This window comes from Prosopis cineraria, unplaced genomic scaffold (assembly GCF_029017545.1).
Source record: "Prosopis cineraria cultivar Desert tree isolate PC_DT_omini unplaced genomic scaffold, ASM2901754v1 PC14, whole genome shotgun sequence".
Taxonomy (NCBI): Eukaryota; Viridiplantae; Streptophyta; class Magnoliopsida; order Fabales; family Fabaceae; genus Prosopis; species Prosopis cineraria.
The window spans coordinates 10747053-10819141 of NW_026555345.1; the positions used below are offsets into that span (position 1 = coordinate 10747053).

General features: G+C 34.5%; 3 protein-coding genes across 5 annotated transcripts in view; all 3 read left to right on the top strand.

The window, feature by feature from the left end:
- Positions 1–8721: 8721 nt before the first annotated feature.
- Positions 8722–48039, top strand: LOC129293320 (exocyst complex component EXO70A1-like). 2 transcript variants are annotated; one of them, XM_054931226.1, is made up of 13 exons: positions 8722–9148; positions 9415–9510; positions 12601–12806; positions 14284–14541; positions 18216–18354; positions 19063–19275; positions 19938–20143; positions 42492–42689; positions 42791–42890; positions 46361–46476; positions 46571–46717; positions 47555–47688; positions 47776–48039. In XM_054931226.1, exons 1-12 carry the CDS (start codon positions 8987–8989, stop codon positions 47670–47672), a joined length of 1959 nt encoding a protein of 652 aa, XP_054787201.1. In that variant the 5' UTR covers positions 8722–8986; the 3' UTR covers positions 47673–47688; positions 47776–48039. The 2 variants fall into 2 exon arrangements, with proteins under 2 accessions (XP_054787201.1, XP_054787202.1); XM_054931227.1 differs by lacking the exon at positions 14284–14541 and having other exon boundaries at positions 8723–9148.
- Positions 48040–50965: 2926 nt separating this feature from the next.
- On the top strand, positions 50966–55363 carry LOC129293055 (pentatricopeptide repeat-containing protein At1g15510, chloroplastic). Its single transcript, XM_054930857.1, has 2 exons — positions 50966–51206; positions 52153–55363. The coding sequence occupies exon 2, from the start codon at positions 52403–52405 to the stop codon at positions 55034–55036; it is 2634 nt and encodes an 877-aa protein (XP_054786832.1). The 5' UTR covers positions 50966–51206; positions 52153–52402; the 3' UTR covers positions 55037–55363.
- Positions 55364–71760: 16397 nt separating this feature from the next.
- LOC129293079 (uncharacterized) overlaps positions 71761–72089 on the top strand; it is a 7151-nt gene continuing 6822 nt past the window's right edge. Inside the window, exons 1-2 of one of the 2 annotated variants that reach the window (XM_054930883.1) lie at positions 71761–71827; positions 71956–72026. In XM_054930883.1, coding sequence (XP_054786858.1) covers positions 72008–72026 — 19 coding nt within the window. In that variant the 5' untranslated portion in view covers positions 71761–71827; positions 71956–72007. Of the gene's footprint in view, positions 71828–71866; positions 72027–72089 lie in introns of those variants that run through there. The other variant, XM_054930882.1, reaches the window with a different exon arrangement.

A 72089-nucleotide genomic window follows, 5' to 3' on the forward strand; every position in this document is an offset into this window, starting at 1 on the left:
CCAATAAAATTATAATATTAATATTAGACTAAAATTAAATTAACCAATGGGAGAGGATAAAAGAGATTTGTGACCAATCATCTTCATTTTACAAGATTTATAAATATATATTGATGATTGATTGATATTAATATTGATATAGGCCTGAATTATAATTTGGTATTTATGGTTTTGAAGATGTAACAAGAATTTATGCTTGGTTTGTCATGCAAAGAAGGCAAATATAGCCTATAATATTCTATTTTTGTAGAAAATTAAATTTTATTTACTCCCTCCATTTAAAAATGTAAGGCATTTTTGAGGAGTTAAATGTTAAAAAAATATAAGACATTTTTAGTTCTTCAAGGTGTAGTCATTCCCTTTTTTCCAAAAATGTCCATATTGATAATAATTTTATATTTATTATAGGGTGTTTAATAGGGTAAATATGAAAAGATATGGTTATTTTAAAAGTAGGTAACTACTTTATTGAGAGATGATATTTAATTAAAAATGCTTTACATTTTTGAATAGAAGAAGTATGTCATATCCATAAATATATGTTATAAATAGTTGTTGTTACTTACATCTCTAAATAAGTTGATCAAGTTCATTATAGTAACAATCGAAAAAACATCATATTTATGTGAAAAAGGTAATTCCTAAGAGTCCTAAAAATGCTTTCTTTAAAATAAAAAGTCAAAACCAATACCTCAACAAGAGCTTGTGTTAGTGCAGTAAAAGTTCTAGAAAATATTATTCAATAGTTCTAGAAAGTACTTGGTACCAACAAAAACAGTCACAAAGACATAGCATTTGTTAAATTTTGTAATAAGAATAAGCTTTCAACTTCTCTCAAAAAAAAAAAAACACACACACACACACAAACATGAAACCTAAATATGCAGCAAAACTTTTGCAGACAATAATGCAATCTTAACTTCAATTTTTTTTTTAATGATCAATCATCAAATCATGTGATTATTCAACAAAACATGGAGAGAATGCCTATTATTCAAACCATCAATTAACAATGACCTACATTGAAACCATTTTCGATAAGGTTGTTCAATCACCCTTCATCTTCATCTTTTATATTCTAAATTTGAATTCTTAGTCTGTTAAAAAGGGAGAATTGTAATAGAAATTAACAAGAAAAACAATGTCATGTAACATAAATTATAGTATTTAAAGACAAATTTTAGTAAGGAAATAGGTTGTTGATAATAAAGCAAGAAAGTTTTCTTTTTCTTTTCTTTTGTAATTAGATGAAACCATTTGAAATGCCTTAACTGTAGGTGAATTTGAAGATTAATATATGACTGGGGAGGAAGGGACTCAAAAACTTGTACAAAGGAAAATAATTGGTTAGGTGAAAGGTGCACAATATGCAATAGTCATTGCTACTTAGCAAACTCATTGATATTTCTCCTCAAGTATAAAATAGTTTATAGTAATCTAATTAAAAGATAAGATCAAACAAATAACAAAAAGAAAACCTTAATGAGAATAAATCATAATAATTTTCTCTATTTTGATCAATAAAGATATTGCAAGTATCTATTCTAAAATTGATAAGGATTTTTATTGGGAAAATTACATTCAGCCACCTCCTGAGAGAATTAATTATAGATAAGGACTAATGCGGAACGAATTGTTATTAAAATGAGAATACAACTTATTTTTTTTCTCAAATCGGACTTGTTATTAATGCTTATCTATGATAAATTTTTTTGGGAGGGACGTGAGTATGATTCTCCCATTTTTATTTATTTCAATGAAAAATACACACTCCAAAATCTTTGTAAGTATTAAACATTTTGTTCTCATGATTTAACCTACGCCAATGCATGTTAAGAGAAAAATTGAACAATAAAGTGAATCAAACCCAATCGCTCAAACCTGTGCTTTAACAGTACCTAAAATGGGAAATGTGTCCTCTAAAGCGGTGCACCAAGTTGCCTCACTGAGAGTTATTCACTCCAAGAGTGGTCTTGGATTGAAACGCAGATGCAAAGAAAGGGAAAAAGAAAGAGAAGGAGGCCTATGATAAAAATGACCATACAATGATAGGAAAGAGAAATTATGACTTATGATAGAGTGAGATAGATAAGGCAGGAAGATATAATTTTGAATAGAAAATCTTAACAATCATGCACCCACATGCATATAATGGCTAATGGCATCATTATTGGCCATGAATGTTGAGGCTGAGATGTTATGGTTTTAAAAAACTACCTCTTATCATTGTTATTAGAAACTCATGAGTAGTTGTAACTGTTTCCACTTTTTAAAGAGAAAGGAATCATGGAGCTCTAAAACCTAAACATTTAAAAAATTTGGTGTATTTATTTTAAAAGAAATATGTGTTATTGCTTGGAATAAGTTTGCAGTTATATATATATATATATATATAATTAAAATACGCATCAATTGTTAAATAAATGTAATTCCCATTAAATGATGTTAAAATTGGTGTATTTTTTATTTACTCAATTTGAATTATAATATAATTTAAGAAAATTATTTTATTCTTAATTAAAATTTTCAAATGTAAAAAACAGAATTTAAAATCTAAATTTTATAAATTCAAATCAATTCAAACATAGATCATGTGTCATAGTGTTAGGAAGTTAAAATTTTAAAATATAAATAATAATATATCTTTTCAACATAATTCACTTTTTTTTTTGTCTTTTCAATATATTTCTCACTAAGGAGTTATTAGAATGATAGAATAATCAAAATTATTATCTATATTGAAATTTAAATCTAAACTTAATAACCAATTCAAATTGATTTGAATTAATTAAAAGAGGGATCACTGAGTTTAATTATATGTTTGAATTTAAAAATTGCAAATTAAATCGTAGAGTTAAGAAGTTATTAGGATGATAGAATACTAGATAACTAACTGTATCTAAAAGAAAAATCATGGGGTTAGGAAGTTGTTAGACCATGGGGTTAAGAAGTTATCAAAATGAAAAAATAAAAATAAATTATATTTATGAATTAAAAATAGTTTTGTAAATAAAATCCCATGTGGCTTTTAAGAATTGAAGTATTTAAAGAAAATGATACTTGTCATTCATAGAAATGTATTTGTTATTCTTTTATTATATGCATGCATGCATGCATGCATGTATTAAAAATAGGATCATTGCATGACTTAGGGAATTACTTCAATAGTTAATGATTAAAATTATAATTAGATTAGTCATAAATAAAATATTTTAGTAAACCGTTTTATCACATTCCAAATTTTCAAAGTGTTCGGCTGAAATACAAGAAAACTCGTATTCTATAATCTAAACTCTTAACACATTTAACATATTAATTATAATTTTATCATACAATTATTATTTATATTAAACAATTGTTAATGAGAATAAAATATTTAAGTTTGCTGTAGAAATTTTGACAAAATCTTTGCTTTAAGTTGAACTTCCTGAAAAGAGCATCGAAGTAACATTTGGAGTTCTACTTCAATAGAGTGTATATATGTGTGTGTGTGTGTGTGTGTAAACCAAAATACTTTAAGCAAGGATCTTGCTTATATGATTTGCAGAGTGTAACACCCTCAAATTTACAGACCTATTTTTCGCAAATTATTAATTCAATAAATCCTTTTTTTTTACTTTCTTTTTTTTTTCATTGAACCCTTATCATGGTAGAAAAATTTCTACCATGATATATCCAAGACAATATACCACAGGTCTTAAAATATCTCAAAAAGCAATTAGAACTATGAGGGACAGACATGATCCTCATAGCATGTTATTCAAATCAGGTCATAAATTAAAAGGGACAGACATAATCCTCTTGAACATATAAATGCATTTAATAAAAAGGATTAGAGTTTACATGCTCCACAAAGAAGATATGTCCTAAGTTGGCACAAGATACATTGTATAATCCAAAATAAGAGGCAACGTAAAAGATGGTGTCTCATACACCATAATTACACCTCCGGTGCTTTCTCGGCCGGACTCGCTCCTGTAAAAATATTAACCACGGGGAATGAGACTTAAAAGTCTCAGTAACCAAAAATTAATATGTAATGATGCATGCGGATGTAACTAATCATGCGATTGCTAAGTGGGCACACAAAACATTTAACCGAACAATATTTTCAAATAAACTGAACAAGTATTTAATTTGCATGACTGCACCTTATATCCTCCTTTCGCCATGCTCGGACGCCAAATCACCCGGCCAAAGGTGAGTTGGACCAAGCGACATGCCACTCATTGGGTCCAATGAGGGCTTACCACGTGGTAATAATTAACCGAACAGAAATTCCCATTAACACCATACATTAAAATACCCTGACAAGTCATGCATCATTCAAATATCCAAACAGGAATATATCCGAACAATAATATCTCATCATCATAAATAAAAATAAATTTTTGACCCACTTGGCAATAATTTCAAACAAGTATATAACAGTATTTATTTTCAATAATTCATAGTTTTTTCCAAATAACAAGTCAACACATAACCATTCACAAACACACTCATCACAACACATTAATAATGGTTACCTTGTGTCTTGAATAACAAGTTCCCCTTCACAACTCCTTTTTCACCACTATCTTTGTCAATATAATCTACATAATTATTTCACAATACTATATATTAATTTTACATTAAAATAAATAACTCTAATTTAAATAGTTAGAAAGTCTTAGATCTATAATCCATATTAACACTAATTTAAGATTTATGCCTCATTTAACTTTCCAAATTCTTTTCTAAAACTCTCGTACCCTAATAAACTATTTTTTTTATCCTCAAATCACTTCTAATATCACAATTTCATCCTTCTATATTCTAAAAATTTGTCCAAAAATAAATTAAATTTTAAAATTATCCTGAAGCCTCAAATCACCTTTCTATAACCTCAAAAATACCTATTCATACTTAAATAAATATTTAATAATCATAGGTTTATCCCTAAATCTCAGATTCCACATAAATTCAACCATATAGATCTAGATTTTAACTCAAAAATTCTTAAACATGAGTTTCAACCTCAAGAAAATATTCTATAATATTTATTATATCCCTAAGAGTTTTAACCTATATTTTTAATCCATCATATCATCAGATTAACTATCCTATAGAAAAATCCTAACCAAAATATTTACTCTATCCTACAAAATAATCATATCACTAGAAAGCTAATATTATTTAGAAAATAACTATAAAATTAATTTTGTAATTAAATAAATTTTTAAATGCTAATCTAAACAGGAAAGTTAGAACATACTTGAAGAAAAAGAAAATAATCCCCCCTTGCGAGAAGACGCAGAGCAACGTGAGAGGAAGAGAGAAAAATAATATAAAAATGGGATTGTGAGTCCCAAAATTATATAAAAAAAACTATAGGTTTGAATTTAATTATTCAAACCTTCGGGCCAAAAGTTGCAATTTTCTCTAAATTGCATCTTAGCCTCTCATGCTTCCTAATGCACACACCCCCTCCTTTTTATACATGAAGGCACCTCTTCTCTTCCCTCATCTAACCAATGTGGGATTTAGAAACAACAACCTTCCACCCCCTTTTTTTTTTGTTCCTTCTACCTTCTCTTTTTTTTTTTCAACACATACATAAAAAAAATTATTTATGTATTATATCTTAACTAAATATTGCTTATGTAGTTTTAAATTTAAATTTTTAAATTCATAATTAAATACCTAACCATAATATTATGTCTGAATAACCTCAAATAATATAAATTCCTATTATTATCATTTTTTTTTCTCAAAACCTAAATTCCACAATTTCTTTATTATATAAAAAATCAGGATGTTACACAGAGCGACTCTATAGCAAAAACAAAATGCTTAAATATTTACATTAACCTATAACATAATTAAAGCAACAAAATGTTTCTTATCTTAAGGAGTCTCATGAGATCTATTAAAGAGTAAGTCAACTTCTATTATTTGAATACCAAAAATTCTTCTAATAAATCACGTCTTCAAATAATAATAATAATAATAATATATAAATAAAAATGATAATCATGAATATATAAAACAAAAAAAAAACAAGTGACTAATCTAATTATCAATGGTATTAGAAAATAACAGCACAATTTATCTTTAATAATTGAGTAACAAAAATATAAAGAGACAATAGAAAATCATAACCACTAAATTAAGAATATATCTCTTTTTTAAGATCATAAAAACACAATTTTTAAGAATGAAAATATAATTTGAAAAACTTATTTTCTACTAGGACCTTAATTGAACGAATGATAGGTGTGAATACATGGCATATAAAGGTAAGTAACATTCGACATGAAAAAACAAGTGTAAGTATAAAATTCATGAATAATAAGTGTATATTATATTTACAAAATTACATCCCTCCTTTTACGTGTGTTAGCCAACACACATGGCTAGCACCTCCAATATATCTCACTAGTTAGGTGTGTCATGACACACTAATGGCTAATGAAATTGTAATTAACATTGAATCATAAATAAGGTAATTACATATAAATTAGCTTAATCATAAGATATGATTAAAAAGATATGTTTAGAACAATTAAAGTAAATAAATAAAGTAAGAGAAAAATCAGTATTTCTATTTATTGGCAAACATTATTTACTTATTTGATATATCAACAAGTTTCTAAAATTCTTTTCTCACAATTTCAATCAAACTTCTCTTCTTTTGGAGTCACTATTAAATATAATAAATTTTTAATAAATTTTTCTTCAAGTTGAATAAATTTGTGAAAAAATTAATTATTTAATTCTTATAATTTTAATTTAATTGTAATTTAGACCCTCCACTTTAATTTGTTATAACTTAATTCTTAAATTTTTAACTTAATTATAAATTAATTTTTAAATTTTACCTTTTACAATTTAGCTCCTAAAGTTTTAACATTTTAAATATTGATTCTTATATTTTAAAAAATAAAATTAAAAAATTAAAAATATTTTAAACTTTATAATATTTACAAAGATTAAAAAGCTTAATAATTTAAAATATTAATAATAAATTTTAAAATATTTTTAATTTTTATAGTTTTATTTTTTAAAATATAGAGACTTATGTATAAAAAGTTAAAATTTCAGAATTAAATTGTATGAAACAATATTTAAAGATTGATTTATAATTAAATTAAAATAATTATAACGAATTAAAGTTAAAAAACTTAATTATAGTTAAATTAAAATTATAAAAATTAAATAATTAATTTTTCTTAAATTTTTCCATACATCCTCGTTTATACCTCCAAACTCTCTTTTTATTTTTAACCAAACTAATTACATTATTATAATATAATCCTAATTATAGTTTTTAAATCATCCTTTGTCAATAATCAACGTAACTAATATATATATATATATATATATATCATGATTTCCCCAGACTGCCACCAAAAACTTATGCCATCAATTTAAAATTAGTTAAACAATCAACCTTCCCCTTACACGTACAGCTAAGGAAAGAATTTCAAATTTAACTTCTAAAACAAGAGCAACATAAATGCCCAACAACTCACACAGCACACACACCGACAACACAAGGAAAAAGATGAAGAAATCAACCCACTCAATCAGCACCGGTGGAACAGGGGAAGGGAGAAGAATTCAATCATGTGCATAGGGGAGGGAAGGAACTCAGATTCGGACTTCCAGTAGCAATAACCTACCTACTCGGCGTTCACACACAAAAAGAAGAGAAGAGGAAGAAGAAGTCTCGAGTCGAACCCACTGCTGCAGTGAGCGATCGGCAACCTACATGTACCCTCGCCAGTGAATGAGCAAAGAAAAGAAAGGAAAGGATGAAGGCAGAGGAGGATTCGGCGAGGAGGAGCAGCGGAGAAGAATGGAAAACGGTCAGAGGCCGGATATTCTCGAAGCACTTCTCTCTCTCTCTCTTTCTCGGCTGATCGAAACTGGAAAAGGAGATGGAAAAAGAAAAATATATGCTGGCAAGTGTAGGTGTGTTTTTCCTTCAAAGGACAAACAGGTAATTTCACAAGGCAAAAGGAGATGGCTCTCTGTTATGTATAGTCTGAAATATTACACGTTTAATATACTAGTTTAATAATTTGTTAGTTAACTCAGATTTTTATACTATGTTGATTTAGGTGTCAGGAAGTTCTCATACTTGTTGAACGTGATTTCACCTTAAATTATACTCTCTTGTATGCTATTAACATAATAAGTTTAGAGATTTTGTTATGAAAAATTGATCAATAACTTTCAACCATACTTTAAAGAAACAAATAAATATACAAATTGACTGTTGTTCCAGCATTTAACAATAATTCTAAACGCTAATGTAAAAGCCTTATAAATTATGACAGGAACTGATGGTTGTTCCTTGCATTGTTTACCATGGTCTTATTATTAAAAAAACAAAATTTTGTTTTTCAAATTTAAATTAAAAACTAGAAATTTCCCAGCGCTGCATTTGGTAATTTACAAGAAAGAATAGCATTTAAGTACTAAAACATTAAATTAATGATAATTATTGAAAATTCATCTGAAATTTCTTCCCTGCACCTCTATATATATATATATATATATATATTATTAACAATTAGATAATTGTTGGTTGGTTTGTGTCTTTACACACACACACACATATATATCATGTGTCCATTTAATATTATTTTTTTAATTACGATGTTATCCATTTAATCGCTGGTGTAACTTGTTGGTCATTAAATTAAAATAAATTCCGAGATTGGCTCAACTTTTTGATTTAACGTCGGGTGCGGCTTTGAAACGTTACAATTATATAGCCAAACAAAATTGAAATCCGACGAAAACAAGAGAACGAAGACACGCTGTCAACGGTAATTTCTACCAAACCGGCAAATTCGACCTGTCTCTCAAGCCGTCTCGTCACATTACGTTTCAATAATTCGAATTCGTTTCTGCTACTTCAATCGAGTGCCTGTAATCTACGTACTTTTGTCTTCGTACTAGCCAGAAGCAAGGATCGCACCACACAACAAAAAAGATGGGAATGACAGTGGCCGGTGTTGATCCACTCTCTGAAAAAGCTGTGAAGATGAGGGAGTCGCTTCAGAAAAGCCAGACCATAACAGACGACGTCGTTGCGATTCTGGGCTCCTTTGACCACCGCCTCTCCGCTCTTGAAACTGCCATGCGTCCTACTCAGGTTCTTGCTCGTCTCCCCCAAATCACTACTCTCTCTGCGCTTCTGAAGAAGCACGTTGGGAAGTCGATACTTTTTATTTGAATTGAGCTCAATTTGAGTTTTTGGATCTGGGATTATTGTATTGACTTCTAATTTACTTAGGATTTTTTTTTTAAATTTTCTTTCAAGGATCCTTTTTCGTGGTGTTAAATTGTGAATCTCTTTTATAGCCTGTCTGTTATTCTCATCTGATTGTTCACTGTAGGATCCTTCATTTGGATTTTCAGATTAGGACGCATTCTATTCGGAAGGCTCATGAGAATATTGACAAGACGTTGAAGGCCGCAGAGGTCATTTTGGTTCAATTCGATCAATATCGGCAGGTTGGTTGGATGGTTACTGGTTATCTTTGCATCTCGATTGTAATTGTTTGAGTCAACCATGGCATGTTCAAATAATAGTTTTCTAATTTTTTTTTTGATTTAATTAATACTCTCTCCATTAAAAAATACAAAACATTTTTAACTGAATTTCACCTCAATAAAATAGTTACTTATTTTTAAATTAACCTATTTTTTTTATATTTATTCCTATTAGGGTTAACACCCTAAAATTAATATAAAGTGATTTATTTAATAGAATATTTTTGAAAAAAAAAGGCAATAATTAGACATTAAAAGACTAAAAATGTCTTTTTTTTTTTTAAATATCAAACTCCTAAAAAAATGTCTTACATTTTTTAAGAGACGGACGTGTGTTATTTGGTGAATGAAAGTTCAAAATCCTGTTTTTCTGTATTTGGCTTGAAACATATGTGATTTGTGTACATGTCTGGGACCTCGCCCTTCACATTGGTCAACTCAACTGATTAATGTAAAAATATTTAATTGATTTTTCCTGTAATGAAGTTTGACCTTACTAAGAGATAATGCAAAATAGGATAAATTAATTAAAAAAAAGATAATTATTGAAATGATAATTGAAACATAATCAAATACTTAATAAATTCAAAATAAAACTAATTAAATACTCCACCCCATCTCAAATGTAGTAAGGCACTAATGCCACCAATAAAATTAGTTAAGCTATAGCAAGTATAATTTCTTTCTAGATATACCCTTAACTAATTAATGATTGATATTCCTCCTCCTGAATTCTAAATTTCCCTCTCATTTTTTATTTAAGGGCAAATGGGCAAAAATACCCAAGAAGTTATCAGTTAGGAGCATCTAGTAGCTTAAAGTGAGAAAAAGTACATGAGTGCTCATAAAGTTATTTTTTTGGTCGTAGCTATTAAATTTCAGGTCCAAAACATAATGGTCAACGTTTTTTACTTTTAACGGTTTGGTCACAAATGCACTGAAAAAATAACTTCATGGGCACTGGTATACTTTTCTTTACTTTTAGACTACTAGATATTCCTAGCAGACTACTTTTTGGATATTTTTACCCCTCTGCCCTTTATTTAATAAATGGAATTTTAGGCGAAAACATTTATTGACCTAGAGAGTATCTTATATTTTAGACCTCCAAGACACTCCAACAAGTGTCTTATATTTAAGATTGGAGGAGGTAATTTATAATTCCAATGTTTATCTTTAATCTCAATCTCTAATTTACAAATACTTAAGTTCATGATATCTCTTCTATTCTTCATTATTCTCCCCGGGTTGAATAAAACTCTACTTTCAGGTTTGAAATCTGGAAAGAATCTATCTTGAATTGTTCGGAATGTCAAACAACGCAGCTATAAAATATGGTAATAAAATCAACAATTAGTTTTTCAAGATATCAGGAATAGCATTATTGGATATGTAACTTTAGTTGGTTTAATCTGAATGTGTTCTTTGCTCTTAATGCTTTTCTTGATAAGCCTCATGGTCTTTACATTCTAAATTTACTTCCGTTTGTTTTTCAAAACCAATGGTGCTACCTTTATCGTTGATATTTTAGGGTTTTCACCATGACATCATTGGGCCCTTCCTGGGTAGCTTCCTTTACTGCATTTTGATCTTGAGAGCATTCTTCTAGCTTTCCTTGACCTTGGTTATCCTGAACTATAATTAGATCTTTCAAGTTCTGGCCTTTGATTATGTACTTAATAGGTTAACAGCGTTCATGATTTCCTCAAAACAACAGCCTACATATTCTATGTTAGACTTGTGCCTTTCCTTGATATTATCTAGGCTAGTATGGAAAGTTGGAAGCTTTATTCCATGGAGAGTTTGGTAGAAATACCCTACATTACTCCCAAGTTCTGAATAATTGCAATTTAGATTAGATTGGGTGGAAAACAAGGTGAAGGAGGCTAAAAATTCAAATCTTGAGAGACTGGAAAATTTTGGCCCACGTGAAGGAAGTCTTGTCAATATATTACATTATGTGCGGTGGCTTGTGACAGCATATTCTATGGGGATGTGTTGGATTCAGCAATGCACTTCCAATGGTGTGGTCACTTGTTTTATCTAGAGGTTTAAGGTATGAGCTCTCGTGTGGATTGTGAGAAGTTCAAGTTTTCATCAACTTTCCAACAAGTTTTGGGTGGATGACAATGGTAGAAGAAGTGGTTAGAGTTGTAGCCTTGCTTTGATACCTCTTGATGGAGAGGAAATGGCAAATAATACAAGGAAAAAGAAGGGGGGGGGGGAAGGGTGATATAGCAGATAAGGGGAGGGGGGTGTTATATAGAGGAATGAAGGGATAAGGGGAAGAAGGGAGGGAGAGAGACAGCTGGAAAGCCAAGGGAATGTTATTAATAATCCATGAAAAATGACTACTCTAACTCTGAAGTACCAGGGCTTTACAGAGAGCCCAATAATTATTTATAATAAGATAAAAGGTTAAAGTACAAATCTACCCTAAAAATATCCAGCAAGGTGCAATTTGTATCTTTAAGTATTTAATTGCACAATAGTGCTCTGATGTTTAAAAGGTACAATGTTGCCTTGAGCTAACAGTTTGAACACGTTCAATTAATACATGAGCCTTTTTGAATTTATGCTTCACTGCATTATGGTGATTTTTCTATTTGTGAATCTATCCAATGGTTCATTTGGGTTTGACTCGAATGTTAATGGATGTCAAATGTGTTCTTCACTGTATTAGACAATCTTCAATTAGTGGATTGTGTTTTCTCCCTGTTTGGGTATTTGTCAACTAAGCTTGCTGGAGGTTTTCCCTGTCTTGGCCATCATCGTCCCTCAACAATCTCTCTCAACATCCCAAGCTTTTGCAGAAGCTGAAACGATTTCTGCTTCTTCTTTTAAATTTTTAATGTTTAAAATGTGCCATGTGGCCTGCCAGCACAAGAAGTTAATGGTCAAATCTAACTTAGTAATGGTTAACACCATTCTTTTGTTAACTCGGGGTGAAATTGAACCGTTTTATTTTTGCCTAAGTTAATTTTATAATGGATACCTGACAGATGCATTATTAAACTCAAAATAAGATGTTCGCATTGACACAATATGCAGGCAGAAACAAAAGTACTTAAAGGGCCACATGAAGACCTGGAGAATTATCTTAATGCAATTGATCAGCTGAGAGGCAACATTCAAGTTTTTGGCAGTAAGAAGGGCTTTAAGAGTGGTGATGGTATTGTTAGCCATGCCAATAATTTAATAGCTAAAGCCATTTCTAAGCTAGAAGATGAGTTTAAACAGCTTTTATCATCAAGCAGGTTTGTTATTCATTCCTTGATTTTGTTTATATTATTTCTGCATGTTGGACTAAAAGTTATTTTGTCTTTATGAACTCAATAACCTTCAATGTTCTTCGTAAGGAAAAATTACACCTCACCAGGTTAAGTAATCTTACATGTAAAAGAGAAGCAGCAATCTGTACTGGTTGCTTTCTCCAACTTCTTGATGCTAACATTTAAAGTCATTGTTCAAAGGATTTCTTTTGTCTTTAGGTTATAGAGTTGTGTTTATGGATTATCTTTGGAGTTATATCATAGGGTTATTTTAAGGGAGTATTAATGATTCATTGCATCCTCTCTTATTGTGTTTTCTCCTCTTTATATTCTATTTTTTTCATATTAAAAAAGTTGTGCTTCGTGGCAATTTTTTTTTTTGGCAAAAGTGCACCTTTGGTCCTTTAATTTTATATAATGTTTCAGTTTGATCCATTAATTTTGTAAAGTATTTTTTCCTCTAACCCTAATACCATTAATCTCAAATGTTAATTTTTTTGTGCCAATCATTGTTATTTTGTAAAATTAAATTTAATATATCAATATTTGAGGATGTCTTGTTAACAACTTAAAGTTCAATGTCAGCAATTTTTGTTAATAAAACTAACTTTTAGCAAAAGTATACTTTTAGTTCCTTAAGCTCATATCATGCTTGATTTTGGTCATTTAACCTTCTAAGTTTTGGCCAAAGAAAAGAAAAACCTTATAGATTCTTTTTTATCCTTTAAATTTAAAGCATAGTCAAATGATTTCCCTTTTTTAACACCATTAATCAACTTAACAAAAAATGCTTATGTGCAATTTTTCAAGTCAATTCAGGAAAAAAATAAGCTCACCATTTATTTTTTAATTTTGTCTTACTTTTAAAATGTTTATAAAAACTTCAATGCTGCGTTTGGATATAGGGAATTTAAATTCAAATCCAAATCCAAATCCCCATTTTATTATAATTCTTTTATAATTTTAAATCCCTTACACACCCTAGTTATTTGAAATGTCAATGACATTAACCCTCTTATTCTCTTCCCCTTTTCATACCCCAACTCCTTTTCATTGTCTTTGAATTTAGAAGTTTGTCAATGTATGGTGAATCTAATTTTTTGGTTAACCTTAAAAAAAAAAAAATTAGGCTAACCACTTGGATATTGATTTCATGTAATAACCAACTTACTTCATTGGTTTCATATTTTCTAATCTCAACAGTTTTATAGCTTGTAATGTATATTTTCTTTAATTTTTCATGTTTCTTGGATTGGAAAAGCATAATGTCTTGGCTCAATAATTATTGTCACGTAAGAATCTTCAAATTATTTAGAAAGATGTTTGCTTTGATCAAAGCATAATTATTCCTACAAGGCATTTCTGATATTCAGTTATACATTAGAAAATATGGTTGATTTTTTATCTGTAAATTTTATTGTCTGATGTTCTGTGGCTCATCTTTTCTTCTGTGTGATTACAGCCAACCTGTGGAACCTGAGTGCCTCTTTGATTGCCTTCCAAACACGATGCGTCCTTCCTCAGGTTCTCCTGGCTATGAGGGGGACTCTATTGGCAAGAATCCTTCCAATAATCATTCTGATTCACAAAACAATAACATTGATGCTTTTGTATACACACCTCCTGCTCTTATACCGCCAAGGATTTTGGTACTGCTCCATGATTTAACGGAACAAATGGTTCAAGCTGGTCAACAGCAAAAGTTACTCAAAATTTACCGGTGAGCTCTTTGAATTACAGAATGGAAGTATATGCCTATGTGGCACTCTACATTTGAAAGTTGCAAATATAAGATATTATTTGAAGAACATTAAGTTATAAAAGAGGCGAGTCACCCTGTTGTTGTCCATTATTACTTGTAAATTCTTCATGTTTGTGCTTGACAAGTTTTTTTTTTTTTTTTTTGGGTTTTGAATTTCATTCATCTCTAATGTAGTCTTGTTTCGGAATTTTTTTAACTAACGGAAAATTGTCAGTGTTGTTGCTCTCATCATGCTTTGCATTTTGATGTTAAAGTCAACGGAATCCATGATGAATGCGTTTAATGTTGACAGAAAGAGAATTGTACCATGGGAAATCGAAATAAAAGGAGTAGCAAAAGAAACAAAATTTTAGTTCATGAAATGGAAGTATTGTTCTCCTAAGCTGCTTTGTAAGTTGGGCATGTGTCCCTGTAGGAAGTCTAATATCTTTGATTGTAGAGGCCAAAATGTTTGACCGATAAAACTCAAATTTGATTGATGAGAGTTAACATTGCTAGCAGACAATTGAGGGAAGAAAGGATAAAAGGGAAGAGTGAACAACATTTGTCGGAAGTGGACATTATTTGTTTACTTTTGGAATCTTGCATTTATTGGATATCATCCCATTTTATTCTGTTTTATTATCTTTCTGATTCAGTGGAGGGATTCATGGGATTTGGAGGATTTGATTGTATACTGTAGAACCCTCTGTTGTTTCCTATATGTACTTTCTATTGATTGATGAATAAGATATAGCAATTCCATACAATTACAAACTACATTCAGTATTGTTGAATTCACTTATTTAGGCACCTTGTATATTTATTTATAATCATAAATTCGGTTATGCTCAGGGGTAGTACAAGTATAAGCCCAGCCCCCTGGATGTTGACACTTGGTAGAATGAAACCTCAATGTTTAAGAATTTATTGTGAATACTAATCCCCCTCGTTTATTGTTTTAGCCACTGGTAATCTAGCATTTATAGGGAAAATATTTTGCCAAGCATTTAGAGGTTTTTCAGGGGTTGTTTCTTTTTTCTTGTTCTTCTGCATATAACTTGGCTTCTCTTCTTATAGAATCATGCAAGAAATATATATTCAGTTTTTCCTTTCATTTTCCACATGACATTAGAGCCTAATTGAAAAGAAGGGGGAACAAAATCTGGTTAGGGTTCTCAGTGTATGAGATAGAATGAGTCTGTGTAAACTTTTGTCTCCCACCAGTGAGATAATGATTTTACCACCCATCTAGGAGTGATTGGTGCCCTCCTATTGGCACCGCCCAATGTTACTGGGGGAAGAGCAACACATGTCATTAACTGACTTCTACCCAATTCCTAGGTTCAAAAAGCCCTGTGCAGGTTATCACTTAATTTTATTATTCTCATTTCTAGGATGTTTGGGTGTGCTACATTTGTTCTTTTGCATTCTCAGTATCAGACCAAACTTGATCCTCAAGCCACTAAATGTGTGTTCATTGGCTACGCCTTCACTCAGAAGGGGTACAAGTGTTATCACCCTCTTTCCAGAAAGTTCTAATGCTCAGCTGATGTCACCTTTTCTTAATGCTGATCTTACTTCCATACTCCTCTTGATAAGCAGAGTTCTCTCAGTGTTAATCAGGGCAATGACCCCTTCCTTATTGAGTTTCCTAGGACTTCAAGTACCTCACTAGGATCCAAAAACCTCATACTCTATTCATCCATCACAAGTGCATTCTTGTGAAAAAGTGAAATCATCTCAACCGGTACTAGTCCAATCAACTAAATCTATCCTTGTTTTTGAACTTGTCCATTAAAGTATTGAGGTAGCTTTTGGTCCTCTTGGTAATACTTCGGTACTACTTGCTTGCACACTGATTCTATTCTTCCTATTGTTTTTCTTTATACGAATCTTATCACTTGAAGAAGTAGTAAGCAGAATGTGGCAGCTAGATCTAATATAGAAGCTGAGTTTAGAGCCATGTCATTTGGGATTTGTGAACTGGTATGTCTAAAGGAAATGATGTTTAAAGGAAATCTTGGAAGATTTGAAGGTCAAAAGGGGAGGTTGAATGAAACTTTATTGTGAAAGTTAGCTATCAACATTACTCAAACTCCAGTTCAGCAAGACAAGTAAAGCACAGATGTTATAAACATTTTATGAAAGAGAAATTGAATAGCGGCTTAATTTGCACGCCTTTTGTCCCTACTGGAAATCAGTTTGCAGATATTTTCCTAAAGAGACTGTCTTGTACTCATTTTCAGATTTTAGCCACCAATCTGGGAATGGCATCCACACACTTGCTTGAAGGGAGTGTCAGATATTATAAATCTCTGTAACCAATAGAATTTCTGTATTCATTATATAGGCCAGAGATTTGATTATGTGATTATTATGATTTTATTTTCTAGAATTTATTGGGATTATTGGGATCTAGATTGTCTGCAGTCAGCAAATCTCGTCCTTTTTTCACCAAGAATTTCTCCAAAATGAGGCTTCAATTGAAGGGTTTCAATGGAAATAACGGAAGACTGCTAGATGGGGGGGGGTGATCTTCAAAAAAAGAAGAGAGGAAGGATCTTCCATGGAAGATGAAGGATAAACCTAAGAAACATGAAATATGACTCAAATGGAAGGATTGGATTTTAAATTCTTTGTTTTTATTGAGACAAGTGTCAAATATGTGCTATTAGATTTAACCAATGGTTGGAATTGAGTGGCTGCACTTGGTACAGGCATTTATATGACTGCAGACCAAAAGAAGAAAGAAAAAGCAAAGGAAGTCCTCAACGTGGAAGAGTTTAAGCCAACTGCAACTCCATTGGATCAAAAGCAGTTTAGTTTTTATGAGGATTTAAATAAATAATTGGTTAGTGACTCAATAAAATATATCGTTCACTACAGTTTTCACAGCCTTGTTCTTTTCTCAATACCCAAGTTTCAATATAAAGAATAAACCCTAAAGAAGTAAAAGGATCATTACTTCACTGAATGTGTGTACACAATAATAAGGATAATGATAGAGCCTGTTATTTTCCTAAGACATATAAGAGGAAGCCAAAGGTGGTAGATGACTCAAGTGGAAATACTGTGACTGGTCCAGACAATGATCCTTTGGTCCCTGGCCATTTGGAATAGTGACTTTTGATTTTGTGTTATGATTAGGATCTTTTGGGTAGCATGGGAGAGTGAAGGCCATGCTGTAAGTATTAATAGTCTTTTTGTGGGAGAGGGGGGGGGTATGAGAAATATAGAATTGTAAGGAGAGACTAGCTTCTCGAAATGACAGAGGGAGTGAAACTCTTATGTTACTGTCTATGATTTGTGTTGCTGGTGTTATTTTGTATCAACAGGGGAGATAGGGTTTTGGCTAGAATCAGAGAGTGTCCTTGTAACTCTGATTCAGTTCTTTCTATTTATTAATATCAAAACCTCAGCATTTTCCCTTATATTTATTGCTGTTACTGTCATTTTCCCTTGTTCTTTCCTGTGTTATTGGATTGGGTCTCATTAGAGCCATTTATTGTGTACACAATAATATGCATGTCGTATTGCATAAACAATATCTTGAACCTCTTGTCATATATCTTCTCTTTAGCATTTTAGTCTTACCATTATGATTGATATAACACTAAGTAATTATCATGATCATGATTATTGTTGAGTAGGGATACCAGGTCTGATGTATTGGAAGAGAGCCTACACAAACTGGGAGTTGAGAAGCTTAGCAAAGATGATGTACAAAAGCTACAATGGGAGGTTTTGGAGGCTAAAATTGGAAGTTGGATTCACTACATGCGAATAGCTGTAAGCAGCAGATTTTCCAGTGTTTATGTTGATTGTTCTGTATGGGCTTGTATCTGGGCTTGTCCATTTTATCATAATAGCTTAGTTAACTGTTAGGATTGCCACAAGTTTATATGTCATTAGACTTCTATCAAAGCTTTTCTCCAGGACTCCACGGCAAATGTAACTGGACCTAGTTAACTCTTTTTTTTTTTTTTCCTTTCCTTCCTCTGAGTTCAGTGATCATTTGGGCCCAACTCTCTTTGCCTAGGGCTTATGATTTTTGAGTCTTAAGGTCTCATGTCACAATTTTCATTTGTTTTCCTAGGCTTTTGCTATTGAACCTCAGATATCTCAGGTCCAACCGTTTTCTTTATTTTTTTACGGGTCTCCAATCTTATGGTAGTGATGTTTGTTTTTATAATTTTTTTGATATCATGTTGCTTATCAACGAAAAGCAGAGAAGTATTAGAATAGAGGTAAAAAAATAATATATATTATTGATATCTACCTCGAAAATTCGTACAGGCAAAGAATCAGGAAAACCATTAAGGCTACAAGTCAGATATGTAATTCCCATAATGAGATCCTATTCAGCTCATCATCCCATGAATAACTGTTAGTTGGTATTATCCTGTTTAAACTGACTATTTACAATAAATATATTATTATTTGTATATTTTTTCTTGAAATAAATTTTCATTCAAATGTCTGATTATACCATATCAGGTCAAATTGTTATTTGCTGGTGAGCGGAAAGTTTGCAATCAAATATTTGAAGGATTTGATTTACTCATTGATCAGTGTTTCGCTGAGGTGACTAAAAACAGTGTCTCCATGCTGCTTAGTTTTGGAGAAGCAATTGCCAAAAGTAAGAGATCACCAGAAAAATTATTTGTACTTTTGGACATGTATGAAATAATGCACGAGCTTCGTTCAGAGGTATGGACTTTGATATCCATCATGAATTTTGCTATCTCCACACTGTTGCATATGGATTGTAGGCGGCCTCTGACATAATCTGGTCTGCCAAGTTATATTCTATTTTACATTTGACAGACACTTAGCTAATCCTATCATAAAGGAAGTTTTTTTAAAAAAAATACTATAGTTTTTGAAGAAATTCATGATTTAACAGTCCTCTGAACTTATTTTTTGAAAAAGAAGTAATGCTACATTTATAGTTGATGGGACTATCTAAACTAACTATTTAAAATAATCTTATTGTTAACTCCTAAATGAAAGAAAAAAATTGAGCTTTTTCATGGCTAAAGGAATCATGTGCATAGGTGTTTAAATCTTTTTGATCCTGACTGAAGGGGTTGAGAGCCATTTAGCCATCACACTGAATTGGATGGATTGATCTTCTATAACCACTGTCCTATATTAGCATTCTTCCTTCAAAGATAGACAGAGTTCATATGAATCTCTGATTCTCCTTAGAAAACTTTAGTTTTCATTATAATCTCTGACAACTAGAGTTGCCATGGCAATAGTGATGTTGCTCGCTTGGCAAAGAAGTCTGCGGTATGTGTCATTGCACCAGCAAGAAGCATATCGCAATAGTGTTATAGTCTATTATAAAATCTCATGATGTTTTGCAGATAGAAACACTGTTTGAAAGCAAAGCTTGCACTGTGATCAGAGAAGCTGCGTTGGGTTTGACAAAACAGCTTGCACAAACTGCACAAGAGACGTTTGGAGATTTTGAAGAAGCAGTCGAGAAAGATGCTACAAAAACTGCTGTGACAGATGGAACTGTCCATCCTTTGACAAGCTATGTAATTAACTATGTGAAATTTTTATTCGAGTAAGTTCATCTATCTTTGTCTTCTGATTGCATTTCTGTTGCTGGATTATCATATTGTATCAACTATTCCTGGCTTTTGGCATAGATGGCAAAGCTGCTAGTGCTTGTTTATTTTTTATGCAACCTGTTAATTTGATTTATAATTTTCTTTTTTCTTAGTTAGGCTAACCTTTTATGTTCTTTTTTTCTGGTTCAAATTTCCCATTCATTTTTCTTTTCAAATATCTTCAGTTGCTTTGAAATGGACTTCATTTATGCAACTAATTAGATCATTGCAGTAATTATGAATTTTTTTTTTTTAATGTCCACGATGGGGCATTTCACATTTTCACTTGCCCTTATATGTCGGAACTTGCTGAGGTAGCGTGGAACATATATACACTAGAAGGAAAATTCTTCTGGGATAATATTTCAGGTCATTTCCTGGAAATGGAGAAATTGTCTCAGATAAAATATAAATTTGAGGTATGCAAATTTGTCAAGGTAAAGTATACAAATTTGTCAAGATAAAATTTTCTGCAGCTGTAAGTTTGCATGACCAAGAAAGATGACCAAGAAAGGAAGCACTATGGAGCTCAATTTTGCATCAGATTGTCCTTGTAATTGCTTTTGTTGATGTGACAAGCATGATGTTGATTGCTAACATCGTGCTGTACATTCCTCACCTTTTGGTAGTAGTGTGGGATTTTTGAGAGGAGAAATATGATTTTCCATTGATCATAATAGTAAAATACAGAAGACTATATATACACAAAGCTAGGAGACAAGCAAATAAATGGCTAATAAATACTAATAATTCTAATAAATCCTATTAACTCCTAATAATCAGATAATAATATTTACAATAAATACAATATCTCCATATTCCCCCTCAAGTTAGATCATAGATGTTAATCATGTCTAACTTGCTTATGCAACTTTCAAATGCGGGCTTATGTAATTCCTTCGTCAAAACATCTGCAGCTTGAAGGTTTGTAGGTAAATAAATCAAACATATGATTTCTTCTTCTACTTTTTCTCTGATGAAATGTCTATCCACCTTCACATGTTTTGATTTCTCATGTTGAACAGGATTTAAGGCCATACTTATAACTGTCTTATTGTCACAATAAAGTTTTAATGGTGAGTCCACTTCGACATGTATCTCTTCTAGGATTCATTTCAGCTATAACTCTTCCATTATTCCTTGAGCTAAAGCTCTTAACTCGGACTCAGCACTACTCTTAGAAACAACTCTTTGCTTTTGACTCTTCCAGGTAACCAAGTTCCCCCAAACAAAGGAACAATAACCAGAAGTTGATCTTCTATCAGGATGAGTTCCTCCGCAATCTGCATCTATGTAGACCTCTATGGTTCTCTGTTCTTGTTTCTGGAAGAATAACCCTCTACCAGCAGTACCCTTTAAATATCTCAAGATCCTATAGACTGCTTCCATATGCTGCTTCTTCGGTTCAGACATGTATTGGCTAGCTCCTACAAAGGCAATATCTGGTCTTGTATGGGAGAGGTAAATCAACTTCCCAACAAGCCTCTAACATCTCTCTTTATTAGTGGCCTCTTCATTCTCATTGTCTTCTTCTTCAACCTCATCATAAGACTTATTTTTTTCTTTTGATTCTTCCTTATTCTTCTTAGGCTTCTTTTTATTCGGAACCACAATAGGGGTTTCAGCTGGCCTACAACCTAACATACCTGTTTCCTTCAGAAGATCAAGTATATACTTCCTCTGAGATACATAAATACCTTTCCTTGACCTCGCAACTTCCATCCTAAGGAAGTATTTCAAGGCACCAAGGTCTTTTATCTCGAATTCTTTGCCCAGAACAACCTTTACTCTTGTGATTTCCTCAAGATAATCTCCTGTAAGAATAATGTCATCAACATATACAATAAGGATACACCTTTTACCTCCCTCAACTTTAACAAACATTGTATAGTTTGACAATCCCTGCTTATAGCCTTCTCACTTGAGGACTTTTGAGAATCTGTCAAACCATGCCCTAGGAGACTACTTTAGGCCATATAGAGATTTCTTCAATCTGCATACTTGATCACCTCTGCCTCTATCAAATCCTGGTGGTAAAGTCATGTAAACTTCTTCTTTTAGTTCTCCATTTAGAAAAGCATTCTTGATGTCAAGTTGATGGAGTGGCCATTCTAGATTAGCTGCTACGGATAAGAGAACTCTAATGGTGTTTAATTTTGCCACTGGTGCAAAAGCTCTTTATAGTCGATACCATATGTCTGAATAAACTCTCTTGCTACCAAGCGTGCTTTTAACTTGTCAAGAGTTCCATCGGCCTTGTACTTTGGGGTGAAAATCCACTTACAGCTTACAAGCTTCTTGCCACTTGGCCTCTGAATAATCTCCCATGTTTCATTCTTCTTTAGGGCTTTCATTTCCTCCATGACTGCATTTCTCCATTCTGGTATTTCTAATGCCTCTTCAATATTGTTGGGAACAACAACTTTATCTAGACTAGTGACAAAAGCATGATAACTTGGAGAAAGAGCTTTGTAGGATATGTGCTTTTGTATTGGGCGCAAGGTACAAGAGCGAGGTTGTTTTGTACGAGCAATGGGTAAATCAAGATCAGATTGAATACTCACTTGTTCAGGACTTTGCTGAGGTGATTCAGGAGCTACCATTAGTTCTGACTCCTTTGGTGCTTCAAATACAAGTTACTCTCCTTCCTTAGATTTATGCTTTCGAGAATAAACCAACAAGTCTTTGTCTTCTTTTTGCCTCTCTATATCTCCTCTTGATGTTGAATTATCTTCTGTGACTGGCACAAGAGATGGTGATAGTGGTAAGGGTTCGGATGAGAGTGATGGTTCTGGTAATTGAGGTGGTAATGACTCTGCTAGTATGGACCAAGAATACGGAAGCACATGTTCTTTGTTAATCTCTTGTTCCCAAGTCTGAGATTCACCTATACTCTCCCCCTAAATTGAAGAATTGGGGTAAAATGGCATATCTTAATGAAAAGCTGTTAAGGCTTACAAACGTGTGTTTGGAAATGGGATTGAAACATTTGTACCCTTTTTGAGTAGGGGAATAACCAAGAAATATGCATTTTGTAGCACGAGGTTCAAGTTTACTAGATTGATGGATGTGAACAAAGGTTGTGCACCCAAAGACACGAAGAGGGATGTTGGTTTCAATATGAGATGTGGAGAAAACACTTTGCAATTTATGAAGAGGAGTATTGAAAGACAAAATACGACTGGGCATTTGATTGGTGAGATAGGTTGCAGTTAAGATGGCATCCCCCCAATAAAACTTTGGGACATTATTGGTGAACATGAGGGCTTTAGATAGCCACTTCAAGAATATGTCTATTTTTTTCTTTCTGCAATCCCGTTTTGTTGGGGTGTATGGGCACAAGTGCATCGATGGACAATGCCATGCTTGTGAAGAAAGGTACTCAAGACTTGGTTAAAATATTCAGTACCATTGTCGGTATGTAGAACTTGGATATTTGTGTTGAATTGGGTTTTAATCATGGTAAAGAAATTGATAAATACGGATGCAGTCTTAGACTTGTCTTTTAGGAGATACACCTAGCAAACACAAGTATGATCATTGATGAAGGTAATGAACCATTTTGATTTGGTGCGGTTTGGGATACGAGATGGACCTCATAAATCACTATGTATGGTAGCAAATGGTTTGGTGGATGTATATGGTGTTCTAGGAAATGATGTTCGTTAGTGCTTTGCCAGTTCACACACTTCACATTTGACATCATGGTTGGTAGGGCAAAGGTTTGGGAACAAACGAGATAAATAATGAAAATTAGGATGCCCCATCCTCTTGTGCCATAACAGAATATTTGTATCTTTAGAAGTCGATATAGAGTTACATACATTAGTGGCTTGATGGTGACTCACTCTAGCATTCTCAAGGAAGTAGAGCCCCTCGAACTTTTTAGCACGTCCAATTGTCATACCCAATGATAGATCCTGAAAGACATAATGGGTTGGAAGAAAATTAGCACAACATTTAGATTGCTTTGTTAGTTGGCTCACAGATAACAAATTGCATGCTAATTTTGGTACGTGAAGAACAGATTCTAGAGTGATAGATTCAGAGATACGAATACTCCCTTTCCCCGCAATAGGAGCAAGAGACCCATCTACAATTTTGACCTTCAAATTTCCAGCACATGGAGTATATGTAGAAAATAATTGGTGGTTGTCGGTCATGTGATCCGATGCGCCAGAATCTACGATCCACACTGTTTTAACCCTCGACGTTTTTAAGGCTTGAAGAAAATTACCTCTTTGTGCCAAGAAGACAGAGACTGACTGTGGAATCTAGCTAACACATAGTGTGTAACACTTGCCTCGAATGTTATCCAAAAATCACACAATTCAAATAAACTAAGTGTGGTTAAGGAATTAATCCTAAAACCAACTTAGGAAACAAACCATTTAAAGCCTTTAAAAAAAAATTTATAGGTTCTACCTATAGCACGCGGAAGCAAGCTAGATGAAAGTAAAATAAAAAGATGCTATCATGATAGCATTAAATTGCTGTCATGACAGCCCACCTGGGCCAACTTCCGGGAGGCACCGTTTCGTCATTCGACCTCCGATTGAAGTGATTTTAAAGCTCACACGTCATATTCAAAGGGTACTATAAGTATACCAAATTTCAAAAAGATCCAACGGTTGGATTGAAAATTAGACATGTTAAAAAATTGGTTATTTTTTTTAGCTGTCATGACAGCACTTCCGGACCAACTTCCGGAGTGCACCATTTCATCATCTGATCTCCGATCGGAGTGATTCCAAAGCCCACATGTCACTTTTAAAGAATACTCTTAGCATACTAAATTTTGAAAAGATCCAACGGACGGATTGAATTTTATGCAGGTTACAACATCAACACTGTAGCTGTCATGACAGCAATTTAATGCTGTCATGACAGCCCCTCCAGACCAAATTCCAAAGTGCGTCGTTTCTCCGTCCGATATCCGATTGACGTGATTCCAGAGCCCACATGAAACTTATAAAAGGTTTTACTTGTGACCCAAATTTTAGAGAAATCCAACGGTCGGATTAAGATTTGGACACCCGGATGCAAAAGTGCAGCTTTTTGGTAAAAACCATTTTCAAAATTGTCCAAATCTCATCCTAATGGTCACAAACCTATGGGAACACTTTGGACACGTCAACAACAACAACAACAAGCCTTTATCCCACTAGGTGGGGTCGGCTACATGGATTGCAAGACGCCATTGTGCTCTATCATTTATTAAGCTTTTAGAAATATTATTAATTAAGAGATCACGTTCAACAACTTCCAAGAGTGTTCTCTTAGGCCTTCCTCTACCTCTCTTAATCGGACTCAAAGTTATATGTTCCACTCTTCTCACTGGTGCCTCCCTTGGTCTTCTTTGTACATGCCCAAACCATCTCAACCGATTTTCTACCATTTTTTCCTCAATAGGTGCCACCCTCACTTTTTCACGTATGTGCTCATTTTGAATTTTATCTTTACGTGTATGTCCGCACATCCATCGTAACATTCTCATCTCTGCTACTCCAACTTTATGCTCTTGCTGTCCCGTTAGAGCCCAGCATTCACTACTATATAACATTGCCGGTCTGATAGCAGTACGATAAAACTTTCCTTTAAGTTTATTAGGCACCTTACGGTCACAAATAACTCCTTTAGTTTTTCTCCAATTAAACCACCCAGCTTGAATTCTATGTGAAATATCTCCACTGATTTCGCCATCATTTTGAATAATGGCTCCCAAATATCTAAACTTTTCCACTTGAGGTATGATTTGATCTCCCAATTTCACTTCCAAATTATTTTCGAATAGTCCTTTACCAAATTTACAATATAAATATTCCGTCTTACTTCTACTCAGACGAAAACCTTTCGACTCCAATGTCCTCCTCCATAACTCAAGTTTGCAATTAACCTCTTCTCTTGTCTCTGCTATAAGAACTATATCATCCGCGAAGAGCATACATTTCGGGATTTCCTCTTGAATATGTTCCGTCAAAACATTTAAAATCAAGTTGAACAAATAAGGACTCAGAGATGATCCCTGATGTAGTCCAATCTTTATAGGAAAATCCTTTGTTTGACCACTAGGCGTTCTTATACTAGTTTTTACCCCCTCATACATATCTTGTATGGCTTTAATATAAGCAATCCGTACTCCCTTTTTTTCCAACGCTTTCCAAAGCACTTCTCTTGGTATACGGTCATAAGCTTTTTCCAAATCAATAAAAACCATGTGTAGATCTTTATCTTTACAACGATACTTTTTCATTAATCCCCTTAGTAAATAAATTGCCTCTGTAGTTGATCTACCTGGCATAAAACCAAATTGATTCTCAGAAATACTTGTCTCCAATCTCAACCTGTGCTCAATTACTTTCTCCCACAATTTCATTGTGTGGCTCATGAGTTTAATCCCTCTATAGTTAGTACAATTCTGAATATCTCCTTTATTTTTATAAATAGGAATTAATGTACTTCTCCTCCACTCATCAGGCATTTTCTTGGACCGTAAAATCACATTAAATAACTTAGTTAACCATCTCACCCCTTCTTCACCTAAACATTTCCACGCTTCGATAGATATACAATCAGGTCCGTTAGCTCTACCATTTGCCATTTTCTTAAGAGCTTCCTTTACCTCCTTATCACGTATTTTTCGATAGAATGACAAATTTTGTTCTCCTTCACCAGTTACTAAATCCTCCAAGTTACTAGATGAATCCTCTTCATCATTGAAAAGTTTAGAAAAATAAGTCTCCCATCTATTTTTAATTTCATCATCTGTAACTAAAATTCTTCCCTCTTCATCCTTAATACACCTTACCTGTTCTAGATCTCTTGATTTTCTTTCCCTACTCTTGGCAATCTTATAAATATTTTGCTCTCCTTCCTTCGTCTCAAGGTTCTTATAAAATTCTTCAAAAGCTTTGGAACGAGCTTCACCCACAGCTCTCTTAGTTTCCTTCTTAGCCATACGGTACCTCTCCCAATTTTCCTCATTGTTACACAAATGTATGGCTTTAAAACAGTTCTTCTTATACTTGATTTTGTCCTGTACACTATTATTCCACCACCAAGACTCCTTATCTCTCGGACCAGAACCTTTCGATTCTCCCAAAACTACTTTTGCAACCTCCCGTATCTTTTTAGCCATATCCTCCCATATGATGTTAGCACTTCCCTGAGAATCCCAAATTCCTTTATCCAAAAGATTTCGCTTGAAAATATCTTGCTTCTCACCTTTTAATTGCCACCACCTAATCTTTGGTGTTACTACTTGTCGACGTTTTTGGATTTTACTCATAATACACACATCAAGGACTAGGACCCTATGTTGTGTCGTTACAGCATCTCCAGGGATCACCTTACAATTTTTACAAAGTTTTCTATCTGTGTTCCTAACCAAAAGAAAATCAATCTGCGACCTTGAGGCTCCACTTTTGTAAGTGATGAGATGCTCATCTCTCTTCTTGAAACAAGTGTTGGCAATCTTAAAATCATACGCCAATGAGAAATCAAGAAGAGTTTGCCCTTCATTGTTTAGCTCTCCAAAACCAAAACCACCATGCACCCTCGCATACTGACCAGCTTCCCTCCCAACATGCCCATTAAAGTCTCCTCCAATAAAAATCTTTTCACTCTGTGGTATGTGTCGAATCAACCCCTCCAGATCCTCCCAAAATAATTCCTTAAGACTGGCTTCTGTCCCGACTTGCGGCGCATAAGCGCTAACAATATTAACAGTCTCACGTCCAATTATCATTTTTAAAGAAATAATTCTGTCTCCAATTCTGCTAACTTCTACAACGTTCTTCTTCCACTCCTTATCTATAATGATGCCTACTCCATTGCGTGCACTTACTTTTCCTGTATACCAAAGTTTGAAACCTTGAATATCCTTAGCTCCTTCTCCACGCCATTTTGTTTCTTGCAAGCAAAGGATATTGATTTTCCTTTGAATCATAACCCCTACAACCTCTACAGATTTACTTTGGACACGTCAAATAAGATTAAAAACACCTGATAGAACATTCAAATGATGGAAAACCTTTATACATCAAAATTTGACTACCCGGGTGCCATTTCCCAAAATGGACCCTAGACCCCCAAAATGTACAAATCATACAAGAGTGGTCACAAATCAATCCAAATACCATGTATTTATATAAATACATATGCTAAACATTTTCACTTGGCTCAGAGCTCCTTGTGGGGCCCACGCACCCACTCTCTCTATCCAAGGTGTATGTTTGCCCATAGCACACCATTTGTAATGCAACCACTTTGCATTTGCTTATAAAATCACATATATATCAAAATAAATATCTGCTTGTAATAGAAACTTGGTCTACTAAGTAAATCCATCAAAACCACACACCATAACCAAGTTTCCTAGCCACAAGTCTGCAAACAGACAAAAATTCATACACAAGCACACAATCCACACATATTCACACATACATACATAATCATATCCTACTGGCACCCTAATCTTAAATACATTACAATATATTTGCTTAAAAGAAAGGGGTTGCAGTTCTTTACAAATCACAAGCAAACCCCTAGCTTTGCTCCTTTCCCCGTCCACCACTGGATCCTTCATCTGGACCTAGAATATTGAAAAGAAAGGGGTGAGACAACTACAGTCTCAGTAATAGTGAAATCTACATTGATTATTACAAAGTAAGCCATAATCAAATAAACAAATAATAAATTTAACATAGTATATAATTTAGCCATTTAAAATGCATGACCTAAGCCGGTATGGCCTTTCATGACCAACAGAATGCCCCCTGGCAGTCTTTAACTCGCAGGTAAACCTTATACCTACTTGTACCTTCACAGGCACAAAACATAATCTAAGGCATGATCTAATCCACCGAACCTCCTATGCCCCTTCGACGTGAATCCTAAGCAGTTAAAGCTAACTCCCTCCCAGAGCCAGCCCAACTTACTTTCCATGTGAGGGCTACCTTGGCCTAGGCACTAAACCTCACACTTCATATGTCGGATTCCCTCCCCTACTGAGAGGTGTCGAACACTCAATACACTAACCACTTTAGTGCACTGAGCCCACAATACGTAAGACAACACTGAGTACTGACAGTTTGCCATAAAATATCAAAAATCCACACCTTTTCATTGGTGAACTCCCACCAAGATCATGCCTTTTACTCTTGTCTATCTTTCCTGAGTATTGACCATTCAACACTCTAAAGTAGTATAACATTTATAAATTTCATTTCCATAAAAACATTGTTATTAAACAATTAGAAAACATATTTGCACTATAATCAAAGTAGTACCCCATAACCTCTTATAAAGCACATTTAATCTTTTAAAACATGTAATGCATGATAACTAGTAATATTTATTCAAAAATAGCTAAAACAAAGTAATAAAAAATATAAATTCCCCTGTTACCTCAACCCTTTGGTACCAAAAGGGTTCCCCTTGTACAAAATAGGGCTCGGCTTGTTTCTTACTTCTCAATAAGTTCCACCAACAATTTTCTACAACATATAAGTGATCCACATCACTTATCATGACAAATAGCATCAATGAAGACTATAACTCATACCACACAACTTGGGTCTATGAGCCATAATCCATCCCAATGGTCCATATATTTATTAGCCATCACTAGGCTAAATTTCTAATTTATATAAAATTTTTAATCAATTAAAAACCTTTACTTAGTGCCACCAACTTTCACCATTAGCCCTTATAATGAAAACCAAACCTTAATTTAAATCTTATTGGGCTCAAATAGCAAAATTATAACTAAATCAATAAGCTTAAACCATTGAAGAGCAAAAACCCAATTTTTCAGGATTTATTTTGTGCCCAAAACACCTCTTTTCATCCAATTATCCACTCAAAATATTAGATCACTATATAGAAACTCAAAACATGCTCCCTAGGATCCAAAAAAAACAAAAGCTTACAAGAATAAAGCCTTTGGAATCAAAATCCAAAAATCTCCTCCTCCAAAAATTGAAGAAAATCAAGAGAAAGAGAAGATGATTGAAGTAGGGAGTTTACCTATTGTGTAGCCGAGCTTGCAACAGTCGCAAAGACTCCTAGATCCAAGCCTAACTCCCTCCCTTTCTCTTTTCTTCTTCCTCTCTTTCTCTCTCTGCGTTTTGTTCTTCTTTCCTTTCTCTGCGTTTCTGCGTCTCTTTTCCCTTATAAAAGCTGATCTAAAAGTTTGGGGAAAATTACAAGAAATGGCCCAACATTTTTTTATTATTGCACAAAAGCTCGGGTCAACTTTGGTAATTTTTTTCATAGTTAAAAATCAAATAAAACTAAACTTTTGCTTAGAAAAATTCAAACTCTGGACCTCTATCAAATTATTCTAAATTTTAATTTAATTATAGATATTTTATTTTATTTTATTTTTATAAATCCGAGTCTTAAAATTTCGGGATGTTACATAGTGCATCAGATTCAACAACTTTTGATGACAATTTTGCAAGTTTCATCATCCATTGTCGAAAGCTTATGAGCAAACGGGTACAAATCAGATCAATAAGACCAAGACATACCACTTCTAGGATTAGAAGCCCCATTTCCCTTAGAAATTTCTGGGTATTTGTGTTCTTTAGGTCTAATCTGTTTTGACAGTACGCACATTCAACAAACAAGGCGAAGGCTTGGAAGACCCATAACAGGAAAATGCTGAGACTAGGTCGGAAATGGTCCATCGTTGTTGGAAACAACTCGCCACGCGCCTCCACGTGCTCGGACTCTCCCTCTAACGCAGACTGGACGAGTGGCACGTGTGACAGCCACGCGCTGTCAACGGATGCCAGACTTCGGGGTTGCGCCGATCGGAGGTCTTTGGTCCTTCCTTGATCGGCAGTGAGATCCAACGGCGCCTCTCGTCCTCCATTAGGGTTTTGTCCGTGAGCTAGTCTGAAACTATGCTATACAACAGAACAAAAACCAGCTAGGGTTCTGATCTAATGTGCTTTGATACCATGTGGGATTTTTGAGATGAGAAATATGATTTTCCATTGATGATAATAGTAGAATACAGAAGACTATATATACACAAAGTTAGGAGACAAGCAAATAAATGGCTAATAAATACTAACAATTCTAATAAATCCTATTAACTCTTAATAATCAGATAATAATATTTACAATAAATACAATATCTCCACAAGCAGCTCAGGAACAATATGAAGGAAAAGGAATAAGCTATTAAATTATATAGAGCAAGAATCTCACTCTAATGAACTTAATAGCCCAATAGGAGAACCTCCAAGGGAAAACAAGGTTTATTACTCAGTGATATCCTGCTGTTATAGAAGCGAGGATATTTATAACCAGAAATTACAACGAAACAAATCAAATAATGCAGAATAATAGCCTAAAAATCAGAAAATAACTGACTAGCAAGTGGGTACCTCACTATCGAAGATAAGGTCTTATTATTCAGTTACTAACAGGAAAACAAAACAATAATTAATTAAAAATAACAGCAAATAATTAATGTAAATCAGCTAAATCCCTCATATTCTGCGTAACAGCATCAGATTCTGTTATCTTCCTCCTCTTTCTGTGTTGACACGTGAATACGTGATTATGGTTCTGTTATGCTGACTTGGACCCTTATCATTACTCATTCCCTGAAAAAATGAGTTGTCCTCAAGGCAGAATTTGGGAAATTTCTGTGCAAACAGATCATAATCTTCCCAACTTGATTCTTCCTCCAGTCTGGACCCTTATTTGATTAACAGCTTCAACTGAGGACCCTTCCAGCGGTGAGATAGAACAGTTTCAGGTTCCAAAACAAGCTCAAAATCAGATGACAATGGTAAATCTGCTGGAGGATCAAGAGGGGCCTCCCGTGAGCTGGTCTCAATGACAAGACATGAAAAACTGGATGAATTTTAGCTGATGATGGTAGCTGCAATTCATAGGCCACTGATCCAATTTTGCGAATGATGGTGTAAGGTCCAAAGAAACGAGGTGAGAGTTTGTCATACTTTTTATGGGACAATGAACACTGCCTGAAAGGCTGTATCCTCAAAAAAACAGCATCTCCCACCTCAAAAGAAAGCTCATGTTGATGTTGACCTACATAACTCTTCATTCTATGTTGGGCTTTGTTCAAATTCTCCCTGAGTAGTTGCAGCATATGATCTCTAGTTTCTAGTTGGTTAGCAAGCTCAGCAATGTGAGTTTCACTCTTAATGAAAGGCTGAAGTGGAGGAGGTTCCCTGGCATATACCACTTTGAAAGGGGCAATATTGGCAGAAACATGGAAACCAGTATTGAATGAGAATTCAGCCCAATATAAGAGCTTACTCCACAAATGTGGTTGCCCATGCACGAAACACCATAGACCAGTAAACGGTACCTGATAAACTCTTGAGAGCTTCTAAGAAGCCACCATGACCACCTGACGATGTCACTTATGCCTCTTGCAGCATCTTGGAGCAAAGAGAGGAGCTTCGGGGAATGACCAAGCGCCCATTAAAATATAATTTCTGCTCAATGAGATTGTAACTGGGATGAGAACTAGGAGTTTCTTTCAAAGCAGAAACAATAGGAGCTGTAAAAGAGTCCATTGTCAAAGCCTCTTGTAATTCTAAAAAATCCAAAGGCATAGGAATCACCAAGTTGAGAAAATCAGCAAGTTGTGGCCTTTCGAATAGTGCATCAGCCCCAATATTCTCCTTACAAGCCTTATATACAATGGAGAAATCGCATGGAAGTAGCTTAAGGATGAGATGACGTTGAGTATTTGTTAAAGTTCTTTGTTGCAACAGATTTTTCAAGCTGCTATGGTCAGATTTTACTTTAAAATGCCTTCCTAATAGATAATGATGCCATTATTGGCGTGCTAGCACTAAAGCTAACAGTTCCCAATCATACGCTAATTGAAACCTGCTAGAAAAAGATAATCCCTTGCTATAAAAAGCGATAGGGTGGTCCTGCTGCATGAGGATGGCCCCCATACCTTCCATACAACAAGCTCAGTTGTGAAGTCAGGATGTTTTAAAACAGGGATTGTAATAAGATAAAGCTTCAACTTCTTAACAAGCACTTTGAGCTTCTGGGGTCCAGCAAAAAGCATTCTTTTTAGTTAATTCAGTAAGGGGACGAGCAATAATGCCATAATTCTTGACAAACCTTTGGTAATAACAGATAAGTCCCAAAAAGCCTTAGAGCTTAGTAACATTTGTAGGTACTGGCCATTCACTTACGGTAATGATCATTTTTAACTCCATTTCCACTCCTTGTGCTGAAACTTTATGCCCTAAGAAGGACACGCAGGTTTGCCCAAAATCACACTTCTTGAAGTTGGCATAATACAATTGTTGTTGCAAAGTGGAAAACACCATTCGGAGATAATCTTCATGTAGTTTTGGAGTGGGACTGTAGACTAAGATGTCATCAAGGAAAACCAACACAAATTTTTGAAGATAAGGATGGAAAAGATCGTTCATGGTTGCTTGAAAAGTGGTTGCCGCATTTGTCAGTTCGAAGGGCATTACAACGAATTCATAGTGTCCACTATGAGTTCAAAATATTGTTTTATGAATATCTATTGGCAAGACCTGTATCTGGTGGTAATCGGAGTGGAAGTCAATCTTTGAAAAATAAGTTTCTCCATTTATGTTAAGGGAAGAGAGAAAGAAGGGAGAGAAGAGACTGATTTCATTCACAAAAATGTGCCAAGGATGTAGGATAAAAGATATACCCTAAACCTAGACACATGTCCCAAAAGGTAAGGTCCTATACTGTCAATAACTAATCTATAATGCAGTAATATATAAAAAGACAATAATAATGTATCATCATAAAGACAATAAAGCCATTAAATAACCATAAAATAGCAATAACGTGTAACAATACTTCACCTTAAAAAACATCCTTGTCCATAAGGATAGTGGTAGAAGCTGGAGCATTTGTCTTAAAGTGAGGAAACTACTGTTTGATGGCTGAAAGATCTTCCCAAGTAGCATCTTCAGGTTGAGAAAATTTCCAGTGAACCAACACTTGAGTTACTAGTTGATTATAGCGCTTAATGATTTTTCTTCTTAGTAATTCCTCTGGTTCTAGCATAAATTGACCATGATCATCCACTGGGGGTAAGGTGGGGTTAGTGGGGACAGCTGTGCTAACATACTTTTTTAACATTGAAACATGAAAAACTGGGTGGACCTTAGTGTTAGGGGGAAGGTCTAGCTCGTATGCAACTTCCCCAATATGCCTTATGACTTTGAATGGTCCAAAGTAATGAGCAGCTAGCTTATGCAAGGAAGAGTTGTTCTCGAGATTCTTCCTAAAAGGGTGTAGTTTGAGAAAAACCATGTCTCCTTTAACAAACTTACGCTCGGACCGATGCTTATTGGCTTGTTGAATCATCTGATGTTGAGCTTTCAATAGGTGTTGTTTCAGCAGCTGAATAGTAAGCTCCCTTGAATTACAAGTTCTATCAACCATTTCATTAGATGAATCACCAGCAATGTAAGGTAGATGAGTAGGAGGAGGCACCCCATAAACAGCTTCAAAGGGGGACATACCAATGGAAGAGTGGAAAGTAGTGTTGTACCATAATTCAGCAAGTGGCAGCCACTTAACCCATTGTTTAGGAAAATCTCCCATCATGCAATGGAGGTAGCACTCTAAGGAGCGGTTAAGTACCTCAATTTGGCCATCCATTTAGAGGTGGTATGCTGAAGAAAATTGTAATTTGACCCTATACAGCCGTGTGAGTTCCTTCCAGAATTTCCTACAGAAAATAGGATCTTGGTCTGAAACAATAGATTTAGGAAACCTATGCAACTTAACCACATTATCCATGAAAATATTGGCCACATCTATAGCAGTAAATGGGTGCCTAAGAGCCATGAAATGAGTGGCCTTAGATAAACGATCAACCACAACTAAGATAGTAGTCTTAGAATAAGATTTGGGAAGGCCACTAATAAAGTCTATTGAGAGCTCAGACCAAATATGTTCAGGGATGGGTAAGGGTTGGAGAAGACCAGGGGAGGCAATTAATTCTGGTTTAAAGCATTGACATGTAGTGCATTGGCGCACAAAATTGCTAACATCCTTCTTCATTCCTTTCCAATAAAAGAAAGAGGCAAGTTGTCTGTAAGCGGGAGTCATACCTGAATGGTCCCTATGCTATCAGCATGAAAAAACTGAAGTAAAGCCTCTCGAAGACCTCGATCAACACCCACCACAAGCTTACCCTTCTGTTTCAACAATTGGTGTTCCCAAGTGTACTTAAGATAAGACAAGGGATTAGTTTCCAGACTTTTAATCAACTGCTGTAAATAGTCATTAAGAAGCCAAGAATCACGTACCCTCTCATATAATGGAGAGATTGGCATTGAAATGGCCAAACAGTCCCCCTTTGAACACCTAGATAACGCATTAGTTATAGCATTATCACCCCCATTGCGGAAAACGATTTCATAGTCTAGCCCCTAAAGCTTATGCAACCACTTACACTGCTCTTGACTCAAGTCACGCTGTTCCAAGAGATGCTTCAAAGGCAAATGGTCAGTACGGATGATGAATTTGCGCCCCCAAAGATAAGAACACCACTGCTTGACAGCAAAAACAATGGCCAACAATTCACGCTCATATGCAGACAATTGCCTCTTACGTGAAGAAAGTGCCTTACTAGCAAAAGCCAAAGGATGGCCATTCTGGGATAATATCGTGCCCAAACCATGCCCTGAAGCATCAGTCTCGATTACAAAGGTCTAATTAAAATTGGGACAAGCAAGCACCAGAGGGGAAATCATGGAAGCCTTGAGGGATTCAAAAGCTGATTGAGCCTTAGGAGACTAAACGAAGTGCTCATTTTTCTTTAACAACTCATTTAGGTGACTGCTAATAGAATTATACCGTTTGATAGAGCACCGATAGTAACCTGTAAGACCGAGGAAGCCTCATAGTTCTTTAATAGAAGAAGGAATGGGCCAAGAAGCTATAATTTCTTCGGGTCTGCCTAAACCCCATCGATCGTGATGACATGACCAAGATAATCGATCTGTGTTGCTGCAAAAAGGCATTGAGAGGCCTTATCAAAGAGTTGATGCTGCCGCAAGAGTGATAAGGTCGCTCTTAAATGCTCCAAGTGGGCTGCCCAATGTTTGCTATAGACCAAGATATCATTAAAGAAAACCAGAATAAACTTCCGCAAGAAAGGTTTGAAAACCGAATTCATAAGGCTTTGAAAAGTAGTGGGTGCATTAATGAGATCAAATGGCATGACTATGAATTCATATAAGCCTTCATGTGTGCGAAAGGCTGTTTTAGCAATATCAGCTTCATTCATTTGAATCTGGTGGTAACCGGCTCTTAAGTCCACCTTAGAGAAAAACTGTGCTCTAGTAAGTTCGTCCAAGAGTTCTTTGATAACTGGAATAGGAAATTTGTTCTTAATAGTGGCTTCATTTAATCCTCTATAATCAACACAGAAACGCTAGGTGCCATCTTTTTTCTGCACTAGAACAACAGGGGCTGCAAAAGAACTATTGCTTTCTCGTACGATTCCATTATCAAGCATCTGTTGGACTTGTTGTTCAATCTCAGTTTTTTGAATAGGTCCATACCGGTAAGGTCTACAACTCATAGGTTGGTCCACTTTAAGGGGAATCGAATGGTGAAATGAACGAGAAGGTGGCAAGGTAGTGAGCTCAGTAAAAACATCGGTGAAGGAGTCGAGTAAATTGTGCAATTGGTTTTGCTGATCAGAAGAAAGAGAAGAGTTGCAAGGTAACTGTACCTGCAAGTGTTGAGGAACATGAATGAGGGAGAGATGATCAGCCATGGTTTTATCACAATCAAAGAGAGTCATGTGCATAATGGGCTTTGGTGTTCTATAGCTCATGTCCTTTAGTGTAATTAATTGACCATTCTGATGAAATTTGAATAGATCCTTTGCCATGTCTATGGAGAAATGCCCTAAAGTTTTGAGCCATTGAGCACCTAAAATCATATCAAATGCCCCAATCTTCATGATTATAAAATCAGAAGAAAAGAAAGAAGCCCCCATTTCCCATTCCAAATTTGAACAGCATTTGGAGACTAATAGCTGCCGATTATCCGCAATAGTAATTCGAATGCCCTCTCGTTCTTGGACCTTCAGTTTAAGATGTTTAGCTACCCTTGAGTCTATGACATTATGCGTGCTTCCTATGTCAATTAGGATAACGATGCTTTGTCGTTTTATTTGACCAGCGAGACGCAGCGTGGACGTGCCTTCTCTGCCCTCAATCGCATTCACCGTTCTAGTAGAGGGTAGAGGCTTGATCTCTTCTAATGCATTCCCAAAGAGTTCTGAATCATCTTCAACAATGAGGGCAAAGATATGGGAATATCGGCATCTATGGGTACTGCTATATTTTTTGTTGCACCAATAATAGAGCCCCTTGTGATGTTGTTCATCCATCTCTCGCTTGGAAAGTTGCTTAGTGGGTCTGGACGAAGCTGAACTTGATAGACTGGTGGAGTTGAACGATTTGAGCTTATCAACAGTAGGGCCTGTAGACAAAAGGGAGTTAGGGCTCAGTTCAGTTTTGTGTCCCGATAGAGAGGAAGGCAGAAATCGAGAAGCAGCTAACGCAAAAAATGTAGAGAAGGAGTGAAAAGGCTTATACAACGTTAAAGGGGGAGCATTCTCAGCTGGCTACTTTCATTACATTGGCCAAAGATGTGGGTTGTAGTCTAAGAACACTCTGCTGCACATCACTCTTAAGGCCATCGATATAACAATTCACGGCAGCAACTACGGATAAGTCGACTTCGATGAGAAACTCATCAAATTTCTCTTCATACTATTCCACAAACTCTTGCATCTAAAACTTCTCAATAGCAATCATGGGGTTTTCATCCTTAATATCCCCAAACTTAATTTCCATCTCATGAAAATATTCATCCCAAGAGAGGTCTAACAAACGCCTCTACTTTACAAAAGCGAGATGCCAATGCAAGGCACGCTTATCCACATGAATACTGAGAAGACGGATGCGATGCTTGACAGGTGTTTTGTCTACATCAAAAAATTGGCAACATCTATAAGCCCAACCCCTGAAATCTGTACCATTAAATTTTGGAAACTCTACCCTGCTGTGCTTAGTTGGAACAAAGTAAGAAGGTTGAGAGGTGGGAATAAGTCCTTGGAAAGAACCAAACTGAGGAGGAGGAGTTGACAAGGGAGGGGGAGGAGCTATTACGGAGGATGTGGTTGGTCTAGAAAATGAGGGTGGGGGAATATTGATTGGTGAGCGAGGTGTCGAAGCCGCTGGTCGAGGTGGTGCAGTTGTCGCAGCGGGAGCTTGGGAAGGTTCATCGGCTTCAAGTTTAGTGGAACGGGAGGGTTGATTAATAATCATCGAGAGCTTGGCATTAATGTCATTGAGCTGGGAAGAAAAATGAGTAGAAAACTGGTTTATGAATAGCCTCATGTTATTTCCTGTGTGTTTGTCCACTGCAAGTTGAGTGCTAGCCACCAATGCAGATTGCATCTCCAGTCGATGCTCGAGATCATCCATGTGTTCAGTAGAGTATTGAGTCTCCAGTGGAGCCATGGCTAGAGAGACGGCTTTGATACCAAAATGTTAAGGGAAGAGAGAAAGAAGGAAGAGAAGAGACTGATTTCATTCAAAAAAATGTGCTAAGGACGTAGGATACAAGATATACCCTTAACCTAGACATGTGTCCCAAAAGGTAAGGTCCTATACTGTCAATAACTAATCTGTAATGCAGTAATATATAAAAAGACAATAATAACCTACCAGCATAAAGACAATAAAGCCATCAAATAACTATAAAATAGCAATAACGTGTAACAATTTAGCTCATCTAGAAGCTTATAAATGTTGAGAATTAGGCATTTGTTTGGGATTGTGGTCTAGTTTAGGGCCCTCTTGTCCACACAAAACCTCCAGGAGTCATCCTTTTTCTTCACTAATAAGAGTTGGGTTGGGCCCACAAAGCAGCTATGCCTTTTTGTCATATTTTAGGGCTAGACTAGCAGCCTTATGCACTGTGCAAGGCTTCTGAATTTGCACATTAGATTTCAAGTCATGTTTGAGACCTCCCAAAAAGATGCCTAAGAGGCAGTACTCTGGCCAATTATGAACTCGTGCAACTCGCTTAGTAAATTCTTCACGATACTCTTGCATTGATTTGGTTTGCTTGATAGTGTTCGTGCAATGTTCTGATTAACTCATCCTAATAAACTAAGGTACATTCTGAATTTATCCATGAGAATAAATCCAAAGCATCTCCTTCTAGATATATGATAGCCACATCAACTTTCAAGTCTTCCAATGTCTGATAGTACCTGAAATATTTCTCAACCTTTAGAATCCAACCACATTGGTCACCTCTACTAATTTTGGGAATTCAATTTTGGTGTGTGGTGGACATGAGCCTCCTCTATAGTCTAATTCTTCATCACTATATTCGTCCCAGTGTGAGCGTCTTTGATAGCTTCCCATGGGTCTTTTACCTTTGTTAGCAAATACCTCAAGTGCCTCCACCTTCTCTTTTAATAAGTCAAGCGTTTCAAGTCTGGATGCAATGATGGCTAAAGGATCTGATGCAAATGGGTTATCATTAGGATGACCATAAGGTGGGTTGTTAGAGGAGTTGGTAAGGTTAGTTTCGTTTTCGGAGCATTTGGTCACCATATTGATCAAATGAGCCTCAGATACCAATTTGGTAGTAGCTCAGGAACAATATGAAGGAAAAGGAATAATCTATTAAATTATATAGAGCAAGAATCTCACTCTAATGAACTTAATAGCCCAATAGGAGAACCTCCAAGGGAAAACAAGGTTTATTACTCAGTGATATCCTGCTGTTATAGAAGCGAGGATATTTATAGCCAGAAATTACGACGAAACAAATCAAATAATGCAGAATAATAGCTTAAAAATCAGAAAATAACTGACTAGCAAGTGGGTACCTCACTATTGAAGATAAGGTCCTATTATTCAGTTACTATCAGGAAAACAAAACGATAATTAATTAAAAATAACAGCAAATAATTAATGTAAATCAGCTAAATCCCTCATAATCTGTGTAACAGCATCAGATTCTGTTATCTTCCTCCTCTTTCTGTGTTGATACGTGAATACGTGATTATGGCTCTGTTATGCTGACTTGGACCCTTATAACTTTTTATTTCTGCCTTGAGCCATGACAAATCTGGACTTTTCCAAATGTATTCTTATGAATGAATCGAGGGTTCCAACTATTTTGAACTTTGTTTATTGTCTTTCTTTTAAAAACTAGTATATTAATTTAATGAGGCAAATGTGGAAGGCAAGGTTATCCAAATTGAGATTCTATTTATAATACCAAATGGAGAATCATAAGATTCTACAGGAATTTTTTTTATTTTTATTTTTTCATTTTTCAGATAATGTTATTGACTACTTATGCTATATAGTGAAACATATGGTAAGTACAAAATGACCTCATGAGACAGAAATATTAATATGCATTGTTATTTGTTATTTATTTATTTTAGTCGACGAAGAGTCAGGCAACTGATTAATATCGTGTATTGAAGATTTAGTTAGGAATTTTTCCTTTTCCTAGAGGTTCACCTACTTGATCCTACGAGTTGTCATATGCTTGTCCTAAAGATTAAAGCTAATACTTGTAACAAACCCTGAGTCACGAAATTAATATCTAGTTTATTAGGAACCAGATATTGTAAGCATCCCACTACTTTTGTCGACTGGTTCACCATAATTTCTAGACATGGTTTTCCTTGCAGTCACAGGTGTGGGAGAAGAGGCATTAGTCATTCAAACTTCTCTAAAAAGATTCTAAGTGTACCTTTGTGTGCTTAAAAGCAGCGCATGATCATCCTCAACAGTTTCTTTGTGAATGAAATAGTGTAACTTTTCCAATTCTTTGTGAAAGCAGCTTGTTTTGATCATGGAAAAATGTAGCCAATCTTGAAAAATCATTTACACTGACAATTGTGTCATCTACACAGACAAGTATGAAAATGATTTCAGATTTATTCCATAACATGAATTAAAAGATTATCACATTTTGAATTTACAATGCCCCTTGGCAATATGGTTTAAAGTTTATCAGACCATGCCCTAGTGGCTTGTTAAAGGCAATAGAGCCTTATTCAGCTAGTGCACGTATGGAGGCCTCTTTTTATAAATAAACCCTGCATTAGGTAAACATTCTCCCCAACTCCCCATGTCAAAATGCATTATTTAATATTTATGCTAAGTTGTCAAATTTTCCAGCCAAAAGAAACAAGGATTGTCCATGTAGTAGTAGTCTTTACCATTGGACTAAGTCTCTCCTCAATCAACTCTGGGATACTGCTGAAACCCCTTGGCCACTAGCCTCTCTTTTTGTCTCTGAACAGTTCCATCATAATTATATTTTAACTTGAAAGCCCGCTTATATCCTGTTGGGTTGATGTGACAAACTAGAAGAGCAAGTGTCTAGGTTTTCTTTGTTATCAATTCCATACTGGTTAATGTGATTTAAAACTTATTTTGGTTGTTTCATGTGGCTATGAAATGTAGTTTTGGATATATTGGATATCATTCCTCATATCTTACCAGATAAAAAACTATTATATCGCAAAGTAAAATTCTTTATACTAGAACTTTATCCTAGAAAATATAAGATTAATGGGACTGAAAGCTTTACAACTTTTACTTTTATCATCCTGCTAGTAAGAATCATATCACCTCAAAGACCACAATATAGTAAACAGTTATAGAAGATCTGAGAGTGCAACCTATGTATGGGCATGTTTTATCTGGATCTTTTCTATTGCATCTATCATTTATGTGAAATAATTCAAGTTATTTCCTATTGTGTATCTGAATTGTATGATTCGATATGATTTATAATTTACAACTCAACAATTTTTCTCTTAATTCATTATTTGAATTGTGATTTGGTTTTGGCATGCTGTATTAAACTAGAAGGAAACATGCCAATGATTCAAATTTATGTCAGTCTAGTATAGTTGACATGATGGAATACCAAAGAGGAAGCTGGCTGTCTAGAGAATAAGACTGAAATCTGGTGGAATCCTGTGTCTGGTTCGGATAGCATATTAGGATCTGAGGGTTGCATGATCCTAAAATCCATAACTTTTAACATTGCTGGTGGAACGTGCTGCTTTTCTGTCCTATTTCGTGGCAATTAGACTTAAGGATATTGCTGAAGCTTGTGAAGTCTATCTTCTGTACTTGTGTTCTTAGTTTTCATATCTCTGCATCTTAGATCTTGACAAATTTGATCTGACTAACTTCCACTTAATCTTTATAGCTACCGGTCCACATTGAAGCAACTTTTCCAAGAATTTGCTGAGGGAGATGAAACTTCAGAGCTGGCCTCTGTAACAATGCGAATAATGCAAGCTCTGCAAGCCAATTTAGAGGAAAAATCAAAGCAATATAAAGATACTGCTTTGACTCACATATTCCTTATGAATAATGTTCATTATATTGTCAGATCAGTACGGAGGTAAACCATCTACTTGTATTAGTTGTAAAGTTATTTGTGTATTTTGGCTCCCATTAATTTCTGGTTGATTTTAATTCTCATGCTTTTGCCACCTGTATTAGGTCTGAAGCCAAGGATTTGTTAGGGGATGATTGGGTGCAACGGCATAGGAGAATCGTGCAGCAGCATGCAAATCATTACAAAAGAAATGCATGGGCAAAGGTGTGGTTCTTTTGATTTAGTTGGCCATAATGTCTTCTTGGAGCTTATTTGGATATCAGTTTGGTCCTTGTCTGTATCTTGATAATAATAGTATTACTTAAGGCAGCCCCTGCTTCAGGTAGTGTAAAAGCAACAGCCCATTTTTCGATTTCATATGAAATATATCTTGATGAATTTACCTGCATAACATGATTTATTTGACTTCAAGAAATCTGATAGAGTGTAAAAGAATGTAGAGCTGGTCAGGGAGTAGAAGTAGCTGAGATGAAGAGAAGTTATTGTTGAATCTGAAGGAAACACTGTCATAATTTAATTTTGTCTATAGTCTTTATTCCAGTAAAATGGAAGGCAATTAAACTGTCAATTAGTCACCAAAAAAACTGATTGAGTGTTGATATTATGTTCATGCGCATGTGGGCATCAGACATGTACGCGCGCGCTCACAAATATGTATATATATAGAATAGTCAAGTGGGCTGGATTTTACTAGTTATATTTTCCTCGTACTTGTCCTATTTTATGTTTAGAAATAGATACAAGGAGTTTGGTTAAGCAAGTATGTGATCACATATGGATTCCTTTTGCTTTTTTTCTTTTCTAATAAATATTGTTCTTCAATATATATATATAGAGGATTAAGGTGCAAAAATACTTAAAAAGTATTCTACAAGGAGTTACTGGTATTCTTAACTCATGTATGGTGCAATGTTACCCAATAACCTAGAAAATGGTGCAAAAATCTCAAATCCATAATGGAGGCTAGATGTCACATGTAAATGGGTTAGAGGCAAAAATATCTATAAACTATGACACTATGATGCAATTTCACCCATCAATCCTAAAAAAAGGTACGAAAATCCTCCATCTGAAACAAAGGCACAAATTAGCATATGTTGATGGTGAATGTTAAAATCATTGATATTTTATTTTACCTGAAGTACAGACGTGGAAATACAAGTATTCAAATTTGTTCTAATTGGTAGAAATTAACCCTGGGCATCTGTAAACACTTTTTGAGCATAGAAGCATGCTTTGACCTTGGTGAGTCCTTAGACCCAACTCACCTAAACTTTTGTTTTATTAAAAAAAAAAAGTAATTAACCCTAGGCACAACAGTTTATTTTATCACACATCACAACCACATTAACACACTTCAATTCAAAACCCATTTGGAAGCTACCCTAACTCCAGGGGTGGAACCAGTGTTGCAAGTGAGGGGGGCCAATTTCATAGGAGTAAATATTTATTTGATTTTCTTATTTTTAAATATTTATTATCAATATGTTTTTTAACCATTTTTTAAAAACAATGGAATTTTTGATCCCTCAGATCTATATTAATTATCAATTTAGTTTTTGAAAATTTAACGCCATCAATTAAGTCCTTGAAAGTTTATAACTACAAAGTTAGTCCTTATATTTTTAGAGAGGAATAACAAAATAAGGATTAATTGTGTATAATTATGAAATTTTAAGCACTTCATTGATAAAATTTAAATTTCATGAACCAAATTGATGTATTAAGACAAATATGGAGAAAGGCCTTTTATAGATATAGCCTATGTTATAGGACCAAACTAAGCAAACAATTCAACATCTATTGTATTTTGCATTAATACAATATAGTCGGTTTAGTATATTTGTCAATGATATGCCATTGTATGTCAATGATAAATTGATAGAGACTTGGTAGTATGGGATACTAAGTCCCACATTGAGTAGTATGGAATACTCAATAGGGTGTATAAGTGGGTTGGTTCTCCCACTTCAACAGCTAGCTTTTGAGGTAGGGTTCCCCATTCTACTTAAGTACCCATCAATTGGTATCAAAACCTCGTTGTCAGTGATTCCAAAAAGGGCTACCCACAGAGGGTTCTGACTGGAAGGAGACCGAGTTAAGTGCTGTGGAGTATAGCCGTCGAAACGTCGGCTTTCCATAGGGGGCCAATTGATAGAGACTTGGTAGTATGGGATACCAAGTCTCATATTGAGTAGTATGGGATGCTCAATGGGGTATATAAGTGGGTCTCCCACTTCATTAGCTAGCTTTTGAGGTCGAGTTCCCCATCCTACTTAGGTACCCATCATAAACTTTTTATATATCAATGTGAATTGATCACACTCTTATATATTCAAGAATTTGGTTTATTATACTTTCTAGGTATAAGATTTTTTTTGGCACAAAAGTTCATTATACCATAATTTTATAATTAAAGAAACTATTTAAGATTAAAAACAATCAAGAAAACACTTTAAATAATACATAAAAATACGTTTTCATTATTGAGGAGAATGGTGATTATGAAAATTAAAAGAAAATAATAATATATTCATACTTCTATTTATCATTACACGTGAGTAGATAAAGAGAGGTAAATATGCGTAATCAATGCTCTCTAAGTACTCATTATTCCTAAACCATGAAGAGGTGAAATGTGCAAGAAAGGAAAGGTTAAAAAAGGGAAAGGAATGCATACTTAATAGAGATAAGGGACACAATCAAAAGTAAAAAAAATTTAGGGTTGGGTGGGGGGCGGAGACTGCAATTTTTCTCTTTGATCTAATCTCTATCAAATCTCACATTATTAAGAGGAAAAAATAAAATTGGGGTGGGGGGGGGGGACCCTTGACCATAACGTAGGTCCACCCATGCCTAACTCCTTGTTCTTTGTTACCTAAATTAGTTCGAACCCCCTCCCTTCTTCAATTGTTACCTAAATTAGGTCCATCTCTCTTTCGTTGCCAAGCTCATCCCTCCCCTAACTCACTCTTTTGAGGGGTTCGAACCCCTCAGATAAGTTGATGTAGAAGGATGGAGCAAGAAAGTTAGAGAGTTGGGAGTTGGTGCAGAGTTTTGAATTGAAGTGTTTATGTTACTATGAAATGTGACAAAATAAAATGTTGTGCTTATGGTTTATACTATCTATGACAAATTTGAACAAATGAATTTCTTCATTTACACTTTGGGTCAAATAAAATTTTAATTTTTCTGACATTCACAATCAATATCTGCCAACATACGCCTTTGTTTTAGATTGTAGATTTTTACACTGTTTTATAAGATTGATGGGTGAAATTGCATTTGCGTCATAGTGTAGCACTTTATGAATATTTTTTCCTCTAACTCATTTAAATGTGGCATAACATGTGGGACCCACATCCCTTACTTAACAACTATCTGGCTTCTGTTACAAACTGGGGAGTTTTGTGTTGTATTTTAGGGTTAACGGATAAAAATGCACCATACTTGAGTTAAGGATAGCAACAGCTACTCGCAAAATACTTTACAAGTATTTTTTTCACCTCAACACTATATATATAAGCACACATCCCACTGCTTATTTTAGTGTCAGGGATAGGCACACACATGGTTTTTTCTTCCCGGGTCATGGAGTAATCTCTTCCTTTCTGGTACTTGTTATAGGGCACTGTCTTGATTTTAGTTTGCAATGTAAATTCTTTCCCTTGCAGGTACTTCAATGCCTCTCTGTCCAAGGCCTTACCTCATCAGGTGGTAGAGGGGGCACTGCAGGTGGCGATGGAGGAACTAGTAGCAGTGGTGCTTCAAGAGCAATTGTTAAAGAAAAGTGGATTTTCCGTCAATTTCATCTTTGGAGACTTTCTTCCAAGTGAAGTTTTCATTATCTGTCTTTTGAGAATGAATTTTGTATTCTGTCACAGATTCAAGGCTTTCAATATGATGTTTGAGGAAATACACCAGAGACAATCTCAGTGGACAGTTCCCGACACAGAGTTGCGCGAGTCTCTCAGGCTTGCTGTTGCTGAAGTCTTGTTGCCTGCCTATAGATCATTTATGACACGTTTTGGGTATGTTTTCTGACTCTTGGCCGCTTCACACACGAGAAATCTTGCACCTAGTGGCCTATGTAGTAAATGCTAATTGCATCACAAGCATTTTGATTATCCTATGAAGAGCATTTTGATTATCCAGTGTTTCGTTCTCTTGACTTTCTTCTTATTAAGTACTACCCCGGTCCCTATTTATAAGACATTTTTAGACCAATAAAGCTTTTTAAATATGCTTTACAAACTTACTTTTTCAAAATAAAAATAAACTTTTAAAAAATGTCCTTCATTTAATACTCTATTTGTGAAACAATATTAAAAAGAGAGAATACTCCTCTGGTCCTATTTATAAGTCACTTCCAACATGTTTTACCAGTACCAAGAAAAACCTTAAAACTCATTAACTCTGTTTTGAAAATTAATAAGTTCTCAACTTTGCTCCTATTAAATATATAATTTCAATAACATATTTTCTTTCTTCAATATTCAATGGAAGGTAAAAAAAGGAAATTTATGGTGAAAATTTAATGACATGGCTTATAAATAGGACCAAAAAATTTTCTCTCTGCCTTATAAATAGGACTAAAGGGAGTATGTGGGAAGGATAATGTTAGAAAAAACATTATTAATGAAACTTTATTTTTATTTTTATTAAAGTGTCTTATATTTTGAGATGCTGAATCATTCTCAAAAGTATCCTATAGTTTAGGATGGAAGGAGTAATTTTTAACAGTTTTATATAGTTGGTCATTTGTTCCTGTGAATACTCAATGGTTGATTTTATTTGCAATTGATCTTTGGGGTTTGCTTTTGTCTGATAAGCTATTGCTTCCCTCATTTATTCCTGGCGTGTAACAGGCCACTTGTAGAGAATGTAAAGAATGCTCAGAGAATCATCAAATACACACCAGAAGATCTAGAAAGAATGCTGGGCGAATTTTTTGAAGGAAAAAGCATAGACGAAATGAAGCGGTAAATGAAGAATTGATAAGGTAGACCTGTTTATTTTGTGCTTCATCATTCATGTAAATGGTTGTGATATTTGATATCTGAATGTATCTTTTTCACTTTTATTGCAGAGGGAAGCAAGTAAAGGGAGTTACCGTTTGTAAATTGGTGGCCTATTGAACATTTTGAGAGGAAGAATGTCCCTTCTTCCTTAGATTGCGTGTATAGTGCCTTTCATTATAAAATAAGCGTATAGTTGTTTGGGCTATGAAATTTTACTTTTCTTTATGAGCGTGCGATTGTAACCATGGACTCACTACAAGGAAAATAGGCATTTGAGATTTGAGATGAATGTTAGACAATTTTTTGGTCTTTAATTAGCAATAATTTTATTATATTGTCTGGAGAATTACTTCTAGGTAATAAAAAAATGCCAAAATATGTTATTTATAAGGTAGAGAGGGAGTATTTGTTTTGATTTTGTTTAGAAAGTGCTTCAATGATTATTGTGTATATTTCAACCTTTTTATCCCTAATAAATGTTGGGAAGATCATTAAATGCTAGAATATTTTATTTTTAAAATATGTATATTTTATAAGAATAAAGTTAAAAATTTATTGAATTTTTTTTATAAAGTTAATAAAGTTTAATGATTTTTTAGCTTCAATGAAAATGTTGGAAGTTGCAAAAATTATGTCCATAATTTGATCATAACAAATTGACAACAAACAAGTTGTCAATGCATTTGGGAGTGATTTGGAGTGTCAAAATAACATTTAACAATCAATATTAATATGAGTTAACGGTGGGATAATATTGTATTCTTTTTGAAAGTTGCAGGGTGACATTATTTCAAAAAATAAATTAAGACATCAAGCAAACCTAGTGAAATAATATTTTTTCTTTCAACCCTAAAAAACATAAATATAATGAGATCATTTTCTCATATGGACAAAGGGATCTTACATATTTATTTTTCTAAATGAAAAGAAATTAAAATCATTTGCCTTGTCACGTTTGCCCGGCAAAGATTCTCTCAAAAACCATGAATACATTCTTGCCGGCTATTTTGCGAGGTCCACAACAACTTTACTTTCCAATATCCAACTTGCAAAGCAACAGAAACTTACTAAAACCTATCAATAAGGCTGATCTGACTTTTATAGACATGATCTTTAAGGATTTAAGCTTATAACTATAGACTCATTACAAGGAAAATATGGCATTTGAGATTTGAGATGAATGTTAGACAATTTTTTGTTCTGTAATTGATGATAATTGTATTAAATTGTTTGGAATAATACTTTTAGATTCTATATAATACTAAAATATTTCTTTGATCTTATTTATAAGGTAGATAAAGAGAGTGTTTTTCTTAATCCTATTTATAGGACATCATAATAATAATAGTGTGTATCTTTATCCTTATATTCCCATTAAATGTGAAGGTTATTAAATGCTAGAGCACTTTATTTTTAAAATATGTATGCTCAAGGTTAATGATTACTTTTGCCTTTAAATTTTATCCTAAAGTCTGTAGTATCTTGAACTTGACACTGAGGTCATTTCTATCCATGAATGGCTATTATACGAGTCATTTTTGTCTTTGACATTAACAGGCTCCCACCATTTGTATTTTTAAATATTTTTTTATAAGAATTTAAGTGTCATTATTGCTCTTGAACTTTTCCCTAGCTCCCAAATGCACTTTTTAAGGTGTGAATATCTTGAGTTTGATTTTGAGTTATTTTTATTTTGAATGTTAAATATATTTTTTACAATAAAATATTATATGTGGGTTCTAATCTTCTTCTTTCTATCCCTTCTCTCTCTCCTCGCCTGACATTCTCTCTTCTCCATTCCACTAGTCTTCTTCCCATATTTTGTAATAGAGCTAGTAATTTGAGTTTAACCCAACTAATTCTAAAAAAAAATTAGGTCAAGCTTACTAAAATAGTCATTTTTAATGTTTGAGCTTTGTAAAATTTAGCTTGAATACAACAAAATTTGGGGCAAGCCAAATCTAGATAAAAACAATATTTTTTTTAAAAAAATTTATATCGTGTATTAAATATGAATTAATCCTTTCATTGATTTTACAAGAGACCATAAATTTTAGTTAATAAATTTTAAAAAATAATTTTAACTTATGATATATAAATTTTAGTTTATTTTATTTAATTAAAATTTATGATCTCTTAATAAAATGAAGAGAAAATTAATCTGTATGCCATTAAAATTTTATTCAATTTTGAATTAAGTTCTTATAGTTTATTTTATTTTAATCAAACTCTTATAGTTTGATCAATTTAATATGTTAGTCCTTGATTGTTAAGAACCTCTAATTTTTCTTATTTTTTAAAAAAATGAAAATTAAGGGTTTTTGTATGTTTATTAAATATTATATAATTTTAAAATTAATTACAGATTTTTATAACTCCAAAATCTATATAATTAGGTTATGTCTTTTAAATAACTTTTAGTATTAAAATTTTTTATAAATTTTAATAAAATATAAATATTGTAGTAAATCAATTTTTTTTGTCAAAAAGTATTAAACCAATTTTTTTATAAATGTTAAAATTTTTTATTTTTTAAAATATTGATCATTCATTAATCATTTATACTTTCACGTACTAACATATTTAATTGATCAAACTATCATGGCTTAATTAAAAAAAGAGAAAACATAATCTTTTATCTCTATAGTTTCATTAAATTTTGCTTTTAGTCTTTGTAGCTTTTTTTCAGTGTTTTCAGTTCTTGTAGAAATTAAAATCACTGAAAAAATAAAAACTGTAGAGACCTAAAAAATATAGATCACTTAATCTTTTTGAAATTATAGGTATTGAAAATACTAAAAAAAACTATAGAGACTAAAAATAAAACTCAATGATACTATAAAGATCAAATATTATGTTTTTTTCTTAAAACAAAATAAATTACAGGGACCTACTTAAAAATTTAGAAAAATTAAAAGTTTGCTTATAAATTAATTTTTCCAAATGTAATTTACAAGTGTAATAAAAATTTTTTTTTTCTAAACCCAATCCCATTGTGGGTGTGGGGTTAATTCTTATCCGCCTTACGCGTTATATCAATGTAAATTGGGTGATGAAGAAATCTGATCTTTGTTTTAACTGATGGACCTTTCATTTGAGCCCAAATTTGCGAGAACTCATATTGGGCTTTATGGTTTTCATTTGGGCCTACTTTTTTTCCTGCACTTTCTGTGTTAAATGAACTTGGGCCATCCCAAGTGAAAGTTCACCCAATTTGTTTCCGTCGCAGCTTTTCGTTCGTGATTTTTCTTCTCGCGCGCTATAAGCTTCTGCTCTATCCTTTCCCCCCACTTTCCGAGACTGTTCAGGACGAACGTGTTGCTGTCGAATGTGGTCAGGAGGCTTCTGTGCGTCAATCGTCGTGATAGTAGGATTTTAGCTGCCATATCTTCTGCGAGAAGGTCGGAAATTCTATCCGTTGGCGCGCTCGTTGTAACCGTGGGACAAAGCATCCATTCTCCAAATTCTTCCGCCAATGAGTCATCGTGGGATTTTTCTGGTGACGTATTTGATTGCTTGAACTGGTTTTTGTTTATTTTCCGTGGTGGGTTTCCATTTTTTCATCCGGTGGTCGTTGAATAATTTGTCTGTGGCTTGGGGCTTCCCTATCTTCATATTTCTGTTGACTTGTTGGGTCATATGGGCATTTTGTTTTGTTGTGCCCGTAGTATCCGCAGCCAAAGGATATTAATTTGAGACTCTCATACTCTAATCATTAACCTGGGGACAAGCATCTTTCTGAGATCCGCCTCTCCACTAATTCGAGCTTATGTCAGTCATTCGGTCTTTCCTGCTTTGTTGTCAAATTCAGTGAGGATGTGAGCGTCCACTTTTAGTGTTCTACCTGTACAGTTTCCCATTCTGCACAAAATATTCTTGTCATAGCACTGAATAAGGATGATTGAGAGGCGTGCCCAAAGAGCGATTTTGTCTAAGGAATTGTAATTAGGATTGAAACTTGTGGACCATTTCTGAACGAGGATATAATGATCTAGATGACCCATGGTCCTCTATTAAGACTCATTTTGTAGTGTTGTGGGTCATCATGTTCTAACAATTTAACAATTGTTAATCAGTTCAACATCTTAGCTAATATGGGTTTAAGAGATTTTTGGTTGAGTTTGATTCCTAGAGTGGTAATATCCAAGGCCCCTTTCCATGGTTGACATAGCTGTTTCCATTCCTAATTGGATATAGGAACCATAGGACACTAGTCCATAAGCTTTTTGGTTTCTTCTGATCGGATTCTTGTTGCTGGTTCTTTATGCTTCTTGCTTCTGATATTTTTTCTTGAAGTTCCATGGGTTGATCTGCCGTAGTAGTATTAAGATTGTTGCCATGTTCTCTTGTTGTTTCTGTTTGAATATCCATGGGCTGATGAGTCGTGGTAGCATTCAATTTGAGCGTGTTTCTGCTAATGAGATCCTCTTCCTCCTTTGAAGCAGGAAGGTTATTGTTGGCCGGTGGGTTGTTGGTGGTTGTGAGTATCATTTTGCAAAGAACAGAGGAAGAGCTGGGGAAATCCAAGGAGAAGAAGCTAAAGCTTCTCACTAGAGGAACTAGAGAGAAGATGGAGCTTCTGACTCTAAACTTTTGTGATTGGATGTGTCAGAATGCTTTCTTCCTCTTGCTTTTAAAGTTTTAACTGATTCACCTCACCCAAAATCCTGCAAGAGACGATGCTCTGTTACTCCAATGGCTGCCTCTGCTAAAATCCCCCATATCCATGCTCACAGAAACCATCTTATTCACCATTCTGTTGGCAATTTCAATGTCAATACATTCACTTTCTCTCATAATCTTCAAACCCCCTATCTCTCAATTAGAAAATATGATGGAATCAGAGCTTCAAATTATGTCAACAATTGTAACTCCATCAGTATGCAGAATCCAAGTTCAAATATTTGCGAATTATGCCTTCTTGGAAACCTGCAGCAAGCATTGAGTTACTTAGATTCTATGCATGAACTTCAAATTTCTGTGGAAGAGGATGCTTATGTTGCTTTGGTTCGGCTTTGTGAATGGAAGCGAGCACGAAAGGAAGGCTCTAGGGTTTACGCTTACATTTCAAAGTCAATTTGTAATTTAAGCCTTAAATTGGGAAATGCTTTGTTGAGTATGTTTGTGAGGTTCAGCAATTTGGTGGATGCATGGTATGTGTTTGGGAGAATGAAGGAGAGAAATTTATTCTCTTGGAATGTTTTGGTTGGCGGGTATGCCAAAGCCGGATTCTTTGATGAGGCTTTGAATTTGTACCATAGAATGTTGTGGGATGGTATGAGACCAGATATTTACACTTTTCCATGTGTTTTGAGAACTTGCGGTGGAATGCCAGACATAGTTAGGGGCAGAGAGATTCATGTGCATGTTGTTCGATTTGGGTTTGAGTCAGATGTAGATGTGGTTAATTCATTGATAACCATGTACATGAAATGTGGTGATGTGGATACTGCACAGTTGGTATTCGATAAAATGCCTTATAGAGACACAATTTCATGGAATGCCATCATTTCCGGGTGCTTTGAAAATGGAGAATGTTTGCAGGGACTAAGATTGTTTGCTATGATGCTTGAGAGTTCTGTTGATCCAGATTTGATGACCATGACAAGTGTGATAACTGCATGTGAACTTCTTGGTGATAAGGACTTGGGGAGGGAAATTCATGGTTATGTGATGAGGATGGAGTTTGGGAGAGATGCCTCTGTCTGTAATTCATTAATTCAAATGTACTCATCTGTTGGACTTATTAAGGAAGCTGAGAAGGTTTTTTCACAAATAGAATGTAAAGATGTGGTGTCATGGACTGCAATGATATCAGGTTATGAGAATAGTTTGCTTGCTGAAAAAGCTCTATATACATATAAAATGATGGAAATGGAAGGTATCATGCCAGATGAAATCACCTTAGCTAGCGCATTATGTGCATGTTCATGCTTAGAGGAACTGGATATGGGTGTGGCCCTTCACGTAGTTGCCAAACAGACTGGGCTCATATCATATGTTATAGTTTCAAACACGCTCATTGATATGTATTCAAAGTGTAAAAACATTGACAAGGCTTTAGAAGTTTTCCACTCCATACGTGACAAGAATATTATATCCTGGACGTCTATCATCCTTGGTCTTCGGATCAACAACCGGAGTTTTGAAGCTTTGTTTTTCTTTAAGGAGATGATGCTCAGACTAAAGCCAAACTCTGTTACCTTAGTTTCTGTCCTATCTGCATGTTCTAGAATAGGAGCTTTAACGTGTGGAAAAGAGATTCATGCCCATGCATTGAGGACTGGACTAGGTTTTGATGGTTTTCTGCCCAATGCAATTTTAGACATGTATGTGAGGTGTGGAAGAATGGAGTCTGCATGGAAACAATTTTTCTCAGGTGACCAAGATGTTGCAGCATGGAATATTCTACTGACAGGATATGCTGAATGTGGGAAAGGAGAACTTGCCATTGAACTCTTTCAGAGAATGGTAGAGTCAAACGTTATCCCTGATGAAATTACATTTATATCCATTTTGTGTGCTTGTAGCAGATCTGGTATGGTGGCCGAGGGATTGGAATACTTTAACAGCATGAAACACAATTACTGTATTACACCTAACTTGAAACACTATGCTTGTGTGGTTGATTTGCTTGGCCGTGCTGGAAAATTAGATGATGCTTATGGATTCATACAGAAAATACCAATGAAACCAGATCCAGCAATTTGGGGAGCATTATTAAACGCATGCAGGATTCACCATCATGTTGAGCTTGGGGAACTTGCTGCTCAGAATATCTTTCAAGATGATACAAAAAGTGTAGGATATTATATTCTTCTGTCAAATCTATATGTTGACAGTGGCAGATGGGACAAAGTTGCAAGAGTAAGAGAAATGATGAGACAAAATGGACTAATAGTGGATCCTGGATGCAGCTGGGTGGAAGTCAAGGGCAAAGTGCATGCTTTTCTAAGTGGTGATTACTTTCATCCTCAAATAGAGGAAATAAGTGCAATTTTAGAGGGATTTTATGAGAAGATGAAGGAAGCTGGTTTTGGAGGTCTAGCGAATAGTTCTTTGGACATAGTTGAATCTTCTAAAGCTGATATATTTTGTGGCCATAGTGAAAGACTAGCCATTGCTTTTGGACTTATTAACACTGCCCCTGGAATGCCCATTTGGGTGACTAAGAATCTTTATATGTGCCAAAGTTGTCATGATACTGTTAAATTTATCTCTAAGGTGGTTCGAAGGGAGATTTCTGTTAGGGATGCTGAACAGTTCCACCATTTCAAGGGAGGCATCTGCTCTTGCATGGACGAAGGTTATTCAAGTCAGACAAATTAGCAGAGTAATTGAAGAGATATATAGCGTTGTGAAAAAAAAAAAAGTATTTGTAATTGATAACTAGCAAAACGAGTATATAGGAGAAAAAATGGGCATGACATCTACCAAGGGGAAGATTATAGAAAATCATTTAAGATATTTTGACCATGTATAGGGAAGATTGTGGAAGGTATCGATGAGAAGAGTAGAATAGATAGTCTTAAATTCAATAAAGAGGGATAGAGAAAGACAACAAAGGAATACTTATGTAAGTTGTTGAACAAGATATCTTGGTTAATAGTATTCCTAAAAGATTGATTAATAATAGAGTATAATGATATCATTCAATCTATGTAGTCGATCTCACTTAATATGATAAAACTTGTTTATTATTACTGTTGTTGTAAGTGATAACTAGGGATGTTACCACATATTGATGAAAAGGTTTATTTGTAAGCTTAAGCTCTGAAGAAAAACCCTTTGCAAGCTTCAAATCCACAAAGTCAGATGTATCTATATCAATATTTCTATAGGATTAAGTTCTTGCACGACCTGGTATTTGCAGTTGTACTTTCTCATCTTCATTTTGTGGGACCCTGACTCTGTCTTTTGCAATAATTCAAGTTGCATCCTAAATCATCTCCACCTAATTTCGGTACCTCTTTCACTAAGTAACTTCATTTGTTTGTTTCAATACCGGCACTTGCAAATGGAGGCGTCTGCTTCTCCGTCCGGTGAGATTCGCGAGATAGTTGTCTGATGCTCAGTCAAAGGAATTCAGTTTAAGGATAATAACAGCGTGTAAACATATGCTTGAATTATCTTCATATTTTATTTTTATGATTGTGTTCTCTTGCTTGAATTCTCTTTGCACATCTGGGGTAATGCTTGTATGCACACAAAAGGGAGATTTGCGGTAAATAGGCCCTTTTTTTTTTTTTGGGAATTTTATGATTGCCATTCAATAAATGGATTTTCCGATGTAATTTGCCGCAAATAGATGCCTTGTTTTAGTAAAGGCAAAATTATTGACAGTTCAAAAACGTGATATCCAAATGCATTCTTGTAATCGAGGACATCTTAAAAATATGTGTGCGTGCGTGTGTGTGTGTGTGTGTGTGTATCATGTAATTTACTTGTTTGAGCGGGAAAACTATGCTTTGGCCATGTTCGCGATCGATACTGGGCACACATTACCAGTTTACAGGTCAAGCCTCATAAAAATTGCCCCAACTTGGATAAAGTTTTGAAAGGTCTATGTATATCTGGAAGGTTAACAGAAGCCAGTGGACTCTTGTGTCGTACAGGATTAACAGTGTACTCAAGAACCTATTCCCTTCTGCTGCAGGAAGGCATATTGAGGAAAGAATACAAGAAAGCCAGAAGAATCCATGCGAAATGATTGTAGTTGGATATGTTCCAAATGAATACTTAAAAGATCAAATTGTTAATATTGTCGCGTCCGTGCTTTTCGCAGTGAGAGAAGGCCGATAAATATGAGAAAATGAGAGTTGCCTTCAAAATTTTTAGAAAACCTTAAAACAAAAAAATGATGGTTTGCGAAAAAAATTTGGGAGTTGATTGTGCGTAAAGAAGGTATTAGACACTCCATGACACCCGATCATATGAATAGTTGTACTAAATTAATTGTATAAATTAATTGGCTAAGAACAGTTACAGTAAGTTAATTGTATAAATTAATTAACTTTTTAATAATATCTTAATCACCCTTTATTATCACATAAAAAAAAGAAACAAAATGAAAATAAAAATAAATAATTTATTTATAAAGGAGGACTTGACCTAAGATTAAAACCTAGGGCCTATATATCTTATTATAGGGATCAAAGTTTACGTAGTTTGAAATATTATTATTTATTTTTTAAATTCTTTTAATTAATTTCCTTATGGAAAAGATTGATATTTTGAGTTATATTATTTTATTTATTTGTTTTAAATAACAATTTGTTCTAGGGAAGTACCTTTGGGGAAGAAAAAAATAATCAATATTGAACTCTATGGTGATTTAGTATCACTTGCAGTTCGCTGATTGACACTCTAAGTGTACAATCATGGCAAATTCTAAATAAATAAAATGAATTTTCAAGAATAATTTTTTAGAAAATATTTTAATAAGAAAATTTTTATAGAAATTTTTAGAGATCCATGGTGATTTAGTATCACTTATGGTATAATTTAAAATATGCTAAAAATTTGTTATTTTTATTATTTTTAATAATGCGCAAGAGGAGAGATTTAATTGGTATTTGAATCTGTGATAATTTAGTATCACTCACAATATCTCATTTAAAATTTTTAGGTATTTATGATGATATAATATTACTCATAAAAAATTCAAAAAAAGAGTGAAACACGTATTTTATCATTAAGACTTCTTTTCTGAAAAAAGAGTTCAAATAAAGAATTAGACTAACATAAATGATGGAGGAAACCTTTATCAAGTACAATCTCTTGGGGGTGAGTAGTGACAATTGAAATCACGTCACAGGGAATTCTTTCCTCACACATGCATCAAGGTATACACACACCTTAATTATTGCTCTTTTCAAATTGTCAGTAAAAAGAAAATCACGATAACAAACCATTGTACGATGAGATCGAGCCAGAAGGGAACTCCACCAAACAATTCCAACAAATAGGGAAAAAAAAAAAGCAATTAACTACAAAAAGTCTCGCTGCTTAGTATTGTACGTCATCTCATGCAAGCCTTGATGATAGAGATTAACAATTTATTGCTCCCTTTACAGCTCAAAATCTTTTGCTCTAACCCTCCTCTCTTCCAAAATTTCCCCTCACTTTCTCTGTCCGTCCTACCTCTCCCAAAAATCTCTTTTTATAGAAACTCAATTAAGCTTTTTTTCACATTTATAACCCAATCAATTTTAATTATATCAAATCATTAATAATTTTTACTTGATTTTTGCCTTAATTGTTTTAGATTCAAATTATAGCATTTAATTTAATAGGACCATAATTGTGGGGATATGAGGGCCATGAAAAAAGTAAAAATTTTCTTTTGAAGTCATGAAAATATTATTTTATTTTTTTAATTTTTTATAAAATCTTATTTTTTTTATTTTATTTATTTAATTTACTCAATTATATTGGGCTTTTTATTTATTTTTCATTTATATTTGAAAGCCTGGACAAAATACGGTATCCACAAATATTATATGCTAAATTAGGACACTCAAAAACTGCTAGCATCCAAAAAGGCCTTGAGAAGTGGGATTGGATTTTTTCTACTTAATGAGACAGTATGGCATGAGAATGAGACCAGATGAGTATACCTAATTACCTATGCATCAGTTTTTAGAGTTTGTGCAACCTTGGCTACACTTAAACCTGGTAAGCAAGCCCATGATGCGATGATCATGTGTCAAATTAGGGACAACATAGTTGTCAACAATGCCCTTTGATAGGGACGCGGAAGCAGAATCGTGCTAGTTTAGGGACAGAACCCTGAAACAACAAAAACACAAGAACAAAAAAAGAAAGGGACGAAATTTATGACGGAAATAAAGAAAGGTATGAAGTAAACAATAGGATAATGATCAAGGAGAAGATCCTCTAGAGCACCTGCCTCTAGGAACCTCAACCTTCGAAGACACCGCAAGAGTTGATCACGCTCTTGATCACGTCGGTTTCTCACACGGGATACCACCACAAAGCACTAAGGCTCACAAGAGTTATAAACTCTAAAATGAATAATTTCATTCAACTTCTGTGTGTTTACAATAGGGAGCATGCCTAATTTATATAGGCTTATAGAAAAAATATTTCCTAAAATTAAAACCCTAATTTCCTAATACTAAAAGGAGAAATAATGATAAAATATTTAGCCACATAATTTAGGAGATGTGATCCTAAAATTATGGGATTACAAAATTTAGAAATTAATATTATAATTAATTCTAACCTTTGACTAGACTCAAAATAGAAAATCAAATCAAAGGACCATTAAAATAGGAAATAATTTAGGAGACAATCAAGGGATCATAAAGGATTTGAAATCACGCCACTCTTGACTTCTTTACTAGGGTTTCATGTCTCCTTGCATGCAAGAGGTCAACTTGTAGTCTTCCTTGCATTGGGCTAAGGTCTGCATCTCTTGGGCTTGACTCTTCATGAGTTTGGATCTTAAATACATTATACACATATAGATGCTCTCCTTTGGACTTGAGGGGAGTGCCCCAATGCTCTCCAAGCTCTTGAACTTCTTGCACAAGACTGAACAAGGCTTGCTTCATAGCTTTGGTTCGGGCTCTTGTCATTGGACCTCCAATATGTTGCAATGGGTCTTTAGGTACGTTGGATTGGAAGTATTGGGCTCCTTCTATGTCACCATGCTCATGATTACCATCCTCAGGCTTCGTTGCCATTAATATTATGTCACCTGTGCCATGGGGCCCATCATTCCCTCCCAGTTGGAAAGGATTCGTCCTCGAATCTGCAGAATCATATAAAGATAAATCAGAAACATTAAATGTGGCACTAACATTGCCATAAGAGCTAGGCAAATCAATCTTGTAAGCATTATCATTAATTCTTTCCAAAACTTGAAAAGGTCCATCTCCTCGAGCTTGAAGTTTGGACTTCCTTTGATTAGGAAATCTCTCTTTCCTTAAATGTAACCAAACCCAATCTCCAGGCTCAAAGATCACACGTCTCCTGCCTTTATTAGCTTGCTTGGCATATTGCTCATTCTTTCGCTCTATATTTGCTTTAACCTTAGCATGTAAGTCCTGCACAAACTTAGCTTTTTTCTTGCCATCAGTGTTAGCATGCTCAGAGAAAGGCAAAGGTAAAATATCAATAGGAGATAATGGATTGAAACCATAAACAATTTCAAATGGAGAATAAGAAGTAGAAGAATGAACAGCCCTGTTGTAAGCAAATTCAATATGAGGTAAACAATTCACCCAATTCTTCAAATTCTTCTGAATTATTGCTCTTAATAATGTAGTCATAGTTCTGTTAACTACCTCAGTTTGACCATCAGTTTGTGGATGGGCAGTAGTGGAAAAAAGTAACTTAGTCCCTAATTTATGCCATAGGGTACGCCAGAAATGACTAAGAAACTTCACATCTCTGTCACTCACAATAGTCTTAGGTAAACCATGCAAACGAACAATCTCTTTAAAGAATAAGTCAGCAATGTTAACAGCATCATTAGTCTTAGCACAAGCAATAAAGTGTGCCATCTTAGAGAACCTATCAACAACAACAAATATGGAATCTTTGCCTGCAGAAGATTTAGGCAATCCAATTACAAAATCCATAGAGATATGTTCCCAAGGGTGAGAGGGGACGGGTAAAGGAGAGTAAAGTCCATGAGGTTGGATCTTAGATTTTGCCTGTCTACATTTAATGCATTTATCACAAACAGATATGACATCTTTCCGCATGTGAGGCCAAAAGAAATGATCAGACAAAATAGCCAAAGTTTTATCTACACCAAAGTGTCCCATCAAACCACCACTATGTGCTTCCTTAGTAAGCAACTCACGCATAGAACAAATAGGAATGCATAATTTATTTTTCTTAAAAAGAAATCCATCAAATTTAAAGAAATCACCAGATCCATGATTTTCACAAGATTTCCAAATATTTTCAAAATCAGGATCAGTTTTATAAAGATCTTTTAGAATCTCAAAACCAAGCAATTGAGCATGCACATAGGAAAGTAATGTATACCTTCGAGATAAGGCATCAGCAACGATATTTTCTTTACCTTGCTTATGCTTAATCACATAAGGAAAGGTTTCAATAAATTCCATCCAGCGAGCATGTCTCTTGTTTAACTTACCTTGAGACTTGAGAAATTTTAAACTTTCATGATCAGAATGAATGATGAATTCCTTGGGCCATAAATAATGTTGCCATGTTTCTAAGGCCCTCTTTAGAGCATAAAGCTCTTTGTCATAGGTGGAATAATTCAAAGCTGCGCCGTGAAGCTTTTCACTGAAGTAAGCTATGGGCTTAGAATCCTGCATTAAAACAGCACCTATACCAATACCAGAAGCATCACATTGAATTTCAAATGCTTTAGAGAAATTAGGCAAAACAAGTAAAGGGCATTAGTCAATTTATCCTTTAGGGTTTGGAAGGCCCTTTCTTGTGTTTTATCCCATTTAAAGGTTGCATTCTTCTTAACAAGTTCATTAAGAGGGGCAGCAATGCTAGAGAAATCCCTAACAAATCTCCTATAGAAGCTTGCTAAGCCATGGAAGCTTCTCACTTCACTTGCATTCTTAGGGGTTGGCCATTCACGAATAGCCTTAACTTTCTCCTCATCTACACGAATTCCCTGTGATCCAACAACAAATCCCAAAAAGATAACAGAGTCCATACAAAAGAAACACTTTTGAAAATTAGCATATAATTTATATTCCCTCAAGATGTCAAACACATTTTTAAGATGATTCATATGATCAGTCAAAGATTTACTATAAATCAAAATATCATCAAAGTAAACCACAACAAACTTGCCTATAAACTTTCTAAAAACATGATTCATTAATGCCATAAAAGTGCTAGGAGCATTAGTCAAACCAAAAGGCATAACTAACCATTCGTATAATCCAAATTTAGTTTTAAAGGCAGTTTTCCATTCATCACCCTCTTTCATACGAATTTGATGATAACCACTTCTAAGATCAATTTTAGAAAAGATAGAAGCACCATGTAATTCATCAAGCATATCATCAAGTCTAGGGATAGGGTAACGATACTTTACAGTGATTTTGTTGATTGCTCTACAATCAACACACATCCTCCAAGATCCGTCTTTTTTTGGCACCAAGATGACAGGGACAGCACAAGGGCTAAGGCTCTCACGCACAAAGCCTTTCATCATCAATTCCTCTACTTGGCGCTGGATCTCCTTAGTCTCTTCAGGGTTAGCCCTATAAGCAGGCTTGTTTGGAATAGCAGCTCCAGGCAAGAAATCTATCCTATGCTCAATTCCTCTTAAGGGAGGAAGTCCATCAGGAATTTCATCAGGGAATAGATCTCTATAATCCTGCAACAAAGAGACAACACTAGAAGGCAAAGTGGGGTCAAAAGTATTAGTAGAAAAATAAATATTCTTGGGAATTACAATAAGAGCTTGCTCACTCATCAAAGCCTCTTGAATCTTACTTTTCCCACACAATAATATTTTTTTTTCACTATTTTCCTTCACTCCCACCATTCTATTTTTTTTTTTCTCACCTTCTCACCACTCTTTTTCCTCTCTTTTGATTGATTTTCAAGTAAAGTAATACTCTCTTTCTTTTCTCTCTCACTCATGCCACAATCAAGGAGATCTCTCCTTTGCTTGTAATCTTGAGTAATCTTTAGTTGATCTTCATAGGCTTGGATGGGTCTAAGAGGATTTAATACAACAGTCTTGCTTTAAAAGGCACCTTGTAACAATTTCTAAAACCATCATGAGTAGCCTTACTATCAAACTGCCAAGGCCTACCTAATAACAAGTGTCCAGCAAGCATAGGGGCTACATCACATAATACATCACAAGTATAAACTCCAACAGAGAAAGTAATCAACACTTGCTTAGAAACCCTAATTTCAGCAGAATCATTCAACCATTGCAATTTGTAGGGCTTAGGGTGTGGAATTAAAGGTAAAGATAATTTATCTACAAGTAAAGTGCTAGCGACGTTAGTGCAACTACCACCATCAATTACCATGCTACACACTTTCTCTTTGATGAAGCATCTAGTGTGAAAAATATGCTCGCGTTGCTCATGTTCATCATCCTCCTTTGGTTGAATATTGAGAGCTCTTCTTGCCACCAAGATAGAGTCAACTACACCATTGCATTCAAGCTCATCATTTGATTCATGGGAGGTAGAATCATCATCAACATTATCAGCATCATCTTTATCACTTTCATGCACACTATCATAGCCACCATCATCTCTCAAGATCATAACCCTTTTATTGCTACAATCTCTCGCCATGTGGCCCACACCATGACATTTGAAACACTTAATAGGAGAAGTGTTAGATGAATAAGAAGAAGGTTTAGGGTTAGAAGTTTTACCCTCATACTTGGTCTTTATTTCTTCCTTGGCCTGGGATGTATCTTTGGCTTTGGAATCCTTCCATTTAGGAGTTGTCTTGGAGTCTTTCCAAGAGGACTTGGAACGTTTGTTCTTATTTCTCTGCTCCAACTTTATAGCCTTGTGTATGAGCTCTTCCTTGTCCACAAAAGTGTACAAGTCAAGCTTATCTCTCAACTCTGGCCTCAAGCCATCCATAATTCTTGACATTGCTTCACGTTCATTTTCTTGAATGTTTGCACGAAACTTCAAGATATTCAACTCATGCACATACTCCTCCACTGTCATAGATCCTTGAGAAAACATTCTCAATTTTCTATTCAGCTCTGTATAGTAGTAGCTGGGGACATAAGCCTTTCTCAAGTACCTTTTAAGCTTCTCCCACGTTTTAATAGGCTTTTTCCCAAGTTGGCTTCTTTTGTATTGTAAATCTTGCCACCAATAAACAGCATAGTCAGTGAAATTCAAAGAAGCAGTTTTTACCTTCCTTGACTCAGACAAATCAAGAGTCATGAAGATTTGGTCCATCTTCATTTCCCAATCAAGGTATTTTTCTGGATTGTTACTACCCTTGAATGAAGGATACTTTACTTTTTGGTCCGGTAAGTCAACACCACGCTTTGAGGATTTCTTTCCCTTAGGAGAAGGGGGTTCTTCATACTCCTCATCATCGCTGGGGATCTTATGCTTCTTTCCTTTAGAAGAGGAAGTCTCCGGCTCATCTTTATCCTCTTTATGGAACCTATGATCAAGTTCCAAGCGAAACTGCTGCAACTGTGTTTTGATAAGTTCTAAAACAGAGTTCATATCAATACTAGGGGATTCATCCTTGTTACTCATGTTCACAGAAGCACTAGAAACCATATAAGATAAAAATAGGTCCTCACACACACAAACTCACGTGTTTACTCTCAAGATAAAGTCACTCGTGATTCACAAAAAAAAAGTAATGGCTTTCTTTTTTTTTTTAATAATGAAAAACACACTTGCCTTTTACCACTCACTAAGCTTGTGGATAGAATCCAATGGTGAAACCCACAAATCAAGAAACTAAGGAACAATCAAGTGAATATCTTCTAAATTAAGGAAACTAGAAAACAAGCACAAGGTGAAAAGAGGATTTTTTTTTTGCAATTTTGAAACAAATAGGAAAGCAAAATTTTCAAATAAAATTAAGCTTGTTAAAGGAAAAACCACACGTGACAACAAAAAATAAGAAAGAAAGAAATAAAAGTCAAAGAGTCAAATACTCAAAGACAAAAATAAAAAAAAAAAAATAAAATAAGAGAGTAGCACAAATAGCAAATAAGAAGTAGAGAATTTGAAAAGTGCTACCAAAAATAAAAAATAAGAAAGTGATCAACGTAAAAGACTTTCTTATCACCCAAGTTGACTTTTCTCTTTAAGTAACCTCTTGGTGACTTGGAGTTCAAGAATAGCCTTTTTCTACAGTCATAACTCACAGCAATATATTTTTTTGTAAATTTTTTTTTTGAATTTTCGGATTTTTTTTTCTCTTTTTTTTTCTCAACACACTAACACTTTTTTTTTGCCTTTTTTTTGCACGAATTTCTAGGTATTTTTTTTTCTTTTTTTTTAGAAGGCTAATAAAATGAAAACTCACATAAGATAAAAAGTCACAAAGATGAAGAAGAGAAAAACCAAAAGATAGAAGTAGATGGGGTAGATAAGAGATGATCACAAAAAGAAATAACTCAAGATGAAAAAGAAGAAGGAAGGACAAGAATTTAAACCAAAACTAGCAACCAAAGCTCTGATGCCAATTTGATAGGGACGCGGAAGCAGAATCGTGCTAGTTTAGGGACAGAACCCTGAAACAACAAAAACACAAGAACAAAAAAAGAAAGGGACGAAATTTATGACGGAAATAAAGAAAGGTATGAAGTAAACAATAGGATAATGATCAAGGAGAAGATCCTCTAGAGCACCTGCCTCTAGGAACCTCAACCTTCGAAGACACCGCAAGAGTTGATCACGCTCTTGATCACGTCGGTTTCTCACACGGGATACCACCACAAAGCACTAAGGCTCACAAGAGTTATAAACTCTAAAATGAATAATTTCATTCAACTTCTGTGTGTTTACAATAGGGAGCATGCCTAATTTATATAGGCTTATAGAAAAAATATTTCCTAAAATTAAAACCCTAATTTCCTAATACTAAAAGGAGAAATAATGATAAAATATTTAGCCACATAATTTAGGAGATGTGATCCTAAAATTATGGGATTACAAAATTTAGAAATTAATATTATAATTAATTCTAACCTTTGACTAGACTCAAAATAGAAAATCAAATCAAAGGACCATTAAAATAGGAAATAATTTAGGAGACAATCAAGGGATCATAAAGGATTTGAAATCACGCCACTCTTGACTTCTTTACTAGGGTTTCATGTCTCCTTGCATGCAAGAGGCTCAACTTGTCGTTTTCCTTGCATTGGGCTAAGGTCTGCATCTCTTGGGCTTGACTCTTCATGAGTTTGGATCTTAAATACATTATACACATATAGATGCTCTCCTTTGGACTTGAGGGGAGTGCCCCAATGCTCTCCAAGCTCTTGAACTTCTTGCACAAGACTGAACAAGGCTTGCTTCATAGCTTTGGTTCGGGCTCTTGTCATTGGACCTCCAATATATTGCAATGGGTCTTTAGGTACGTTGGATTGGAAGTATTGGGCTCCTTCTATGTCACCATGCTCATGATTACCATCCTCAGGCTTCGTTGCCATTAATATTATGTCACCTGTGCCATGGGGCCCATCACCCTTATTGACCAGTATTCTTGGGAGAATGACAAGTAAGGATCATGTAAGAACATTAATGTCAAACTAAACTTTAGTATTGAAACAAGGTAAAAAGTGTATTGAAATTTAAGAATGTCAGTGTTAAAAAATCCTAACTTGATATTAATATTTTTATAAAGTTCTTATTTGTCATCCTCCCTTTTTTAAATCCAGCACTACCTTGGTGACGTCGACAAGGACTTCTTTGCTACCTTAACTTGTTGGCTAAGTCAATCATCCCTTTACGACGCTCCAAAGGTCGTTGTCCCTACTTGTTACAATAGGTACAAAATTGAGGTAAGAGTTTCGAGATTTCTGTAAAATTTCAAATTTCATTCTTGAGTCACTCTTTTTAGAAACTTATTCAAGTTGGGTTGCTTGTTTAGTTTCAGGAAGTTCCTGGCTTAGCCCACTGGCCTTAGTTAAAGTTGAGTGGAAACGGAAGCTAGTCCGATAGTAGTGCCTCTTTTGATATTTGGCTTCTTACAATAGGGAATTTCTTTTTTTTTTCCTGGTGTGTTTCTAGGAGTGGATTTTGAATTTGTATTTTCATGTGTGAATCAATTTAAGGTTTTGAATTAATTTGCATTAGTATGTGTGAATCATGAGTAGCACAAGTCATTGCTAGAATTGATTATGGTTGTTTCCATGTGGATCTGTATGAGTCTTGTAACATCTTTAATTTTTAAATCAAGATTAATTAAGTTCAAGTAAACTAATTAAGTATACTTGTGAGGTGTGTGGCCAGAGAGGCCTAACAGGCATGTTTGGTCTCGATTTCAGTTCTAAATGCGGGTTCAAAAGAGAATCGAGTCACCCAGAGATGGAAGAGGAAGAATTTTTGAAGGAAGAGATTTTGTGCCACGTGCAACGGCTTATGGTTAGTCCACCACGGCGCATATGTGACAACACGCTTGGGAGAGGCTTTCTGTGCCATGCACGCGGTGCATGGTCAGAATTTTGCAATATTAAGTAGCGAACCAAGAGTAAAAGAGAAGAGAAAACAAAAAGAATCGAGAGTGATGAAAGAGCTGAGTTAGAGCTTAAAGAAACTAATTGTTGGGAGTAAATTGGAGCTCATAAACACCAAAAGTAAGCTTCCTTGCTTAAATCCTCCTCTCTTCTTCCATTTTCTTGATGGTAGAAGCTAGGGTTTAATGTTAATGGTGATTTTTGGTCTATGAAAGTTATAGGTCTAAACCCATTGACCTAAATAAAATTAATGGGAGTAGATTGAGCTAAGTGAATTTGATATTTATGACTTTATGATCATTGGTGGTTGGAGGACATTAAATGTCTGAAATTCCCATAAATTTATTGGTTGGGAATAATGTAGCTTTATTAATGCTCATCTAAGAGCTCAATGTTATTTATGAGAGTTAAAGGAAGCTAAGAAGCCTTATAGGTATTTCTATATGAGTCTAAAATAAATCTTAAGTATTAAGAAATGATGAAATGTTAGTGAAAAATAGCTCAAAAATGGATATTGATATTTTGCATGATAAATGCTTGTAGTGTAACTACTATTGGTACTATTCGAGCTTCTTGGAAGCTTTGGGAGTGAGTAGTCGAGGGGTGAAACTTTTGACCTCTCAAAGGTTTGAGGTAACTAAGAAAATTCTATCTTATGCTTGTGTGTATTTATTAGTTTATTGATTTATGATTTATCATTGAAATGTGTAAAATAAAAAGAAATGCAAGTGTGGCTTAATTTGTTAGGAAATCCACTAGATCCAATTTATGAGTTTTATGCTTTGTGATGTAAAATTTCCTTAAGAACAATAGTGGTGAATTTTCGTATTAAGGTTTATTAGGATTTTAATGATTTTGTAAATTGAGAAGTAACATGAATATTTGTTTAAGAGAAGTTCAATGATATTTTAAAATAGTGGAGTTCAATGATTTTGAAAGTGTGAAGTACAATGATTGTGAAGTTGGAGTTCAATGACTTGTTTGGTTTGAAGTTTCATAAAATGTAATTGAGAAGTCTAATGATTGTGTAATGATGAAGTTCAATGAAAATTGATAATATGAAGTTCTATTAACTGTATATGTATGAGTTATGGCATGAATGTACATTGCATGATCTTGAAATGTGGGAATTCGCCTAGAAAACGAAGTAGATCATAAAATTCACGTGGTAAGGCCTATCTAAGTGATGGTTTGTCTGGATTAATTCTATCCATATTATCCCACTTGTTCAATGAGGGACTTAAACCTAACTAGCTATCAATCGGTTAAATGAGGAGGCTAGTCTAAGGTGTATGAAACTACATGGTATGAGAAATAGGGAAAACCGTGATCTATAAGTGAGTTGGGTGTGCCTTAATCAGGTAATCCCCTCACAAGTGTTCAGACTAGGAAAGTCAAGGAATATAGACTATCCCATTGAGTTATAACCCACGATTTTGTGTCAGAAAAATAAGGAGGATATAAAGAAGATGTGGTCATGCATATAATGAGTAAAGGTGCTTGATGTCTATATTGAGTCCATAGTGATGACATTTTGAGTTGAGTATTAATTTCTACCATTATGTTTGTCAATTATTTGTATGACCAACTCTATTTATATAAAAAAAAAAGTGCTAAAAGCATTGTTTTTCAAATAGATGCTATTATGTGAGTTGAATTGTAAATATCTAATTTTAATTGTTTCACAAGGGTTAAAGTATTAATATTAACTGCCACTTGTATTTAAACTAATGGATATGCATTAGTATGGGTTGGTCGAACCTTGGTTATTGAATAGTTATACTCACCCCATTATCTTTAATATTATAGAGAATAGTTCAAGAGGTATGGATAAAGGAAAACATCTTAAGGCTTAGGATCGTGATCCTTTATAGTAGGCCTCCTTATTTTGAGTAAACTTTTGTATATGACAATTTCAATTACCAATTAGGATTTCTTTTTTGTTACTTACTTGCATTAAATGAAATGTAAATTGTAATGGCATTTTGAGCCCTAAGGAGAGAATTAATTATTCTGTGTTATGGTAATAGGGCCAAAATATTAATGTAAGTGAGGGTAGAGAATATTATGTGATGATTTGCGAGAACTTAATGAAAATTATAGTAAACTTTCCTTTTTTATGTTTTTGAGTTTAAGGGATTGAGTAGTGAAAATTTAATCTAGAATTATTGGTGCATTGTACGAGTTGGTCTTAATGATTGAGTTGGCCATATTGGTGTTGGTGGCTATAGGCCCTTGGATTTGGTTTGGACACTTGAAATTTGTTGTAAAGGTGTAAGTTTTGAAATGGGTGTCCAATTTTTGTTATAAGAATAATTTAAGTCTGAGACCAATGCTATTAGTTAGAGCCTAGAAAGAACTTTCTATAGACATCTAGTTTGCGTCCTTCAGACGTCAGACGGAGATTTGGGACGTGTAGGAAGTTGGCCTTAATGCTGTCAAATTGTGCCATGGCGCATAGTGTCACAAGTCATGGCAGGTGTCACAGAGGCGAACACACTGCGGCGCATGCCTCAAAAATTTTCAGAATTTCTTTGGTTTTAAATTTTTAAACAAATGCACTCACTTATGCAATGACCCGTTGCTTTCGTGTAATTGCAAACTTTGATTTGTCTGATTGCAAGGCTTGAAAATGATTTTAGTTTTATAAACTTGGGGTCTCCATTTTGTTAACCAATGAAAATTCTGTATTTGATGATTATTAATGTCTTATTTCTTAATTACTTAGGACTTGGGTCTAATTATGGGATTAGAAGGAGGAGGATATTATAAGTCTTAACATGGGTTCTCCTGTCTATTGATGGTCTGAGTTCCTATATTATTTCTGCTGTGGGTTCTTTGGCATTTTCAAGCTACAGCTGGGGGTTCGTAGGCATTTTATGGGTATATGTTCAATATTGTTGGTTGTCGGCATTTCTCTACTGTAAGTGTTACTAAGTGTTTCTAGCTTAGAGTTTTTGTCGTGGGTGTTGCAGAAGAGAGTGAGGTACGAGGGGGAAGAAGAGAATGAGAGGAAATCTAACTCAGCATGCCACACAGTCTTTTTCTTTCTGTCACAGTAATATATAAATATTTTAGTGTGTATTTGGATTACCTCCCAACTGAGGTTAGGGTGGCCCAAACCTCAACTAGAAGGTAAAAATTTCATTAACAACATTAAAATTTTGTTTGGATAAAGTGAGCTTAAAATGGGCATTTTGGTGAAAGTTGAGATATGTAGCTTTTTAACAAGTGATGGGGGTGGAGCATTAGGATTCTTATTTCTCCCCGTATCTTGCTCAGTCTCCCTATCTTCACAAGCTATGCTAGGATTGTGACAACAAGGTTCACGATGCCAACTTCTTGGTGTCGAAGCACACCATGGTCCTTCTCTATCGAACCTGCCGGTGTTTCACTCCTTGGAAAGCTTGTGATACCAAGTTCATGTTGACTCTCTCTCTCTGCCACCACTGTTTAATCAATTCATGCAAGCATCAACAAGATGAATAATGATGAGCATGATCATCACCATGATCTCCGTGATAGTCCTGATCTCATCACGAGGGGGAGGAGGATGTTAGAGATTCTACTTAAGCTAGTTCTAGTTTAATCAGTGACGTTGGAGTTTCAACCAGAAGTTGCTAGTGGCCTTTTTGATCTCCTCTATGGAGAGCTATGCATCTTGGTGGAAAAGACCATGTGGAAGCGTGATCGGAGCGGGGTGATGATGAGAGCCTTTTCTTCTTGCACAATCACAAAAGCAAAGGCGTGCTCGTGTGAGGGGGAGAGTGTTTTTATTTTTTTATTTTTTACTTACGAATAAAAGAAAGAGAGAGGTTGAAGAAGAATTTCTAATTAATTCACCTACTTAATATTTATTAGTTTATTTTAGATTTTTTAACTTTATTTTTTAAATAAAATTATAATTTAAGGAGAATTACAGTCATGTCCTATGCAAGGGAATTAATTATTGCAAGATTCATTGACAACAGAATTAAACTATATTGACAACACAATATTGTTAATATAATTTAGTTTTGTTGTTAATGAACCTTACATTAATTAATTTCTTTGTATGAGACTTCAATGTAATTCTCCTTATAATTTAAAGTTTAATTTTCTTAAACAAAATGTCAGTTAATCACAAAGTTTAATATTTTTTTGAATCAAATTAATCACAAAAAAACATAATAAAATTCATGCCTTTTTTTGTCATCATACATCTAAACTGACTTTTGAATTAAATTATTTAAACAAATTTCAGTTTATCCAATTGATTTCTTAAAAAAAATGAATCGAAATAAAAATCACATCAAAGTCACACTAATCTCAGTTTGTTAACCTCAATTGTAAATTTTTTAATTCAAACCCACACATAGTGTAAGTGAAGTTGAAACTGAAATATGAAAACTTTAAAATTGACATTACTTCAAAATAATTTATGGTACCAATTACTTTTTACAAAAAAATTTCAAATAATTTTTACTTTTTAACCCTTTTAAAATTGAGAGGTCTCTTGCTCTTCCATCTTTCCTTTAAATTGAGGGGTTTTTTTTTTTTTGAGACGGGAGAAAAAAGAAAGAATAATTACACTTCACTAAATTGCCTTTATATTATTGGAAAAAAATTTTAAACTATTTATTATATTTAAAAAATCATGTCTTCCCCCCCTACAATAAAATAATTTTTATTACCTAATAAAATTTAATAAAGAATTCATTTATGTAAAAATTCAATAACTTTTTATTGGAATATTAAAAAAACTAAAGAAATTCCATTACTGCAATAAAACCTGAATCCTGACATGGGCTGGTTGGACTTATATAAACCCAACAGTCACATGGAAGAGTCCTTTCGAGACATCCAATAAAAGTGAAACGATAGAGAAAATTCGCATGGCCTTTTCACAAAGATGATAATCATGGAGGAACTGTCAAAGCCAAGTGCCGTTGAATTTGAATACGGTAATGGATGAGGAAAAGCCACGTAGAAGACGAAGAAGCCGTGCACATTTTCTTTTTCACATATCCTGCCATCAGATTTTTCTCTACTCGTGACTAATGAGAAGTTCAATTTCTCTTTCCCTCTTCAGACGCCAATTCTTAAGTAGCTTGGCTTGCAACAAGATTTCTTCATCCTCAATAATGGAGAAAGTTTCAGCGGGTAATGAATCATCATATCCATATCTTGGTTTTCTAATCTGGGAATTTTATCGCTGTTTTTGTG

Bases quoted from the DNA above. Each gene is read 5' to 3' on its own strand.
- LOC129293320 (XM_054931226.1), top strand. From the start codon at position 8,987: ATGGGAATGACAGTGGCCGGTGTTGATCCACTCTCTGAAAAAGCTGTG. The intron at 9,511-12,600 runs GTTGGTTGGATG...CACAATATGCAG, and splicing joins AATTCGATCAATATCGGCAG to GCAGAAACAAAAGTACTTAA. The intron at 14,542-18,215 runs GTGAGCTCTTTG...ATTGTTGAGTAG, and splicing joins AAGTTACTCAAAATTTACCG to GGATACCAGGTCTGATGTAT.
- LOC129293055 (XM_054930857.1), top strand. From the start codon at position 52,403: ATGGCTGCCTCTGCTAAAATCCCCCATATCCATGCTCACAGAAACCAT.